The sequence below is a fragment of the Akebia trifoliata genome, chromosome 13 (assembly GCF_017979445.1).
Source record: "Akebia trifoliata isolate Shusen 1 chromosome 13, ASM1797944v1, whole genome shotgun sequence".
In the NCBI taxonomy this organism is placed as follows: Eukaryota; Viridiplantae; Streptophyta; class Magnoliopsida; order Ranunculales; family Lardizabalaceae; genus Akebia; species Akebia trifoliata.
Genome location: NC_141387.1, coordinates 31813757 through 31885845, shown reverse-complemented (window position 1 = coordinate 31885845; position 72089 = coordinate 31813757). Strand labels below are relative to the sequence as shown.

At 32.9% G+C, this 72089-nt stretch overlaps 2 protein-coding genes across 2 annotated transcripts in view; both read right to left on the bottom strand.

Annotated features, from left to right (window-relative positions):
• LOC147388329 (vacuolar-sorting receptor 6-like) overlaps positions 1 to 4112 on the bottom strand; it is an 8850-nt gene extending 4738 nt beyond the window's left edge. The window contains exons 1-7 of the mRNA XM_086420594.1: positions 3604 to 4112; positions 1382 to 2074; positions 1201 to 1289; positions 886 to 955; positions 514 to 597; positions 336 to 412; positions 128 to 209 (exon numbers count right to left, since the gene is read on the bottom strand). Of these exons, the coding sequence (XP_086276720.1) occupies positions 128 to 209; positions 336 to 412; positions 514 to 597; positions 886 to 955; positions 1201 to 1289; positions 1382 to 2074; positions 3604 to 3901 (1393 nt within the window). The 5' untranslated portion in view covers positions 3902 to 4112. The remainder of the gene's footprint in view (positions 1 to 127; positions 210 to 335; positions 413 to 513; positions 598 to 885; positions 956 to 1200; positions 1290 to 1381; positions 2075 to 3603) is intronic.
• Positions 4113 to 25261: 21149 nt separating this feature from the next.
• LOC147388328 (phenylalanine--tRNA ligase beta subunit, cytoplasmic-like) lies at positions 25262 to 55631 on the bottom strand. Its single transcript, XM_086420134.1, has 20 exons — positions 55477 to 55631; positions 50914 to 51036; positions 50728 to 50783; positions 50519 to 50622; positions 50280 to 50409; positions 50090 to 50205; positions 46701 to 46767; positions 45653 to 45694; positions 42112 to 42153; positions 41787 to 41863; positions 41349 to 41475; positions 41091 to 41258; positions 38134 to 38262; positions 37912 to 38022; positions 35287 to 35421; positions 28558 to 28632; positions 28370 to 28477; positions 27728 to 27823; positions 27526 to 27618; positions 25262 to 25594 (listed from the first exon to the last, which is right to left on the bottom strand). The coding sequence occupies exons 2-20, from the start codon at positions 50969 to 50971 to the stop codon at positions 25526 to 25528; spliced, it is 1803 nt and encodes a 600-aa protein (XP_086276260.1). The 5' UTR covers positions 50972 to 51036; positions 55477 to 55631; the 3' UTR covers positions 25262 to 25525.
• Between the last annotated feature and the right edge of the window lie 16458 nt (positions 55632 to 72089).

The window sequence follows — 72089 nt, the reverse complement described above, 5'->3', positions numbered from 1 at the left end:
GAGGGTGTGGGATCAATGGAATTTGAACCTAGGTCGTGAGATTAATGCCTTACCAACTTAGCTAGTTGGCACCTTCAATGCCTCACTTCTCAAAACAAGGACACAAAAACAATGGACAAAGGCGTACCTTCACACAAGGAATAACCATCTCCACGATACTGAACACCATTAACAAGTGGGCACTCACAGACTCTGCCCCTGTACGTGTCCTAAAGAGAAGTGATCCCAAGATCAACATCAAATGATAGCACATGAAAAATGCAATCAAATCCCTTAAAACATAAAGACACATTATCTTAAAGAGAAACAACCACAATTTTATCACTTTAGAATACCTTGCAGGCAGTTACGTTAGATCGTGCATCCATCCAACAGCCACCATTCCTTTCAAGGCACTCGTTAGTCTCTAGATCTGTAGAAATAATAACCGAAAGCCAATAAATATCCATGTGAAAATCATGTACAGAAGTTTAAGTGTCCTGTATTGATTTACAATAGGAAATAGGCCTCAACCTCCACTCAAACAAATCGAAGGATCAGTCGTCTCCTTAAATCCTGCACAAATAGCCTTCAGTATGGCAGTTCTCTCCAATTTCCCTTCATAGCAAGCAAAAAGAAAAAAGAAATAACTTCAATGATCCAATAAAAGAGCCAAAAGAAACCAAACTAATTGGGTTTTTTGTGTTTAGTGTGAATAACTGATTTAATCAAATTTTATATTTATTTTTCTAATAGCCCAACAACTTTGAGACACCATTTTCGATTACTTATAACAAAAAGTTCCATAAAATGAAGAACACTAACAATTAAAAAGGAGGGAACACTATTTTAGTGAAGAACACATAGAGCTCTGTACGACCATGACATGGGCATTGCGTAACAAACCTCGATATTGGACATTATTAATAACCAGAGTTGGCAAGATGGTAACATCACCACGTGATCCTCGTCCAACCTGAAATTCACAAGAACAAATGTGATAAATTCATGTAGCCTTCCAAATACAATTAGAAACATATTAATTGAGGTATGACCTAAGACCTGGAGACCCTTTTATATCCATAAGGATAATGAATTGGGAAAGATATTTTTGTAAAGAAGCAAGCAAGGTTTAAAGCATGGAAGCAAGTTTATATGGACTTTCAAAAGCATAATTTTGTGGAGAGACCAAATGGAAAAGATATAGAAACAAATTAAGACCTGGAGATCTTGCTCGATCTTCAACACCTGGTTCTCCACATCAGCGTCAGGATCGCCCATGCATTTCGTAATCTTGTCAAACGGCAAATCTGATACATCAGGTTAAAAGCATTAGAATGAAAGACATAAACAGATATACATGTCAATTCTATATAGAATAAACCTACACCGTAACACTCACCAAGTGATCTCATGACATCCTCAGCACATTCCTTGCTATATCTCTTCTCCTTCATTGAACACCTTATGTGAAAATCCGTAACAAAATCCCACCAAACCCAAGACCGGTTGCTCTCATTCAAGACTCTATGTACACAAAGCTGCCTCAAATTCTCAACAACCACATCCTTCCCTTCATACCCTTCTCCAAAATCTTGTTCAGGATCGGGTGCACAATACCTCCCATGGTTTATACACTGAGACTTGCATTGCTTGCTAAGGATGAAAGCCTCGGGGCAATACCAAGTTATATAATGTGGTGTGAACTGAGTATAACCAACCTTCTCGAGAATCTGTGCGTGACCCTTGAAATTCTTCACGAAATTCATCTGTTCGTCACAACGGATCCCACATTCGTCGTTGCTGTTAGTCCAGAGCTCATACTCAACCCGGCTGTCTGGGTTGGGCATCGACTCTGTCCAGTCCAATTTTATTGAGACCTCTTCGCCCTTTTTTAACTCTTTCTTCAAGATATCACCGAAGGAACGATCTATCAAAGCTGATGGGATTTTAATCTTCTCTATGTATCCTTCTGAATCAATGTTCTCCTCTGGAGAATCCATTGTTATCAGAGGCTCGTCGATGTTATCAGCGACTAGAACAGCTGCAGCTCCGGCTTGTTGACCGTTCCATACCTTCAAAGCAAAATAGCATTCTAGCAAGAACAAAAAAACAAATCAACAATACCTGTTTAGGAATCTCGTAAGTTTGCAGCCAAAACCCAATGATTAAGAACTACCCATCACATAAGGTTGATTTATCATTGGTATTGTTGTCATATGTGATAGTATATGCTATTTTGTATCGGTAATCACATATGCCATGATGGCATAAGCGATCATGGCATATGTCATTGGATAAATGCAGTCACATATACAATATGCGGTTGCCTATTGCTCCAATGGTGAAAGATTTGAACATTGGAGTATTAAGTTAATTTTTTTAATCTATCTTATATAAATACCATGTTCTCAGGCCACTATTCCTACATCATTCTAAGCTATTTATTTTACTCTTCTACTCACGTATATTCTCCTTAAATCTTATTTGTACTACAATTTTTTCAATAAAAAAAAAACAAGTCGTTTATGCACTAACATACTTGTTAAACATGCAAATATAATAAAATTGGTAATAGAATGTTACAAAAACTATTTTTGTGATATGCGACCACACATGCTATTGTGTGACTGCGTATGGACACAACATATCCTCAAGCTCACACAATAGCACATGCTATTTGACAACAATGAATGTCAGATAAAATTTGAAAATTTTCCCATAAATAGAATGGTGATAGTTCTTATGTTTGTGGGTCCTGATGGTACTAGTCAGAGTACAGATCTAGTTATGTTTCTTTGGGGGTATATATGTCTCTTTATTCGGTGAGAGGGTGTGATCTGTAACAAAGAGTTTTATCTTCATAGTGGAATCAGTATAGATCCGTGGATATAACTTAATCTTGAGGGAACCACATAAATCTCTGTATTTCTTAGTGTGCTTGGATCTTTATTTATTTTTCAATATTGCTCTCGGATCGATTTCCTCACAATAGTACCATATGAGAAATTAAAACAAATATAGATAGTAAATAAACCAAAAAAATAAATAAATAAATAACAAGATCAATACCCAAATAGGCCTCCTTAGATTACTTAGATTAACATTCATTGCAGAAAATGTGGATTCTCAGGAATAAAACGGAAAAATTACATAAACATAAGAACATAAGCCATAACTGGAAAATAGCTTCTTTTTTTTTTAACGAGGTAAGAACCTTAGGAATTCTCAAAGAAGATCGAAAAAGAAAATCCAACAGCTACCCACTACTGAAAACTGCATGATTAACAAATAAAAATCACAAAAAAGGCCTTGTTCTTAGAGGTGCCAATAGAAATTCTCACAAATCACAAAAAAGGCCTTGTTCTTAGTGGTGCTATTAGAACTTCACACAAAATAAGATTTAAAAAAAAAAAGCAAGTAAAATTAGAACTATCCATTACTGAAAAGTTCTAAGATTCATCGTAATCCAAAACAAAAACCCAGAAATTAACAATTACCCACCACTGAAAAAAACTTATTTCTACCAAAACTAATTGAAATTAAAAAAAAAAAAAAAATACAAATATAAGAACAAATAACAAATACCATAACTGAAAGCTGTTGATGTTAAATCATACAAACCTCCACGATCGAGAAGAAGAATGGTGGGTAGAGAAGAGTGGGATTTAAAAGGTTTGTCTCCATCGAAGGACTTACAACCAAAGGAGGAAGCTTTATCCGGATAAACAACCAAACCCATCATTGATCCTCCATAATCAGGAATCCCAAAATTCCCAATAGCACTGTCATGCTTCGAACGAAGACGATCTGGAGATAGAACAGTGATGCTGCTCTTCTCAACTACGAATCGAGCGTAAACAGAGCTAATTAAAATCGTTGAAATGACCATTAAAACCATTAATTTTATGAGAAACTCCATTGAAATCTGCTCTGTTTTTGTCGAATTGGGTATAATTGAGGTGAACGAGAGAAATGGGTGTTGTTCTAGGACAAGAAGAGAGAGAGTGAAATGCGACGAGTGTTTGTAGATTCTTCACAACGGTCTCCAGGTGGAAGAGAGAGGGAGAGTTTTCTTCTCGTCTACCCTTCTCTCTATAACGTAAAGGAAACGACATGGAAGCTTGGACGGAGTCAGCAAAACTACCAGAGAGAGAGAGAGAGAAATTTTTTATTTTTGAACTTAAATGTACTTACTTTAACAAAAATGACTGACAAGTCCCATTTTCTTCTATACTAAGTTTTAAGCGATGTCTATGGTACGTGTGGTTGGAACCCATAACTTAACATTTTTATTTTATTTTCGAATATCTTTATATGGTCAACCAATTTAAAACTATAGATTTTATTTTTTATTGTATGAAAAATCATTAATACTATCTCTAATTACTCTCCAATCCAGGAAATGATCAAATCAGAATTTTGATCTTATAATAAGAAAATTTAGGGTTTTAGATCAAGGATTTGGGTTTTAATAAGGACCCACTCTGAAAATGATGTGATCTGATGTCTTATCGGATCAGGTTTGGATCGATAAGATAGGAATTTAATTCGATAATACATTAATTAGGATAAGGCTAATCATTTTCAGACTTGATTTTTTCACTTGGTCAATACTTGGTTGATGTGGAAAGGGCACAGAGCCATAGATCATTTTCCTTATGTATCCCGAAGAAAATGTTCTATGGTTATGTGCCCTTGCCACATCATCCAAGTATTGATTGAGTGAAAAAAATCGAGTCAGAAAATCATGACTCTTAAGATAGTGATACTCTTGATCCTTACTCCTTGTTTGTACTTCTGATAGGAATCTCATATAGATAATTTTTTAGATAATCCAATTTTACAATGAATTTTTCATGCTTTGAAGACTATCCTTTGCAAATTTCAATTCATCACTGTTAGGTTGGTCTTTAATTTTTAATTGAAGGTAACTTTTTACAATGATGGAAACACCACATAGAGCCTGGACCGAGATTCTCATTTAGACCAAGTTGGTCCAAATGACACTTCAATACTCCACAAGGCATGGTGTAGATTATGTTTATAAATAAAATTTAAGAAAAAAAAATATATTGTTTTTTTTTACAAGGTCTAAAACCTTGAAAATTGATGAAATTGTATGCTCTACGTTCATACGACATTGGATCATGTTTTTGAGTGCCACATGGATGATCGTATGTATGGGGATAGGTTACATGGGACGAAAGATCATGTACAATCTGAATCAAAACCATCATTTAGGTCATGTAGACTACCATATTGGCTTGAATGACATCTCAACTCTCTAAAGTTCAATATCTAGATTAGGTTTAAAAAAAGAGTCGTGATTTTTTTACACCTCCTAACATGGCATGGTCTAGAATCGTAATTTTTTTTCTCGGGATACACAATTGTACATTCCTATAAATATGTGTAGGTGTGCATCCCGAGAAAAAGAAAAATATGATTTTAACACATGTCACATCAAGGAGCACGTATTAGAAGGGGGTGTCAGAAAATCATTATTCTTTAAAAAAAAAAATACTGAATTAAAGTATGTCAGAATGTATTGAAATTTACGGGGTTGGTTTTCATGGCATGGATAATGCCGTCCATGCCATGCTCAATTGGGCGGTCTTAAAAAAAAAAAAAAAGAGAACTTCTACTACCACACAAATACGTGTGTGTAAATCACAATTTGGGGCAGCGTTAGCAAAAGTTGGTGTGACAATAGAAGCTCTCAAAATGAAAATAAAATAAACATACCACACAAAAAGTCAAAAGGAATAACAAATTTAGTTATATCTTATCAAGTTCTTTAGTATAAGTGGTTGATCTTCCTACTAATTGAAGTCACTTTAAAACTCCATTATACAAAGAGTGGTACTGGAGTGACATTGAAAGTAACATCACTTCACACATTGCTGATGTGGAGGTGCGTGCATAATCATCGATGCTCCCACTCATGTCTCCATGAAAAGCATGTATGATTCCATGCACACAGCCAATTCAATTATGTGTAAAATGATGTCAATTACAATGTCACTTCAGCATTTTTTTTTATACATGTATAAACTCAATGAAAAAAATAAAAATAAAAAATGTTGAAGTGACCTCAAGTTGTAATCTCGTATTGTACTTCATGATATGAAAGTAAATAAAAATTATACATGCTTTAGGAAATGTATCTATGATTCTTATCCATTTTCACGTCATGAGGTACGATTTGAGATTACAACTAGAAGTCCCTCTAGCATAATTCAAAAAAAAAAAAAAAACCTCAAGGTTCATCATCGAACTATAAAACTATATTAATAAGGATTAAACCTCAGCAAATAACTACAATTTTAGGCAAGTTGAAGAATTTAATTTGATAATTTCTATTGTAACACTAACTTTTGCCAACACCACACCAATTGTATGCAATTCTCTTTATATAAGAATTGGTGTGGCATTAACAGAAGTTGGTGCGGAAACCGTAACTCTCTTTAATTTAAGATAAAAATTGATGGGAGAGGTTATGGGAAAATTTTTTTTAATGGGTTGGAAAAAAAAATATAAAAAATAATGAGATGGATAAAGGTAGTGAGAAATATTTAAAAGTTAACGTAACAAATAAAATAAAAGAAAATTGTAAGCAAAGTTGAGTTTTATTTATTTTATTTTTTTTAATTAAATAATTGAGATAAGGCGTAGATGTCGATAATGAAATGATGGAAACAAAATTTATTTCATTTTCATCTTTGACATTACCGATCAAACCGCATGAGTTTGTACTTGTTTAAAGGCTTATTAAATGGTAATTTGGACGAAACCCTCCACATTAGGGTTAATATTTGAGATACCCTTTATTCTTTCAAATTCATGAGTTGTCTCCCTTGACCTCGTTCTTCTTTTTGATAGACAAACGAGACAATGACCTAACTGCCCTGATCTTTGACATCTAGCCAAAAACCACCTCAATTTTTCTTCCAAAGAATTTTGTTACACCTCCATACTTTTCAATGGTAAATTCATTTTAACTTATTCCATCTCACCTACAATCTATCATTTTCAAATTCAATTTAGGAAATTTAAGAATTTTTCAAAAAAAGAAATTATCCTTTTAATTTTATTGTTATTGGTAAACCTAATTTTAATGAAATTAGTAAATGAAACCTAGTGGGAATCTTAGACACATTTATAGTACTTGTGAGGCTTGATTATGATCACATAAATTTCGAGGAAATTGGATTAAATTTTCTTTGCTGGATATGCCCAAGGACAATAGATTATAATTTGATAGGCTGTCTAGAACAACGAGTCGACTTGGCTAGACAGATCTTTGTTGGTTTTGTAAAACAAACTCTTTGATGCTTAAGTCAGATGTTGTTTATAATTTGGAGACATTAATTGGGGAAAATTGAACATACCTTGCTATAGAAGTAAAATCTCAGATGCCGTCGATTCCTTGAGATTTACCCCTAATAATCAATCTTGATATATTAAAATGATAAAAAATCACACAGAAAAATAATCAAAGAGAAGAGAAAAAAAGAAAATATAAGAAGCAAGATTTGTTTGTGGGGCTCGTCCTAAAATCGGACTACGTCCTCAGGTTCCGAAAAGTCATTCCACTATTCTTCAAGTTTATACAAGATTTACAAACCCTAACCTCTTCTTTTCTTTCTTTCTCCTCAAAGCCTCCCCTCTTTCTACCTGATCGTTCTCCTTATATCGATAGAAAGACAAACCTTAAAAGAAAAGTCAAAAAAATTAAAATTCTCTATAAAATCTACCTTTATCTAGAAATAGATATTCTCTAATCAATTAAGAGACTATTTATTTCTGGATAAGATTACAATCTTAAAAAAAAGATCTAATCAATGATATATCAATCAATGCCTCAAGATATACATTAATTATCGTGTGATCAATCATCAATATTCGTCTTATTTACACCATGCATCCAATATCGATTTTACCCTTTACACTTGCCATTGTAATGGAGGATTTATATTTTGTTTGGACTGTGATCGTGGGTCATCCTTATGATCATCTCTTGCAATTTGTAACCACTTAATTAACGGTCTACTATATTAATTACAATCCTTGAGATTTGACTTTGGACCACATGGAATGATCTTATGGGCTGCTTTGGTTTTTTTTTTTTTTTAATGTACCCACAATATCATCACTTATAGGCTTTACCAACTAACCAAGATGGCATCTCCATCCAAAAATCCTATTTTGTACTTCAGGATGACTTTGGATTGAAGATAAAGAGCATTTAGGTCATTTTATTGATCTTTTAGGGAAGACCGAGGTCAAAGGGGGGGTGTATAATAGATTTGAAAGTATAAGGGGTGTCTTAAACATTCATGAAAATGTGGAGGGGCATATCTATCCCTTATTTAATTAAAGTACAATCCATAGGGTTAGGTAAGTCCTTGCCACATATTTGGTGAAGGGTTTATTAAATAGACTTTATTTTAAAGCAATAGATTGGGAGTCCTTCTAAGGAAATGACGGACCACCCTATCCTCCTAATAAGCTTTGAAGTTTGATGGCGAAGGTCACTTCAAAAATTGAAACAACTCATTTATCTCTCTATGGACACGTGTCCCTAAAAATCAACATAATCAAAATCAAACCAATCGTATTTAAATTTGTGGAGTCGACTCAAAACACGACGGAGTTGAGAGTGGATGTAGAAGATTTTTGAGACCTAAAAGTAAGACTTTGAACGTAGGGTTGACAATGATCTAAAATATACCCGATGTCCGAACTGATCTGATTTGAAAAAACATGAAAAATTGAATTTTCATATCAGATTCGGATTGAAATCTTAGATTTTATACAATTTCTGATTGGAGAATGTATTTCAATCGGTTTCAAAAAAAATCCGATTCAAACATATTTTAATAATTCTTAATTTCATAAAAATGCATATGGATAAAATATTTTGGTCTTTTTGATTTCCCTTTATATTTATAGTTGAAAAATGGATTTTTAAATTTTTTATAAGATTTTATATTTTTTGAACATTGATAATTTGAAAATAACGAATATGTTTGGATTGGTTTTGAATTAACAATGTAATAAAATGAAACGGATTCGATTCACGTATTCATTAATCTGATCAGATCGGATACATGCTTAAAATTTTTCGAATCAATATTAGAGTGGTATTGATCTGGTACCGAACCAATCAGTTTCCAATCCTATGTGAATGGATTGCATCCAGAACTGATCCAAGCCAATAATTCAATGGAATGGATCCTCATCTGATTGGATATTTAATTAGGCCGAAAACCTGGATGCTATCTCAATCGACAATTTGATCGATTTCGGAGATCCGATCCAATACAATCCGAAAAACAAAATATTATTCAAAATATAGATAAATATTTGCATAGTCTATTTTATAATGTATATCATAGACTATACTATAATATATATTATATATAGGTATTGGATTTGGATCTGTTTGACATGTAAATTATTAATTCAGTTTAGACCTCCATCAATGGGAGTTCACTTTTCATTATTACTATTATTATTTTATTGTTATATTAAAAGTCAATTTGCCAAAGTAGTGGGACCCACCATTCAATCAGGATGAATTTAAACCAGTCGAATGATCATAACCATCCAATCTATTATTAGTTTTATATTCGGTGGGATAATTACTTAGTTGAATTTGGATTCGGTGACCTCATTGAGGTCTAATCATCATTTCTTTTTCACCAATGTCTTTGTCATTTGATGTACTTTTCCCTCACTTTGATTCAAAAATATGTATTAACCTTTAGATTACCTTATAATGTTCATTAACATTTTTTGTTTTTGGTTTTCATGTTTTGATAATCAGATATCCTTGTAGACAATAGATTGGGCTTATATCTTGGCTTTGCCCAATCCATAGACCATGGTCTTGTCTAAATACTAGTCCTGGGACAAATGCGAAGTTCGCACATCACATACACCAGGTAAGTGAGGGTGTGCCAACGTGAGTGACGCCTGAGGAATTAATGCTCGTATTGAGTATTGAACGCATGACTTACAAGCTTTAACCACTTATCGGTCTAAAATTGTCATTGAGTCAAACCCTTAGGGTTTAGATTCATTAACATTAAGTATGGTAGGAAAATTAGAACATTTTTCATGTAAAATATTTTTTTAAATGGAATACCCACTATTTTTTTTTTTTAAAGGACATCTATTTTAAGGGTTGATTTTTTTTTTTTTTTTCTTTTTAAGAAAATACTATTTTTTAACATTGAAAGAAATTTTTCTAGGCATTCATGGAGGACTAGATTGACAATGTTTTCATGGCCATAAGTCTTGTTCATGGTAGACTAATGATTAAAAACGGTGCAGAACAAATAAATATAAACCTTGGCAAGTAAGTGGTCGATCCACAGATACAACGATAGGTCATATTTCTAACTTAAAACAGAAAGGGATAAAGAGTTTTAAAACACTTTCTTCCGATGAAAAATTTAACCAATCTAAAAACAAATGGTGAAGATAGTAATATAAAAGAACTTAGATCAGTTGAATCCACCATAAATAATTAACCTCAATAAAATATCTAATGATCAATTTAATGCTACGGGATTTAAAGATAAATCAATAAAAACACTTTTATAAATCAGAAATATGTGATCTCTTTTTCAGAGGATAAAATTATAAAACCTACGATTAATTATTATCAATAAAGTATGATTTAACTTGATCTAATCTAAGTTTAAATCATCAAAGTTAAAATAATGAAACATAGACCTAACAATGAGCCACTAGAAAAAAAATCATACTAAAATAATAAGTACTAATAAAATATAATCACAGATATTTTAACTTAAATTAACATGGTCTTGACTTCATTGACCTTTCTAATGGAGGGCTTAGCCACAGATCATCGCAAGTTAATAAGAACTTTGAATAAAGTAATATATATAATATATATAACTGAAAGCTTCCTATTAAGCTTGATCTGAGATGTGAACACACAACTTATTTTTTTAAGTACAAAACTAATAAATGAAAAAAGAAAAATACCAAGGAAGTCCAAGACTTTTTCTAATTTGTTTTGGTCCTTTTATAAAGGCTCCTAGGCTTATCTTCAATCTCCAAAGATCTTTTGATATCTTTATCGTTTGAACACGTCGAATCTTAATTTCTTTCGTGAGAATCAAGTCAGCGCCACCTCAATCAAATGACTTTTTTTTTTCCTTCGCACCATTGTGTAGACTCAATGTGACATGATGATTTTGGGCCAAAAAGGTCTGAAGCTTGATCTAGGTTTTGTATTGGATCCAGGGTTGCAAATACATCACAAACTGATTTTTCAATGTATAGTTGACTCATGTGTCTTTGGCCTGTAAAAATAAACAATTAAAATTAGGGTCAAAATATAATTAACATGAAATATTGAGTAAACAAAGACTATGCAATGCATTAGGTTAAAATAGGAGATTTATTCAATGATTCTTATTAAGAGCTCATTAATCGGGACTAAAAGATGAACTTTTAGGCGCTAATCAGATCTACTCTTTTCTTGAGTAAGTAGGGTTGTCTATTGATCATATCAAACCTAAAATCCAATTTGTTCCAATTTGATAACTTTGTATCTGGATCAAGGATTAGGGTTTCGATAATGGGCCAGGAATCAGGATCAGTGACTCCAAAAAAAAAAATAAATAAATAAAAAATTATAAAATTCCAACTGTTAAAATACAAAATCAAACGATTGAAATAAAATATTAATTTCGAGGATACATTCAATATTTGTAGATAAATCTTTACCATTAGATTTGTATTTTAATGGTGTGGAATTCTTATATTTCCATGAATCAATGGGTCCCAATCCTTTAATAATAAGCATGTTCGTGAGAATTTACGAAAAGGACCCTCTATTCTCTATGCTTTTTTTTTTGGTTTTGATAATCAGATATCCCTGTAGACGACGGACTGGGATCGTATCTTGGCTTTGTCCAGTTCATAGACCATAGTCTTGTCTAAGTACTAATCTAGGGGCAAGTGCAACATTCGCACATCACATGCACCAGGTAAGTGAGGGTGCGCCAACGTGAGTGACTCCTGAGGAATTAATGTTCATACTGGATATTGAACGCATGACTTACAAGCTTTAACCACTTATCGGTCTAAATTTGTCATTGAGCCAAACCCTTAGGGTTTAGATTCATTAACATCAGGTATGGTAGGAAAATTAGAATGTTTTTCCTCTAAAATATTTTCTTAAATGGAATACCGACTATTTTTTTTTTAAAGGACGTCTATTTTAAGGATTGATTTTTTTTCTTTTTAAGAAAATACTATTTTTTAACATTGAAAGAATATTTTCTAGGCATTCATGGAGGACTAGATTGACAATGTTTTCATGGGCATAGGTCTTGTTCATTGTAGATTAACGATTAAAAACGATGAAGAACAAATAAATATAAACCTTGGCAAGTAAAAAGTCGATCCACAGATACAACGATAGGCCTATTTCTAACTTAAAACAACATGAAAATTTTAACCAATCTAAAAACAAATAATGAAGATAGTAATGTAAAAGAACTTAAATTAGTTGAATCCACCATAACCAAGTAACCTCATTAAAATATCTAATGCATATTTCTTTTATCTCGATCCAATGAACAATTTAATGCTATTGGATCTGAAGATGAATCAATAAAGACACTTTTATAAATCATAAATTTGTGATCTCTTTTTCAGAGGACAAAATTATAAAACCTACGATTAATCATTATCGATAAAGTATGATTTAACTTGATCTAATTTAAGTTTAAATCATTAGAATTAAAATAATGAAACATAGACCTAACAATGAGTCACTAGAAAAAAAATCATGCTAAAATAATAAGCACTTATAAAACATAATCATAGATATTTTAACTTAGATTAGCTTGGTCTTGACTTCCTCAACCTCTCTAATGGAGGGCTTAGCCACAAATCATCGCAGGTTAATAAGAAGTTTGAATAAAGTAAAAAGGAAGATGAAAGATAGAAGAGAAAATAAATAAAACTGAAAGCTTCTTATTAAACTTGATCTCAGATGTGAACACACAACTCATTCTTCTAAGTACAAAGCAAATAAATGAAAAGAGAAAAATACAGAGGAAATCCAAGACCCTTTCTAATTTGTTCTGGTCCTTTTATAGAGGCTCTTAGGGTTATCCTCAATCATCGAAAATCTTTTGATATCTTTGTCGTTTGAACACGTCGAACCTTAAATTATTTCGTGAGAATCAAGTCAGTGCCACTTGAATCAAATGACTTTTTCTTTTTTTTGCACCACGGTGTAGACTCAATGCGCCATGATGATTCTCAACCAGAAAGGCCTGAAACTTGGTTTAGGTTTTGTATTGGATCCAGGGTTGCAAATACACCACAAACTGATTTTTCATTGTATAGTTGACTCATGTATCTTTGTCCAGTAAAAATAAACAATTAAAATTAGGCTCAAAATAGAATTAACACGAAATATTGAGTAAACAAACACTATGCAATGCATTAGGTTAAAACATGAGATTTATTCAATGATTCTTATTAAGAACTCGTTAATCGAGCCTTAAAGATGGACTTTTAGGCGTTGATCAGATCTACTCTTTTCTTGAGTAAGTAGGGTTGTCTATTGATCATATCAAACCTAAGATCCAATTTATTCCAATTTGATTACTTTGTATTTGGATCAAGAATTAGGGTTTCGACAATTGGCAATGAATCAGGATTTGGTGACTCCAAATCACCCTATGGTTAATAGATTGATTTACCATCTGGTTAAAACTAATTGAATATTAAAGAATTTTTAAATTCAACCCTCTAAATTCCAACATTCATTATGTAAGGTTCATGGTTGATCAACTTCGACTTGTTCTACCTTAACTGAAAATATAATTCATGAATCATGATAGAGTTGAATGCTTACGATCTTTATCAATGACTTGCTAATCAAATCAGGATCGGCCTTCGTAGTAATCACTATGTATGAAAATTTATGTGAAACCCCACACTTTCTTTATTTAATACTTGAACTACCATCAACAAGTCTACATGTGAGATATTCAACGTCAATGTTCGGTTATTAGCCGTTACGTAAGCCCAACAAGACTAGCCCCCCAACCCAATAAATACAACAACCCGTTTGTTTTAGGACCCACATTTGTTGTTAGTGCAGTACGACTTTACTCGATTAGGTCCCAATTCTACAGAGTCCGACTTTGAAGCAACTAGTCCGCTTCAAAATTTTGCATTTATTTTATGCCCTTATATTTTTGTCAATATTTAAAATACCCCCTTAGAAATGCCAAATGTAACCTAAATTAGGAGAGGGTTTTTTTGAAATTTTGAAGCGGGGTGACTGCCTCAAAGTGGGGGTCTAATAAGAATCAACTTATAGCTGTTTCCAAACATCCCAAATGTACCCCCATTTGTAATATTTATGTTATTTATTTGTATTCTCTGTAGGTATAATTCATACAATTAATCTAGGTCCCACCGAAGAAATCTCCTTGGTGAAAACTCAAAATGATCAAATGATCTTGACCCTCGATTGATTTTAGTATGTTATTGATCTCGTAAAATGTAGTCTTAATCTAGGAGATCTTCTATGTGGGACCAATTGAGTTCTGATGTATGCCACATGTCCTAATCTTATTGGTTAGATTGTGCTTATTTTGGGATTTTGTGAATTTAGGATGGAGAAACTAGAGATTAGTAAGAGAAGAAGCCAAGCAACCATTGGGGGAACTCTAGTGGCCTTGGTTGGTGCCACACTCATGTACAAGGGTATTGTAGTAATTTCCCCATTACACTATCCTCATGAATCTACTAATCAAAAAAGGTGATCTTGGATAAGGACTGGATTAAGGGTTCTCTCTTGCTCACTACTTCTTACCTTTCATTAGCAGTTTTTTTACATCTTGCAGGTTAAGTGATGAATTAAGGGTAAAATGGTAATTTGATCCCAATGATACGCCATTTATTTTTTATAATCTTTGTAGTTGATTATACCTAAACTTGACAAAATTTACTGAATTTACCCCTCTATCGAACCAAGAACTAGTATAAATTAAAGCGAACTAATTCAGGGTACGGTTCATCCTCCATTCTTGGAATCCGTTGAATTTTGTTTCGCATTAGAGTTGTGATAATCGGACTCTTTACACGTGGCATACGTAAAATACTCTCCTGACGTGACATGTGCTAGAATCATAGATTTTATGCCTCGGGATACACATATGAATAAAATCTATGAGGATGTAAAGATATGTATCCCGAGACATAAAATCTATATATGGTTCTAGCACATGTCACATCAGGAGAGTGTTTTGATTATGCCACGTGTAAGGATGTACATTCGAGTAAATTCAAACCGGATCAAATTGAATTTTTGGATTCGGTCTGGGTATGAATAAAATCAAGACCAACCCGAAAATCTCGGGTTTAGATTCAGTCCGGGTCGAAGTATTAAAGGTCAAAACCGAACCAAAATTTTTGTGAATTTTTAAGATTTGGGTTTGGGTATAACCGAAATTCAACGGTTTGTATTGAAATATTTTTAAATAAAATGGAATTTAAGGGAGTTGAACATCGGATGTGACCATGCCACATTGTCTCACCTACTCGCCAAGTACTACTTTGTGCTAAAATTAGTAAAAATAAAACATAATATAATAAATCGATTCTTGGTTCAAGTTTCGATCCTTAGAATAGGTTTGGTCCGGTCTTGGAGGAGAAAATCCAGACTTGAATCGATATCTGTCGGTTTTGGTTCGGTCTTAATCTGAATTGGTTCGATCTGATTTTTTTGTCCGAATTTCGGGTTCCGAGTAAAATGTACATCCTTAGCCACGTGTGAGAGTCAGAAAACCATTAGGGTTATCAAACTCATTATAATATGAATAACGATAAATTGACTCCACTCTGCCAAACTCTCCCCACATAACTATGCAGAGAATCATAGTTTTTTCTCAGAATACACAACTACACATATTTACGTGGATGTGCAGTTGTGTATCCCAAGGAAAAAAATCTATGATTCTATGGACAGTCCCATGGGGAGTTAGAAAATCAAAACTCTTATAACATTTGGAAGATACAACATATTTACTTTACTTATCTTACATATAGAGAAACTAGTAAAGATATTTTATATTACGTTTTTGCGTTGCTTTCTTTCCCTTCAAAGACATTTCAATCTTGCCATAAACTTTGGCTTCTCTTCAAAGCAAAAGTCATCAATCAACTTGATATTTTATTTTTATTTTTATTTTTTTTTTGTCATCTTCCACTTGATTTATGATTTAAATAAACGAATTTATAGAATTTTGTTCTATTAAAACTTTAAATGAATTTACAAAAGGGATGCATGATTTGAGGCAATGAACTAAATCTTAAATAATAAATTTAACAAAGAGATGAACTTGTCGTTGAAATTTTTTTTTTTGGGACATGTATTCAATAAGAGTCATGCTAGAGTGACCTCGGGATTGTACCTCATATCACACATCCTGACGTGAAAGTGTAGGAATCATAGAGGCTTTTTGACTTGTATCTCAATGAAAAGCATTTATGCTTCCTACATGCTTTCACGTCAGGATATGCGATATAAGGTACAATCTTGAGGTCATTTTAAGATTATTCATTCAATAAATATATGTACAACGTACCTAATATTGAAGTTAAAAAAAATTATATATATTCATTATCTCAAGTACATCTTTACCACTATATAAATCCCTTAACCCCATTAATTTTGACATCTCACATCTCTCATTTTCTTTCCACATTTTTGTGAGAAATTATTCTTTTCATCTTAATGTTAAGCATCTCAAAAAGGCAAGGTATACAAATTCATGTTAAGTAGTGCAAACTTGTAGAGAAAAATGATCAGGTCCAAGTTAAGTTGAATCCCAGAGATAGGGTTGTCATGTTCCTTTGCACAAATGAGAGACTCTGACCATCATCTTGAAGAAACGTTTTCACACTTCTTAGTCAAGTTGATTGCTTAGGGATCATGAAAAAAAAAATTTCAAATAAAATCAATCTCGAGTGGGATTTTCTAACACTTTTAACATTACTTTGGACAAGTGATTTATTCATTTTTCAAATATATCATTCACTTTGGGGTTGTTTTGGAGTCATTACCATTCATATTTGAAATGGGTGTGAATGGTCACCCAGATTGTATTTTTTCAAAAAATCATATTTTTTTGGGTATTTGATGACTCTCGTACGAATAATGTGCATGGTTCAACCTTTAATTCTAGGTAAAGGGGTCCATTTAATGGAGTAGGAAAGGTGCTAGGCACCCTACTCCATCCACCATTAGTGGTAACCTCGGATTCGATCAACTTTTAAAAATAAAAATAAAATGATAGAAATCGAAAATTCAATATGTACCTTCAACTATGAGGAGCTTTCGGTGCTGGTTCAAACCATTGAGGGTACCCTTATTGAAAAAAGAGCTCTTTTGTGATTCAAACCATTGTGGTGTCTGCAAAAGTGTAAAAAAGGGGATGAGTAGAAAAGGGAAGTTAGAAGGGGTGTTCTTTGTTCAAACCACCTTGATATAATCTTGATCTTCAAAGATGTGCTTCTTTTTCTTTTCTTGATTTACTTGAGAGAAAGTTGAGAGTTGAGAGTTGAAAGTTGAGACTAGTGAGGTGAGTTGAGAGTGGAGAACGTTATATTTTTAGAGGGTATTTTCTTAATTTTTCATTAGGGATTTAGAGTTGAGAATGAGGGGGGTTTTATAGAGTTTGGGAGTTATTTTGAAGGATAGAGTTGGGTGAAATGATGAGAAGAGGTAGAATGGTGTGGGGTTTAAGAGAGATGTGAAGGTAAATTAAAAGGGATTGGAGGGTATTTGTGTAAGAAGGTTAAATGGGTTGATTTACAACCCAAATGGTTTGGATCCTACCCAACTCATTTGAGTGAAGTATTTGGTAAGGTGAGATGATGGGTGTTTAAGAGGGTGGTTGTGATTGAGTGGTGTTTGATTTAAGAGAATGGAGGGTGTAAGAGGGTGGTCGAGAAGGTGAGGGAGATGGTGACATGTGGCAAAATGTGTGGAGATTAAGAGTTTAGATTAATTGATAAGAGAGGATGAGTGTTTGATTTGAGAAGTGGGGTGTAGGTTTAGGTTATAGAGATGGGTTTTGTAGGGAATGATGATGATAGATTAGGGGGATATGTAGGTTGTAAGTGTTTGATTTAAAAGAATGGATAGTGTAGGTTAGGGGGGAGGTGTATATTGGAGGTGTGGATAGATGATATTTAGAGAAAATGTGATGAGATAGGTTGGAGATGAGGGAGGTCAGTTGAGGTGGTGACATGTGTCCCACCTTGATGATTGTGGTGATTGGTTGTGATGTTGAGTTGGGTTTGGGTAATGAGTTAGGCTTTAGGCTTTGGTAATGGATTAGATTAAAGAATGGTTGGGTTTTAAGTTGTAGGTTGGGCTTGGGTGTATTGATGGATATGATTAATTTAAATGGGCTTAGGTGATAGATTTAGGTTTGGTTGGGAAGTGTAGAATAAGGATGGATTTGGACTTGTAATGGGTTGAATTTAAGAATGTAGGAGGGTAGTGAGGTGTTTGGGTCCATGGGCCATGTGAATAGCCTTGGGCCGTTTATTGAAAAAAAAATGATAAAATACATTGGATTTTATAGGTTTGGACTTCGGAACCCATTCCAATTTTTACGATTTTTGGGGTATTTTGCATCGAGGGCCCATTCAAATTTGGGTGTCTACACTCACCAAATAAATATTTAGTTTTATTACATGCCTTTTGAGTTTTGTAGTTTGATTAATATATGATATTTAAACTTGATAAATTAATGATTTTAATATGTTATTTATATTAATTTTTAATGATTATTAATATATTTTAACATTGTGGTTGTACTTTCTAATATGTTTGCATGCTTGAATTATATACATAAGAGAATCAAAGTAAGGAATCTAAACAAATTAAACTAATTGAACCCATAAGCAAATAATATTTTCCTAACCCAACAAACTAGATTCGTTTTAGAGTTAATCACAAACCACGAACCCAAATTCGAGCGAAGCAAGTAGATGAACCAAACAAGGGAAGATTCGAATAGATATCAAGCTAGCCTCACTCTTAGGTTTTCTTTTGATTTTTTATCTTTTCCACCCAAGAAATTAAAATAAAAAGAATCTAGAAGATTAATCGTAAAGATAGTTGATGTTTTGCAAGTAAAAAAATTGGTGTGGCAATAGAATATAAGTTCTCAAAAAATCTTAAATCACAACTCGAGTTGAGACATTGACTCAATGAGTTATTGAGTGTGTAGACACCCCATTTTTGCCTGGATCAAGTCCGAGAACACTAAAAGCTTTTAGAAAAAGAATTTGACTCGAGTCAATTTTCGAATGGTTGCAAGAACCAAATGTAGAGCCAATAGATAGTGGCATTTCTATAATTTCTGGCCTGGTATGGAAATGACCAACTGTCAAAAGATAAATTTATGCAGTATAGAGGTAACCTACGGCCAGGCTTAATTTTTAGCCTGGCCATAGGTTACCAATAGCTAGAAGGAAATTTTCACATGGTATGTAAGTGATCAACAACTATAAGAAAATTTTGCACTAGTCATTGGTCACGTAAGGCCAATTCTGTTAGATAGCTAGGAGGCGCATATGCATTTGAATTTGTTAAGGGTTAATTACCCTTTAAGCTTCATCTTAATTGTTTTTTTCCTGAACAAAACCTTGCCATTATACTTTTTACCCTTGTTTTATTTGCCTAAATAATATTTTTATCCATCTTTTTAGTAATTTAATAAGTTCTCTAACAATGACCTTTGGTCAAGTTGGTTTCACTTAAGGCCAATTACCCCACTAACCTTGGTTTGTTGAGACATATTAAACACAAATCTCCCTTCTACCCTTTCTACACTCTTTACCATTCAAAAAGTTCTCATGGCATTCAATGTAATATAATCAATGTCTATAACTTTTGACTAATTTGTCCACCCAAGAGAATTCTCTAGAATTTGTGTCTAATGACCAATCTATACCTAATTTGTTAAAGATTCTCTTAAGGGAAATGATCAAAAAATCAAAATCCTTCCATCTAATTACATGCCATTTGAGTTGTTTCATTCTCAATTGACTCAAAGTTAAGGTCTTAGGATCCTTTTAACCTTCATTAAGAATTCTCTAGAACTTTTGGGATGTTTACCATCATACCCATTGATGATCAAGATTGGTAAGACTTAACAAGAGAATAACAACCATCAAGACCAATGTTAAAAGTTAAAAATGACATTTTGCATTGAGGTTTTATTGCAAATATTGAGAACTACTTTATTTGGGACAAGTTTATCTCTAAAGATCTCCCAAACTCCTATAAATATGATCCTTATTCAAAGCAAAAGGAAAAAGGAAAAGGAATCTAAATTTCTGTCCAAATTTCTCTTCAAGAAGGAAGAGCTCTAAAAAAGAGAAAATTCTATTCAAATAACCTTCTAGCATACATAAACTCTGTCCAAATTCATTCCCAAACCTATAAGAAGCTCAAACCAATAAGAAGAAGAAGAAAGAAAAAAGAAGAAAAATCAAGGTAGGGTTGAACCCCCATTTCTTCCCTTTTAAATTCCTCATTCTATCTAACGCCTTCTTTGCATTTTAGCAAGTTTATTTCATGTTTGCTTTCCTTACAATGATGTAGATCTTAAAATTGTTTTATGAGGCTTACAAGAAGAGAATAACATCTCCTAAAGGCAATCTCTTCCTATAAATCTTCAATAAACTCCTTAAAAGTACTAAAGTAGGTTTTACTTTCTTTTTTTGTTTATGCAATTTAAATTTATAGTGTAGATGTTCTAATCTCTTTATTTTACTTGCACTTTAAATTTCCTAAAATAATAATTCTTCTTGTTTATCCATTTTGATGGCAATTGAGCTAGAGAGTAAATCTTCCTTGAAAGTAATCTTCTCTTGATAAGTACATTACATGCATACACTTTGCACATATTCACTTATAAAATTGCTACAAGTAAGAGTGTAGGTCCCTATTGATTTATATTTAACCTTTAGAATCAACAAAAACAGTCTAAAATGGACATATGACATGCATAAGGCCTTTAGCATTTCCATGGTGATGTCCAACTCATGGACACCCCCGCAAAGGCTAAACCAAAAATAAAATGCTCCCAAATGAGCACATAAATTCTAAAAGAGCTCTTTGGTTTTAAAAAGGTGAAATCCACATGGATTTTAACCAAAATTCTTGGCTCATAAAAAAATTACAGGAAGTTATATTTTCATTTTTTAGCTTAATCATTGTCTCATTTTGTTCTATTTCTAAAAATTAGACTATAAATCTTTTGAAATAGTCTTTGGATCCAAAAGAGGGGTGAAATCTTCATGGATTCTCATCAAAATCCTAGGCTCACACAAAATTCCAGTAAGCACCTACTTTTAGTAAAGGCTTGTTCATATCGATTTGTCCATTTTTCAAAACAAAACTATAGTTGATTTTCCTTAGTTTTCTTTCTTTTTAAAATCAATCTAATATTTTAAAATCACGTCTATAGTCATATATTGGTAACCATCATAGGATGAGTGGGACAAGGTGTAACCATCATAGGATGAGTGGGACAAGGTGTCTAACACCTTCATTATCCCTCAACCGAACTTCCTTACAATAAATCTGTAAGTAGATCATTTACTTCATCTTTTGAATATATGAGTCACCACAAGCTAAAAACTAGATTTCAAAAATATTTTCTTATAGTGTCCATTCACACTTTAATTGAATGGTGACGACTTCTAAACTTGTGTAAATGAGCTCAAACTTTTTTCAAAGATTTTGAAGCTTGCGTATTTACAAAGTGAACTCGACAAACAAACTGCAAAGCAACCATAATACCAGATTACTTAGAAATTCTAGTCAAGTGGGGTCAAATAGGATTGGTTATGAGTTTTTTTTTCTTTTTTGGGCAGGCCGCACGTACCACTACCTTCTACTGTGCAACATTTAAATATAGCCACATAGTGGAAGGGCGCATAGAGATTCGAAGTCAGAACTTGGGGAGCATACCCAATCCATCCTTACCATCTCAGCTAACCCTCGATGGGTTGATTAGTTATGAGTTGACTTTGAGAATTTCAAAACTATATATATGATTATAATTAAACCACTAATCGAGTTGATCAATGACACAGACAACAACAATCAAGAAATATCCAGCCCCAATTACTTTCATCTCATTAACATGCTTAATGGGGGCATTGCAAGCAATGGTTGTGAGTCGTGACATTGGTCTTGGATCGTAAAGCTTCTTCGTGGAGGTTGAAGACGGACATTAGCCTCCTCGCTCCGTTCTACATTGTAAGATTCTCCATCTAATCTCTTCTTAAGGATGGTGTCACTAAGTAAAAAAGGGGTAAAACTCTCTATGAGAAAAAAGGGTTAAATTTGACGGATCTTGGCATAGAATTTACCCCTTTGCATGTAATAAATTAAAAATGAATTAATACTATAGTCACAAGCACTAGGTGTATCTCAAATATATATGCAGAGAGAGATCAAACTATGTTGTATAAAATATTCAAGTATTTTTACAAATATTATTAAACTTGCCATATTTTTTTTAGTATTTTTAAAAATTATCATATATATGATTTCATAATTATTTACTTTTACCAAAACGATTATATATCATATGATAACATTTTCTATTTACCCTTCATGTGAACCTTCGCTCAATTCAAGGGAATAAAGGTAAATTCATCAAAAATATCTCCTTAATGACCATACATTAAATAACTGTTTTGGTAAAAAGGATAATTGCAAAATCATGTATATGACCATTTTTGTTCAAATTAAAAAAGATGACCAATTTAATAATACATAACTGTTTTAGTAATTTTCCACGACTGAAAATTACATTCATTTTTTCTTAATCATGGGTATGGTAGAAACTACAAAATAAATAAAGCTTAGCAATAATCATAATAATAAAAGACATTCAAATTGCAGGGTATTATGATAATAAAAACTTTTTTTCTTTTTGGACAGGTGACTTGAACCCATGACCTCAACTCAATATAGCAAATTTGATATGTTTTATTTTCTCAAGTTGACACACAAAGTTATCGAGTTGATGTGACTGGAACATACATGTGAGCCGACCTGACATGTGACAGAATCGTAGATTTTCTTTCTAGAGATACACAACTACACATGTTTATGGGTTGTGCAATTGTACATCCCAAGGAAAGAAAATCTATGGTTGTGTCACATTGCCACATCGAGAGAGTGGAGGGGGAGTTAGAAATCACGACTCTTTTGGATTTTCAAAAATGCCCTCAACCTTTTTTGTCTTTTGGTATAAAAAAGAGGGGCATTTTTGTATTTGTAAGAAGGAACTTGGGTAAATATAGAAAAACTCAATGGTGTGGTCATATAATTATTGTGTTAGAAAAAGATGGTACCATGATCTCTTCTAAAATTTAGGTTTCATGAGTGATGAGAAAACTATTTTATCAAAATATTCAATTTATAGAGAAAATGTCTTTTGTTATTTGCACACACCAAAATATTAAAATGGGGTTTGTTCTTAATTTTAAAGGGTTAAGATAATCTTGAATAAAACACATTAGATCTTGGGGTTTCGGATCGAAAAATATCTTTTCTGAGGTACAAAACTTGTGTACTCCATGAAAAATGCATGGTCTACATTATTATTTCTCACTTATAAAATATTTAGTACATTTGTTATTTTATTTTTTTTAAATTTTGACGAAAAAAGAAGAGTGCAACGATGAGAGCATTGAGGTTGAGACACTAACACCATTACCTATTAAAGAGAAAATGGAGAAGTAATGTACATGGAATTCAACTATGTATTGATCCATGCTAGAAATGCAGGAAAACAGAAATGCAATTTTATTTTATTTTTTTCCTGGATTTTCTTTTGTTTCTATTAAAGTAAAATAAAAGGTTCTTTTGTACTCAACTTATGATGAGATGCTTAGTTGTGGACATATTGACAAAAATCTGAGATTTTTCTAAAAAAAAGTCGCAATTAAGTCATGATTTTAGTAGTTGTTGATTAAATCACGATTTATTTAGAAAATTGCAAAGTTTTTGAAAAAAAAATCTTTGATTTGTCAAAGAATCATGATTAGTCATGATTTAATCCCCATGTTTTCAAAGAAGTATTAGTTTTTTCTTTTAATATATAAAATATATTTTTTATACTTAAAAACAATTATTTCTACTTTTTAATTTGTCCGATGTTTTACTGACTTTCTGAAGCTTTCTCTTGCCGAATTATTCCTGAACACAACTTTTTCACTACATTTGTGAAAAAAATAAAAAAAATTGAGGGGAAACCCAATTTTAGATTCCTAATCTTGTACATTCCTTCTAATTTAGGAGTGTCGAATTGAATCTGAATCGGAACCCAAAAATCTTGGTTTGGTATCCCTTATTTCTATACTTGATTACAGACAGATCTAAAAAGCATTAAATTGGCAAGAATCAAACTGATTAGGTAACCAGAACCGCGTGTCAGTGTTAATTAAGAATCGGAACGAAGCTTTAAAGCTTGCTAACCAAGGGATTGATATGTACTCTAGAATGTTGATTGAAGCAAGGAGAATACGAATGAATGCATGGGAATTAATGTAATGCATGGATTGAGACAATTAAATGTTGTATCAAGTATCGTTCATCAGACCCCAATTTTTTTACGATGATAAAGATGACGATGTAATAGCGCTAGAGATCTAAAATGCTATGGTGACTTGTCCCAATGCATTGCAAGCAAAACCACCAGCACCTACGTGCTCATGATCGCCCAACTTTGTGCCATTTACATTAAATTTAATCAAGTCGATGCAGAGGAATGTTTACCATGAAACACAGTACGGAGAATGAATACAGTGAATGGGCATCAACCGTGGTGGATCAGTGTTTACATGCATGGATGATGCTTTCAAGGGGCAGATTGGAAAGGTTCCATGAAGATGAAGGCCCTGCTTTGTATGCTGCAAATGCGTTGTACAAGTATCCCACCAAGTCAAAAGTTCAAATTTATTGACTAGTAGACATGAATTACCTCAAGCCAAACAACTCTACTGCTTCAGTTGTACATTACTATCTCATGCACAAAGATATCATGATGTCCACGAAAAGAAATTTTACTAATTACAAGTTCTTTTATTATTATTTTGGGGTGTAAATAAATACCCCTAAAGTACACATTGTATAGATTGATCAGTTTAAAAGAAATAACACTTGAGATTCAATTATTATGACATTTGAAGGTGGATTTCCAATTGAGCTAACCATGATGAAAACACGAAAATTTCCTCACAAACCCATGATGAAAATGCAAAAATTTCCTCACTTGTACTCCAAATTCAACTGGTTTTACTATTTTGGTTGACTAAAAGCCCAATTCAATAAGCAACTAAAAAATGATACCTTAATTTCTTTGGAAGGAAGTAAAATATAGAGAAGAGAAAAAGGAAAGATACATTTCCCACCACAAATTCAACTCTATAAGAAGCATCCAATGTCAAGTTCCACGTAGGAGCATGGGTGAGAAATCTCAAAGTTCCTCAAGACCTGAAAAAAACCAAGATGGGAAACAATTACCATTTATACAAAACCACCATTAGACACACGAAACGGTTTCAAGAATGGGTATGTGGTAGGACATGAAAAGAAAGTAGAAAATTCAGTCCAATTAAAGAACAATGAAGTATAATTTCAAATATGATGTACAGAGCAAGAAAGCAAGAAGAATTATGACTAGAATGTAAGAGAACAATGAAATTGTAATCGATAACAATAGTATACATGCATATGACATCATATATTGCCTGAGGTTATAACCAGAAAATCTATTGCCTACAAATAATGGAAGTTGTTCCATAAGTAGTGCCGTCGAACAGACCAGAGATTATGAAGTTAGAGAATTCTTATCAAAACTAGATTTCACCGTGGGGCACTGCATGTCATCTTCAATTTTTTATTAATTTATCCCAAATATATATATAACCTTAGTTTGAAAACAGGGTTATGAGTTTTATAATTAGTTTTGCAGGAATTGTCAATGGTGGGTCCATGATAGGGTTTGCAAATCTTCCTAAATCACTAAAATCTATGAAGTATCAACCTTTTCTACATTCATACTCTACAAAGCAACAACGAGGATGCTGATTTGTAGGGAAAAGGTGTATCAAGACAATGGATGCACATCGGAATTTCTTTTTTTTTTTTTTTTTTGTTCCCTGTTCTATTTTCCAAAAAAAAATTCCGCTTGGGCAGGCGTGTGATGGTGGTGGTGGGATAAAAATATTGCATCGATGTAAGAGGACATAAAACATTTAGGGAAAGAAGTATGCTTTGGCATGTGCCCAATCAACCTAAATGAAATCGTTATAAGACACAGTAAGATCAACTATCTATTATTGAGGTAACTGTTGGATAATCAACAAACATGTGCATAGATTGAGCATATGAGAGATCAAGATGCTGAAAAAGATGAATAGAAAAAAAAAAAGAGTGCATAAGTGAAAATGTAATAGTCCCAATAGGTGATGCAATATATGAGAGTCAATAGAAATGATTTGGTCGTGTGCAGAAAAAGGCCAATTAGAGCCCCAATCAGAGGGAATGTGCAAGTTGAAGGTTTTAAAAGAGTGACAAAAAGGAACGTGGATTGAGGTAATGTGGGAGCATATGAACACATTCATTTTAACAGAAGACATGGCTATAGAAAGAATTGAATAGATGAAGACTCGTTCAACAGATTGTAACAAAAAACTCCATTTTTTTAAAATGTCCCGTTTAAAACGCCTTTTTTAATTCTGACAACTAAAACCAAAAAAACAAAAAAAAACATTTATTTTTTTAAGAAAAAAAAGAGTTTTTAACGTTTTAAACACCTTTTTTTTAATAATAGAAATTATAAAACCCCTTTTTTGTAGGCCTATGGTTAATTTTATAGTCTTATGGATGTTTGTGATTTGATTCATAAATATTATTTAATATGAAATTTCATAATAATGTCTCGATGTTATGATTTTTTAATTTTTTTCAATAGTGTCGTATTCTACTCTAAAGATTCATCAATGGTTAAAATTATATTAGCATCATAAAATGTATAATTATGTATGGAAACGTGTTATTATGCATTCAGTATTCAATAGTTTTTTTTTTTTGCTCAAAATACATTGGAAACTTAAGAGTAAATGTCTAATATATTATTTATATCACATTTTTTTCATAATTTTAATATACGTTTTTTATTTTTATATTTATCATTTTTTTTCCGTTTTGTTTTCCCCTTTTTCCAAAGTTTTCCCTTACTGTTTTAAACCTGTATTTCTACTTGTTAAATAGCAAACAAAGGATAGCCCCGGCAATCTTATCCATTAGTAAATTGAGCAGTGAGATCTATGATGCAAGCAGAAAGGAAAAATAAATAGCACTCAATTCTCAAATTATCTCATTCGTCTAATGTGCATTTTACTGATGATAATTGAACAAACCTCTGGATGAACAATGCCAAAGCTGCCAATGTGCTTCCCTTTAACAACAATGTTAGCTTGTCTACCCCGAAGAAACTCGGTCTCCTCAGGCTCCTTCAGTAAATAAACAAAGATAATAAGTATGGGGTCGTAATCAGTAGAAAGAGAAGACTACAAAATGTGAAGCAAACTTAAGTTAGCGAAGTTCCAAAAAAATCCTTACATTTGAAGCTGCTATGTAATAACCTGTATCGTCTCCAGTTGGAACCCAAGGTATGTCAACAATTTCCATAATTCTGAGAACTAAACCATGAATTACCTGGAAATTAAAATTTGAAAGTTAAGAATAACATTGCTTACAAATTTAGAGAGCTGCTATTAGCACCCCAACTTTTACTTATTACACACCAATTTCTTAAATTATTTATCATACCCCAAATAAAGATCAAAACACACCCTTGGCTCAAATTATAATCCCAACATTACAAATCATTATAAGACTGGTTCAAACAATTTCAGTAATTGTTTACAATTATGATTAGGCTCATACAAAATCTTAAACCCAAAAAATTGAAATCTAGCAAGAGAGAGAGAGAGAACTTCTATTTGTGCCCTAACTTTTACTGATTTTCAACTATTCAATGATTTCCTTTATTTTTTATTGGGGTGTAATAAGTAAAAGTTGGGGTGCCAATAGCAGCTCTCTAAATTTATGATAATATCATAGTACTTCAGAATGCAGGCATGCCACCATAATAAAGATTCCAAATTTTAATCAAAGTATGAAGCAGTACGCAAGATAAATCAACAAAATGTTACGGAGGACGAAATTGCACATTAAACTCATCTTTCTAGAAAATTGTACCTCAAACCCTGAATCTTCACCGGAATACAATGCTGCAAGATGCCGCTGATTCTTTGCACCAACATCTTTCATCTCATCCAATAACACTACATCACCCAGTTCAAATATCTACAACAAATAATTCAATGGGAAAGAGTCAGACTTGCACCCTTTCATTTAATAGAAAAATTGTACATAATAAAATATACCTTTATGGGCTTTGGATGGTAATTGTTTTCTCGAACAGTTCTCAATATACCCGGCATGAGAGTTGTTCTAGTAGCCTGTGAAAATCGGGGACTTGGTTACTAAGCTTCAATACTTACAATGACCAGAAAAAACCCAAGAAAAGGAAACATTTACTACTAAGACTTTAATCACATAACCGTTAATCCCAACAAAAAAAAAATCATGGAAAATAACAGGTATGTTGAAGTTCTATGACATGGTTGGCCTTCTTTTACATGTGAACCATCAAGATAATGGTTGTGTCAATGCAAATGGGAATCCAAGAAATAAAATAAAATAAAAACTGACAGTATCAGTGGTGCATGGGTCAAGTGTCACAAAACAAGAACTTTATATGGTTATGTGTCATGCAGATATCCCATACCAATAAACTGCTCAGAAATAGGTTTATTTATCAAGCCACATTTGCCATAATTAAACCCGTTGTGATCAAGTGGAAACCCAAGAGAAGAGAAAAAAGAGTTAATTACTCAATCATCAACGAGTGCTCCATTCAAACTAAAGCAGTACCTAAGTCAAGTAGAAACATTTTCCCGCTAATGTTTCCTTAACCCCAGACAAGATCATAAACAGTGCCCAAGCTTCTTTGATCACTCCCATATCCCACATCAGTATAGAGTTCAACAATATTTTGGTTCCCAGTTCCGCAGGCAGTGCAATGAAGCTCATGGTGATCATAGTTGAAAACTTAGTAATTTCTCAAATTTTGGTTGAAATATTTTTGATTTGGTTGGAACTTGACTTGATTTTTAATGCGGAACGCAAATCAAGGTCAAGGGTTCCAACGAAAAATTTGTATTTATTTAGGTTTTTTACTTAATTGGGTCTAGATTTATCATTTTATCATTCAAGATTATTTTAGATTAGTTATTTTTTTAGTTTTGAGTTGTTTTTTTAACTTTATTTTTATGTTTTTTGGGTTTATTTTCATCTTTTATTGGCCCATGGCCTTAGTATAATATTTAAGGGCAATTTAGTAACTTTAGTTTATCTTTTATTTAAATTTATTAAGGTTGAAAAATTAAGAGAGAGACAGTTACGAAAATTAGATTATTCTATTAAGTATTTTAGTTCTATTAGGACTCTTGGTTGATTTTCTTTATTTATTGATTGTATTTTCTTTTGAATGTTGGTACATTCATCATGATTGATGCCATGAAAATTATTTGGGTGATTCCAAAGTAAATATCATTTTTTTCCTTTAATCTTCTTCTTATCCTCTATCTTCTTTTGTTTATTTGTGAAAGGTCAAGAAACCATCAAAAACCCTCTAATCCTTTCAAGAACCCAACCCATAAACTTTGTTTTCTTGATTTTTCAAGAAATCTTGAATTCTTGATTTCCTAAAATTTTAAATTATTGGATCTTGATTCTTAAAACCCCTTCCTTGATTTTTTATTTTTAAAACCCCTTTTTTGATTCTTGAATCTTGAAACCTACAAATCCCATTTTATTTTAACCTTAATCATTCTCCACTTTCTTTAACCCTTACTTCATTAATCTCTTTTCAAATCTAATCCAAATACCCTAAACTTTCCCCTAGTCGTAATTTCAAAATGTTGTAATTGGAAAACTTTTGTGTTTTACATTTCAACATATAGCCAATTGGTATTTTGGAAACCATTTTCCTATTGTCACCCAAATCGTTAACCCAATCCCCAACCAGATTTCCCTAAACCCCCTATTTTCCCTTTCTTCCCTCACTGTTCTACATCAATTTTACTTGGTGACCATAATTTGCTGATTAATTTCTTTGTTTTGCTGCCAAGTATAAATCACTACTAATTTCAGTTGAAACTTTGATCAGCAATACATCTCGATCAGAATTTTCAAAACAGAAAACTAAAAAGTGTCAAAAATATACCAACGGAATGAAAGATTTCAACCAAAGCTTATAAAGATATACCAAACCCACTTGTATAGGACCAAAATGATTAACTACACCTAAATTAATTATCGTTTTAATTGCTCATTTCCTAATGTTTACCATGAATATATACGAAACGTTTATAATATGTTCATATCAATTAAATTTTTTGTCCACTGATCAAAATATTTCTAACATTGCCAAATTGATTGTGATTTAACTAGAAATCGAAATTATCAGCCTTGACCGTGACATAGTGGAAACCCAATAGAAGTGCCAAATGAGTTACCAATCAACCATCAAGAAGTCCTAAATTTGAACTAAGACCTCCAAGACAAGAAAAAGTTTTCCAAGTTGTAATCATCAAATACGAATTTTATTTGCCTAATAAAAGCCTCATTCAAATCCATTGAAAAACCAAATTTTGACTTCAACTACATTTCAAAAAAGAAAAAAAATTCCCACAAAAAAATGCATTGAGATGAAGAGAAAAGGTTTTGGTAATCTAGCCACAGAATTTTTCTCCCACTTCAAACAATAAAAATTGAAGGTCATGTTCTTTTTTAATAAGTAAAATTCATTAAAAGAAAAGGGCGATCAAAGAAACCAGCCCAACTACAAAGACCAGACAAGAAAACACTACAGCACAGATAAATTACAAACCTTCTCTCATCTAACTAAAAGATCTTCAAAGAACACCCGTCTAAGCACCTTAAACAGCTTACCCCATAAATATAAAAAAGACCAAAGATTGACATAATCATATCTTCCATGGCCTGCTACTTATCTTCAAAAATCCGTTTGTTTCCCTCCTTCCAAATGGCCCAACAAATTGCAAAAGGGGTAAGGTTCCACAGAATCCTCTTTGCCAGCCCAAAAGAAAACCCCCAATTCATCCATGATTGGAACAAAGAGCTGACGGAAGAAGGAAAACACCCGATGACTTGGAATAAAGAGAGGAAGTGCAACTAGATCTTTTGAGATGATGAACAATGAATTAGGATATCGTTGGTCCACAAATTCCTCATTCTTCTTGCACAGATAGCAGAAGTTAGGCAATGTGAAACCACTCCAAATAATCTGGTCAATCATTGACAATTTCCTCAGCACTGCTTCCGAGACGAAGAACGCCACCTTACCCTTCATACCCCAAACACCTTCTGCAACGAAAGAAGTTTGGGGGGATTGGCTCAACAACTGATAGAACGATTTGATAGGAAAAACACCATTCTTTGATCCTTCCAAAATTCTGCAATCATCCAGAACATCCCCAGTTGGAACTGTCTCAACACATATTGTTAAACTTGCCACGCCACACCTCTGAATCATTAAAAAGTCTCCCAAAGCCAAAATCTCAAGCGAATTTTGTCTCATTTCTAACTATAAAAGATGAAATAGGCTGACTTATTTTGCATAATTACTCAAAGAGCTCCAAAAATTGATCCTCTAAGAGTTTATCACTGGAATATTCAAAAAAAAAATTTGACCAAGTCAATTAAGGTTGACTGGGTCAACCATTGTTGACTCAAGTCAAGTCAATTCTAGTCAAACAACTTTGACTAAGTCAAATTGACTAAGGTCTTTTTAGAGAATTCTAAAAAAATTAGAATTTTTTTGTAATATCTAGATATTTTTTTGAAAATATCAAATATGATATTAGCTGATTTTTGTTTGTTGTTTCACTTTTTACATAAAAAAGGATAAGAAAAGTAAGAAGAAAAAAAAAAGATGAGAAAAGAAAGAAGGAAGAGAAAGAAAAGAAGGAAAGGAAAAGAAAAAGAAACAAAAAAAAAGGTTAGGCCCTTGCAACTCTTTATGATAGTTTTAGTAAAATTTAAAAAAAATATATTACTGATTTTATAGTTGTAAAATAGAATTTGTTTTGTTTTTAAAACAATTCTGATTTAGTAATTTTAAAACTAAAGTTGTTTTGTAAATTTTTTTCAACAACATGCACATACTTTATACATATTTATATTATTGTTTTTATGAGTTTAAAGCATGCTAGTAGTTGTTGTTTTGTTTAAAAAGAATTATTACATGCTTGTAGTTGGTTTATACATGTTTTATACGTATTTATATATGCTAAAAACAAAATACAACAACTATGAAAGTTGTTTTTGTAATAAATTGACACAACATGTATGCTAGATAGAAAGATAAAAAAAATTATTGTTTTATACGTACGTTGTACGTATTTTATACGTGATAAATATAAAATACAGCAATTATAAAAGTTGTTTTTATATAATATTTTACTATGTAAACTTAAATTGAATGCTCAAACCATTTGTTGCTTAATACATATTTTATACGTACTTTATACGTATTTTGTACTTATCAAAAAAAGAAAATACAGCAACTATATAAGTTGCTATTTTTATACACAATTCATATATTTTATTCATATTTTATAGACAGGCATGATTTTGAATAAGTTAAACTAGTGGACAATTTATTTTAATCATTTTGGTGATGGATTTCCAAGAAATGCTTCTAAATAAAAAGTTGAGTAAGAAAAGTAATTTATTAAAATAAAATATGAGAACGAGTTCTCAATTAATTGTTGTGTTTTTAAAATACCCAGTTAGTGAGATGCTTCGGCGTATGCCGTATAAGACACGAAAAGGAGAGAAAAGATGAAGTGATGCTTCAATCATAGACTGTGTAAGACACGAATGAGAAAAATACTTCGACTAAGGGTCGTGTAAGACACGAAAGAAAGAAAAAGAAAAGAGAGAGAAGACTATACATTTAAGAGTGGACTGGGTATTTAAAACACGTGTATGTTTTACTTTCAATACGTTTTAAAAAGAAAATAAATACTTATATGTAGTATTTTAGTGATTTATTAAAGAAATTGTGAAAACCTATAAAGAATAATATGTTGTGACATTTCCGGAACGATATGTTATTCTAGGATAACAGTTGCGTTGTTTGAGTTCTTATGTATTATGGGATGCATAAGAACGCAACATCAAAACAGAAATCCGGGAATTTCCTTTCTATCTTTAATAGAGAACAAGATATAGATAGTTGAATGATTGATAGAGATTATCGAGTATCACATACACGCCAGATCGGCATAGATGAAGATGGCTAGTTAATGATCATTAATAGTCTAGAATAGTCAAGAAAGAATAACCTACTTGATTTGGCCCGTTTCTTAAGGCCTTGGTCAACGGCAAACCTGAACCGGAAAACAATTACCCAAATTGTGACAGAGGCTGGCCATAGAATCAAGAACTAACGGTGGGGTTCCACACTGGTGAAGTATTGAAATAATCGTATTTTGACTGAGATGTTCACATCAGTCGTGACCCTCAACTCTCTATTATAGTACTCTACTATTTGATATTATATTATGAACAATTGTTTCTTCAGATTTTTAAGTGTTTCAATTTCCTACTAAGTTTTATGACATCGGTATTCAATTATTTTCAATTGTGTTGAATATCAAATATGCATGATTTATGAATTCGTAGAATGTTTAAACTGCATATAGGATGCTGTTATTTAGAATTGTAAGATTTCCCTACTGGGTAACTCCCATGTTACTCACTCATACGACATCACAAATTTCAGGCGCACCTAGTTTAGGTGATCCTTCCGAAGAGACTCAGTACCGTGACCTTATAAATGATCAGTCCAAGCTTCCAAGAGTGGAGCATGGGTACTACTAGTAATGAGTCTTAAACTAGAGTTAGGTTTAAGTCTTTAGCTGTCGTTTTTGTTATGTAATTATGAACACCGTATTATGTCATTACTGTTTTATGTATATATGTCAAGTGCTCTGATGTTTGACGATACGTATCTGTTCTGTTGAGCAATGATCAGGTATGACATATAGTTATATTATTTGTCATTTACTTTTATGTATTGATTATCATGATATGGGTTTTATATCATCGGGATTCAACTTGGGAATCATGGGGATTCGGGTTGAATTTTTGGGGCGTGACAATCACCACACCAATAGTCCTCCCAAAACTGCACTTTATTCCCACCATCCACTTTGTTCCGCACTTTCTTACTAAACAAGATAAGGATTTTGACCACCCCTTTCGAAATCCCGCACCATAAGAACCACGAGCCTATCCACTTTCCCACCCCTATCTTCTTATCCCAAATGTCTCCGCAATAAACCCCATCCACCCCAAACATTCAAAGCCATTTTCCTAACAATGCCACTTTCCTACTATTCACTATGCTAATCCTCCTAAATCCAAGGTCACTCTGTTTTTTCTAAAATGGTCATTAGATCAAAGGAGTAGCACTGATGAACAAATAGAAGGCTAATAAGAAAATCAGACATTAAGCCCTTTATGGGAGCTTGGAAAAGTTTTGCTTTGAATTTTTCCTAAAAAATAAATTTATGCTATTTTGAAAATTCCAAAAAAGTCCAAATTTCCTTCTAATGAAATAATTTTCAAGGTCCTTTTCTTATTAGTATAGAGGTGAAGGCTGCATTGGTATCCAGGTGGCCAGGTCTGTCATTACCACTCATAAACTTGACTTGCAAAGGTGGCCCCTACCTTAAGGTTTTTCATAGGACCTAGGTTCAATAAATGTTTACTTCTTTCCTTTATCAAAATCATTTGAGAAACGAGGTATACTCCTTAGAAAAAAGTGGAAAAAGAGTATCAACAAGCAGCTAGAGTTCTCCTAACATAACAGGATTAAAAAATAAAAAATAAATAAAAAAAAACTTATAATATGGAATTAATATGAAATTAAAAATATCAAATTTTCATAATGTAATGAAGTTTAATATTAAATTTTGAACACTTAATTCTGTATAATCAGAAAAAAGTAAACAGACCTCAAAATCGGATGAACGAGGATTTGCAATGATTACAGCTGTTGATTTATCATCCTTCCGGTTCAACATGGAGAAATTTTCTTTATATGAGCACAATATCCATGTTAACACTTCAGTGAACCCAGCCATTGCAATCTATAAAAGAATAAAACTATATAAATAAAAATTTCATATAATTCCACAAAAGGGTATTGAATGCATAGACAAAATAGTAACAAGTGCAAACAGAGAAATAAAAAACACCAAATTCGACAAATTTGATTATTCACTAGCAAACATAAAAACAATAACTTGTATATAAAGAACTAAAAGCTCACGCAGCTTCACATCATCAATACAATTAACTTGTATTTAAAGAACTACAAGCTCATCATCAACACAGATAGGGCTTTCTCAAGTGCTAGTTAAATATAACATAAGGAAGAGTGAACAAAGATTTCAGTCCGAACATCCACAGTAACTTGTCCATTAATTGCACATTATTGTTGTGTCAGCCATTTCAGGTGAGCAAACAAAACAATATGTTGTGAAAATAATGAAATGTTTCAAAAGGCAAAGTTACAAAGACATATTACACGTATTTTAATGCAGATATATGCTAAAAACTGTTGTTTTGATGAAATCATATAACTTTCAACCATAAAATAATTCTCACTTCAGTGATTGCGATGTTAGATTAAATATATTAGTATTGGATTAGACTAGAAAAGGAATCAACGCAAAACTAGAACGGCAGAGAGCTGATTTGGAGTCCAAGGGCTCTACATAATTGAATAAGTAGAACCAAAACTGCGTATGTGAAATGCAAATTTAGTAATGACACCCATGAAGAAGGATGTCCAGTAAAAATAGAATACTCAGGATAAACCATGAAGTGACCCATTTAGTTACCTTGGTTTCTATTATACATAAGGATGGAGAGATTGAAAAGAATGTCACCCACAAATTAGAGCTAGATGGTTAAAGTGAATGTATGTTTCTCGAGTGCTACATGACTAATGCATCCCAATTAATATGAACAAATCATTTTGTGGTTTGCTTTAAGCAAGGCAGAAGTACATATAAAACACATAGATGGTTCTCTCTTACTAATGTTTCTTTTCCATTTTTATCCTCCCTCCCTCTTTTTCAATCTTTAGCTATTTCAATGCTTGCCTTGCATTGGCCAAAGAAAAATGAATGCAGTGGGCTTTGTTTACATATACAAAAATGTCACCCGCAAAATGACTAATGCATCCTCTTTTCAATAAAAGTTTATACTTATAAAAATAAAAAAATAAAAAAAGACACATTATTTCCATGGAATGAAATCAATGATTTCATGATTTTCGCATTTATTGGATTATTTATTTACTTTTATTTTTAATTTTAAGTGTTCATTTACAAAAAGGTGCTCTCATGAGACTTAAGCCCCCATGTGTTTAGAAACATTGATCCTACCTATAATGATGTGCTTTTCCTCAACATACAAACTGAAAACCCCCAGGAGGCAGATGGTTAACATAGGGGTAAAACTTAATTCGGTTCAAACCGAGAACCGAACCAAACCGTGGAATTTGGATTGGTCTGGTTCGGTATAGATTTATATCGGTTCGGTTTCGAATTTTAAAAATAAAAAACGGATGAATTCAGTTCGGTTCCCGGTTCAGATAATATAAAAAACCGAACCAAACCGAAAACAGAACCAATATTTATTTAAAATAAAATATTAATTTAATATATTTGATTTTTTTTTATAAATAAAAAACCGAACCCTCATCTCTCTCTGTCGTCTCTGCAACCGGCTGCCAGCGGATGCCACCGGCTAAAAGCCTAAAACCCCTCATCTCTCTGTCGTCTATCTCTCTCTCTCGTCTCTGCGAGCGGCTAACCCTCATCTTTCTATCGTCTCTGCAACCGGCTGCCAGCGGCTGATCCTCTCTCTCTCTCTCTCCGGCTGCGACCTGCAACAGGTTCCCCTCTCTCTCTCTCTCTCTTTGCGGCTGCGGCTGCGATTTACTACCAAACCATGGAACCAAACCAAACCGTAGTAAGGTCGGTTTGGGTTGGTTCGGTTCTAAACAAGTCGGTTTGGTTCTAGTTCTCATATGATGGAACCGATCTTGATTGGTTCGGTTCTGATTTTGCTCTAACCCGAACCAAGTTGCACCCCTAAGTTAACATACAATGTACTACTAGCAATTGGTGAGAACAAAAAACTAAAAATGTGTCTACTAGAACTACTAAGTAACCATCAACACTAGCAGAGTGAAGCAGTGCAAGCAGCTTATAGCCTGAATGGGGTACCAAGGAGGCTAAACATAGGCTCTCTCCACCATGAGCAGTAAGGATTTGGTGGTTGTTACCAATCAAAAATAATAATAATAAATATAATATTCTTCTCATTAACATTATTTCATTGCTAATGATGGTAATGCTAATGAGATTGTGCTCCGGGAAATGAACTAAGCTGGAATTTTCAAAATTGAGTATCATGAAGGAACCACCAGATTTGGGTTAGAATCCTTTGAACCAGACTTGAAAGCAACATCTGCTAAAAACATTGTCTTAAGAAACAAGAAAAATCTTACAAATAATAATAATAATAAAGAACAATATCAATGAAGGGACTTCTTGCTTTTGTACCTCCAATCTGATAAGATCGCTAACTTGGCTCAAGGGTTGTTGCTTTCCTTGCGTCGAAATAACTGGCTTTGTTCTTGGGATATTGTTAAAACCATAAGCAATGGCAAAATCCTTTAAAAGAAACCATATAACTTGTTATTACAAATACATGTGAAGTCAACACAAGCGGTCAACAACACTAGAACAGAATAAAACAATCACTCAATATACTGTAATCAATACCTCAGCCACATCACAAGCTTCAAGAATGTCACTTCTGGTTGGAGGTACAGATACAATGATATTGCATTCCTCTTTTCTTGATACAGATTGATCAGCACGCAATTGCATCTTCGTCAGCAAAGCAGCTACCTAAATTAAACGGAAGATTAATTGTAAATAAATTACAAGAAACTTTAAACTCTTCAACATGTGTCACACTTAATTTCTCCAAAAGATGCATGTATACTCATAAAAATGTTCCAAGTACCACATCGCAGACTATACATTGGTAGTAGAAAACCTGAAACAAATCTCAAGTAATAAATTTACGGGGATGATCATGATGCGCAAACACGCAGATTTAGTTAACAAAACTATCAAGAAACGCCACCACTCATCACTAAACTTTTTAGGGTGGTTGTTTTTTTTTTTTTTTTTTTTTGGGGGGGGGTACTTGAGGAAAAGGAATTTTCCAAGAAAACTATGATTTTTCTGTGCTAGTATAAATATTCTCAAGAAAATCAAATTCCAGCTAATTCCACCTCCTCTGAAAACAAGTGAAAGACAACCGACAAACTCGCGCTCTTCTTCTTCTTCCAGCAACTGACAACAACAGAATTGCCACCCTTCCCCAAAGACCATCGAGTCCCATCTAAAAACATGTTGAAAGAAGATTTTCTTAAACCCTATATGTACTTTTGCCACAAAAAACAAGAAAGGCTTAATGCAAAGAATAATGTCAAGCATCTTTTCCCCTTCCCCTCAAATGATCTCATACTTCTCTCCTTCCAGATCCCTCAATAAACAACAAAGGGCACTATAAAACATCCACAAAGATCATCCAAACTATGATATGTGAACAGATGATCCACAGAACCTCCACTATTTCCAATCAAGAAGCACATATTAGGTACAAATAAAAAATAAAAATAAAAAATTCATAGAAGTAGCATCCATTAATCAGGGGAAAAAACAGATTTACATTATGATATAGATCATCCAAAGTGATTATAAAAGAACAGTTGATCCAGTGATTCTCCACAATTTCTAAACAAGAAGAATCACACTTGTCATAGGAGTAAGCATATGGGGTTGTGCACACATTATATTAATCAGAAAAAAAAATTACGATATGCGATAAAAAATATACACTCTAACTTCTTCCACAATATATACAGTACGCTCAGTAGGATATTCAGTAGGACACAGTAGGACATACAACTATCTCCTTAGGTGATTCAATAATCTTATGAAGAATCTACTCACAGAAGACAAGGGGTGGGGGGCGGAATAGAAGAAAAGAAAAACAAAAAAAAAAAAAAAAAAAAAAAACGGTGAGCTAATATACAGATCTTGGCGAAGAAAGATTTCACTGAAAAAATTCCTTGAGTACCACCACTTCAAAATATTACCATCCTCCTCTCCTACTACCCAAGTCCTCTCAAGATCATTCATTATCCTTACTATATCATCTATCTCTAGACATTGCCCACTGCCTCTATCTCAAATCAAAACCCAGCTTACCAAGCATAAAGTCCACGAAGCTCTAACTAAAAAAATCATAGGCCTTTTTAAAACCAATTAGCAAACGATGTACATTTTCCTCGATTTAACTATTGAATCAACACATTCATCAATGACAAGAACCTCTACATGCATTTTTAATCAAGAAAATAAGCTTTTGAAATGGGGGTTCGAGTGGTAGCGCAGCCATTTTCTTGCTGGGGTCGAGTGCTTTTATGGCGTTTGAGTTGAGTCTCTTCTGTATGTATTAACAACCAGAAGGAGCCTTTCTGGGCAGGGTTTTCGGATAGAGAGCGGACCAGAAGTGGAGGCTGTGTGGGCCTTTGAACTCACGTTTTTGATATCTCAATTATGGGTTTTTACCACCTTTGCAATGCCTTAATCCATATGGAAATTAAGTAAATCCCAAATTTCCTCTTAGTATATTGCAATGTTGCCAGAAGAGCACACATAATCTGCCTACCTTTAACAAATACTCCTTGAAAGGGAAATATGATCATGTTATAAAATGCCAAGACATGAGGTGAAGCGTTTAACTAGCCAAATTATTGGGGTGGCTTAAGCCTCAACAACATGCATTTTTAAAAAGACAAATAAATAAACAGAAGAGATTCAATAAAAGAGAATAATCAAGGGAAAATATATTTAAAAAAACTATGACAATTCATAATTTTATATTCCAAAGTACATTATCCAAATCCAACTTCCAAACTCATCAAAATCAAATTAAAATTTTACCACATACTTTCACTTTCCATTCATCCCTCAAACAAGAAGCGACAGTTAAGTGTAACAGTGGCATTCAATACCCCTAACTTATCTAGAAATCTCAGCAAGTTTTTGCATGAGGTTAATATTTGTTGAATAAGCTGATCATTGTTTCCTTCTACTTAATGGGCTACACCACTTAGATTCTGTCTCGTATCCAACGCTAACTTTGATTATGGACAACATCTCCACAAAGCCAATAGAATCAAGCCTCTACCATTTCTACGGGTATCACCAGTAAACTGCCATTCAAGGGTTTCTACAAGAATGCCATCAAGTTTTAACTTAATCCCATCACATTAGGCTTCTTCGAACCAGTGCATCAAACTTCTTTTCTTTTAGAAGAATCTTTAGAATTTTGATCCACCTGTGCTCAAGTTCTGTATTCCAACTTCATTGAAGTTTGTAAGAACCAACACTAATTTGGAGATCTTAAACTTGACGTGATAATGAGTTAATGACAGACATGAAAGGATCATTTCTAGTGCCAAACATAAAGAATCAAGCAAAAAAATACAAACAAACAAACAATCAGATGAATAAGATATTTTTAAATAGTTTACTTTTGGTAATTCAAATAAACAATGAACAAAGTGCAACAATGAACAGTTATTGGCACACTTGATGACACCTTATATTACCATAAATAACTAACATGTAAAAGAGAGTCACAAAGGTTGCAATACCTGTCTTGCCTCAACAGAGACACCAATTCTTCCAGTGATTTTAGATAAAGGAACCTCAATTTTGCAGTCTGATAGATCAGGATAAACACATGACTTGCCATCGTGGTACACCACTTCAACAGGGTCCACCTCAAATTTTCTTTTACAGTACACCGAAAACATGGTTACCTAAGAGTAGACAGGTGTCACTATTTACTAGGGCAAAATAAAAAAAAGTTGACAAGCAAATAAATGCAACATAAACTTCTTACTGCCCACCATTGTGTTCAAAACAATTTTCGCTTTTGTCAAATCAGTTGCTGTGCATTCAATGAATACATTCTTTGTCTGTAGAGTAATTGCCGAATGTGCTCCATTGATAATTGGAGGCAAAGATAAAACGGTTCTGCAGAAATAATTTTTATTATTTCAAGCAAATAGAAATGTTAAGGTGTTAAAAGAATTTCAATTTGTCAACCAACTTTCAGTTAAAATATATACAATTTGCTAGAATTAAGAGCAAGTAGACTGCAAAATATGAATGGCACTAAACAAGTGCACTCATATAAAAAAGCAGGAAAAAAATGGGTGTGAACTCAGCATCTCAAGTGATGAGAAGTCATCAATAAAAAACAAAAAATCAAAAATCAAAGTAGATTAATGAGCAAGGAAGTTTTAATCATTACGGTTGAATTTCATACCAAAGGGGAAGTGTACCTGTTGCAATCATATATGACCGGGAACACTGGTGAGTTCTCAATTATGTGCAAGAACTTCTTAAGTTTCAAATCCAACTGCAAAAATATTCATAGTAAATGATGCATCAATTACAATGAAGCAAATGATTTCCAAATGCTAAATTACTGAAACAATACAAAATCCCCTTAAACCAAAAAAGGGGTGTTATGCCACCAAATTCAAGAGAGAAAAAAGGAAATAAACTTCTAACAATGCAACTTGTCATCCTTATACATTAGCATGGACTTATATAATAGGCCAAAAACAAGCACCAAAGAAGATGCCCTAGATCACCAGGACTCACTTCGTAAAATTTCATGAGTTCATCAGCTCTGAAACTTTTCACCTGCAAAAAATCAAAGTTAAAATGAGTTGAATTTAGCATTGCTAAAATGCAGAAAGCAATCAAATATTAAATAAAGTAAGGAGTTGAAGAAGACATAACAAAGATCATTACTATAATGGCATCCCAAAATAGTAAGATAAGAGAGGGAAATCCCAAGGGAAAGCATAAGAGTTCTAAAAGCACCACTATATGTCCAAAATGATATCATCAATTTATATAAAACAAATACTTCAAGAGCATCACGGTCTTACAAGAAAGAAATTCCCTATCTCCATTTTGTTATAATAGTGGCAGTGGAAGGTCTAGGGAGGATGATGAATAGAGCTATTGAGAAAGGTGATATGGTAGATCTTGGAGTTGGTAATGAGGACTTTCGTTTTTCCCACATACAACTTGTTGACGATACTCTTTTGGTGGTGTGAGCTGAGTAGTTTTAAGTTGAGATTTTTGAGAAGATTACTTTGCTTTGGAGTCATCTTGGGTTTGAGGATTAACTTCAATAAGATAAAAAATTTTGAGGTATAAGTACATAATATAGAGTTGTTTGTAGGGACTCCGAACTGTGACACAATTTATTTGCCTTCTAATTACCAAGGCCTTCCTTTAGGTAGCCTCAAAAATCTAGTCATCAAAATTTTTCCTCGGAGGTTAGCCACATTCTCTTGGAAGTCTTCAGACACAGGTCGGTTGGATTTGACAAGGAGTGCTCTTACTGGTCTCCAAGTATATTTCATGACCTTATTCATCAAATCAAATTGGTGCAGACATCTATGAAGAGTATTGTCCTGTAAAAATTGATCGTAAATTTTTTACCTCGAGTCTATTATATATAAGGATAGAGAAATTGTGGAAGATGTTGCAGTAAAAACAATTATGCTTTATGGAGTTGAATGTTGGGTAATCAAGACGCATTGTATTAATAGATTGAGCATAGAAAGGTGAAGATGTTGAGATGGATGAGTGGAAAGACTAGGAAAGATAAACTTAGAAATGAACAAAATAAAAAAAAAATGGAGGAACAACTCCAAAAGCCCACAAACTAAGAGAGTCAATTGAGATGGTTTAGGCATGTTGAACAAAGGCCAATTTAGTTAGAAAGTATATACAAGTTGAAGATCCTAAAATAGCAAAAAAAAGGTCCAAAAGAATGTGGACTGGGATAGTGGAAGCAGATATGAACTTCTAAACAGAATTAAATGGAGGAATAGGATTCATTAGCCAACCCCAAACTTTAGGGATAAGGCCTCTATGATGATAATTCATTATTACAATCCGCATAGTTAAAATTTTAATTATAACTTCCAGTAGAATGATTTTGAAGAATATAATGTCATTTGGAAGAACAGGAAGTAGTTAATGCTCCGGAAAAAAAAAATGGTGAGTTGGGAACTAGGAAACTTAAAGAGACCAATTTGGCCCTTTTTACAGGTTGAATTTGGCGTAATTGGGAAGGGTCTTTGGAGGTTTGGGGACACGTCTTCAAGCCTTTGAAGGAGGGAAATTTTTTCTAAGCGTGGGAGTTGAATTTTGGGTTGGGCTGATGAAGAGGTTCACAATTCTTTGTAGTTGTAGCATTTGGAAACTGGAAAGGCATCTAATATGTTTTCTTAGGCTTTAGATTTAAAGTGACCAGATGAGATGGTGTTAGGCTCAGAGGACCTTTGGTGTGGCGACTTTCCCTTTAAAGATCAACTTTCTCAGATCTTCCCTTTACTAGATAAGAGGAACCACTTAAAGCAGGATTTCAGGACTCATAACAGTGAGGATGTCTCATGAAACTTTAGTTTCAGCATGCACATAATTTTCACAAATCAAATACCTATTGGCTAATCAGTTGAACAGTAAAAGCAATTATAATTTCTCTTCCTCGAGCAATGGCAGACATATTCAATCCAGAAGTTGATATGAAACGTTTATGGTCAGTTCATTTTACTCAAGTTTGGACTAATATTTATATATTTATGCTTCACCAACCTTTGCTTGGGTTCCAAAATACCCTCAAAAGTGAGATTTTTCACTTGGAATGCTTCCTAGAAAAAATCCTTTTTGCTAATCAATTGATTCGTAGAAAAAGAATTATTGTAGAGTTTTGTGTTATATAGTACTAATGGGAAATATGTAAATTATCTTCTAATCCATTGTTGTCTAGCTCAAAAGGTTCTTTCTTTAGAAATATCCTCAAAAGTGGGATTTTCACTTCAAATGCTTCCGAGAAAATATCTTTATTGCTAATCAATTGATTCATAGTAATAGAATTATTGTAGATTTTTGTGTCAAGTGGTTCTAATGGAAATATGTCCATCATCTTTTCCTTCATTGTTGTCTTGCTCAAAAGGTTTGGAGACATTTCTATAAACATGATGGAATATGTTGGACTCTATCCAGTTCAATTATTGAGCATTTTTTGGATTTGCCACTACAATCCTTCTCTTCTAGAAAGAGGCTTCTGTCGAAACTTCTCCCTTTCACGATTTAATGGATTGAGAAAAATAGGAGGGTTTACGAAGGCAAAGTTAAGGAGATTCATGACATCATTCTTGACACTAAAACAGTCTTGTTTCTTTGTTCCATATTAGCTTGGGAATGAAGGGGTCATTTTCAAGGATTTTGTTTTAGAAGGGATTTAATTGCAAATGGAGTAGGATGGTGTTCCTTTTTGTCTGTAATCCTCCTTGGTTGGGCTGCTCAATCTCCTTGGCTTCTTTGTATAATCTTTTGTTCTTAATAAATTTTATAATTTTCAGGAAAAAAAAAAGTATTTTTAGTCAATATGCATGTAAAATGACCTGATACCCAAAACCCCCAACATCGCTCAATACGGATAGTTTGCACTAGAAGATGCAAAAGAATTCAACCAAACTAGCCTAAATTGTGAAGAATCCGATGTCAACTCTGACTTTATGTTTGATTTTCTTTCTTGTTTGAAGACGAACCCAACCAAGCATTCTGAATTACCATCCTGTTTGACACTACCTTCGCTCAATGGAATTTTGCTCCCTCCTCTATGAGAATTAGATTATTCAATATCCCCCACCACAGAATAAAAATTTGAATAGTTTTTGCAAAGTTGTTATTAAGACAAAAGTACCCAACACCATTCAAGTGTGACTTATGCCCCTCATTGGCATGTTCTCACTGATTAGCAATCAGTTGTAAGGAAGCCTCCAAATGTTCCCACATCAATTTATATGCTAATTTGACTTAGTCTAACAACACATTGTTGAGTGGTTGTTTCAGTTTGAAGCTTAGTGTTTGATCAAGGCAAGGTTTTACAGTAAAACACTACGGCTTACATAAACAAGGAAAAATGTTGAGGAAGTTAAAATATGGACAACAGGGAACAGAATGCTATAATAGACGACGATCAAGTAGCCGTGAAAATACAAAAAAGTAGAAATCTTGAATAATTTTCAATAGGAAAAGACGAGATCATTGAAATGATTTGGCTTCGGTTCATAGAGATTTATGGTGTACTGGTAACCCAAATCTAAATACTCACCTGTTTCAATGGCACAAAGTTTATCTCCGTAGGTGGCAGAGCCTGAAAATACAAACAAAAACTGTAAATAATAATGCAAAATAGAAAGATTGATTTCAATCATTAAACCAGCCTTTATAATGTTAATAGCAGACGGAACTTCTCCTTCAATCCTTTAATCAATATGGATTGTGCTTTTTGTAAGAATATAGGAAACATTACCCACTTGCCTTGAACACCTAAATAAAAGAGGCAAGCGGGTAAGTCAACCACTAAGAAAAAGAAGTTCCATTTAAGAGCAACTCCAAGGGGAATATCCAAAATGAAGCCATAATGGATAGCCACATGCTTATGGATAGTCATTTTGGATATTCAAGGGGTATGCACTCCAACCATGCTATCCATAAGTATTTCAATATTTTTTTTAATTCAATCCAAAATGGAGATGGAGAATAGTGCATTGGAGACCCACAAAATCCAAAATGACTCCAAAATAGCGGGGGATGGAAAACTTGCTATCCAAAATGGAGAGTGGGATGGATAGTGCGTTGGAGACCCCTATTTTGGATTTAACACTCCAAAATGACAGTTGTATGGAGAGTGGGATAGGGAGTGTGTTGGAATTGCTGTAAGTGGGGGCTATTTGGCCAGCCCTCCCTCCCTCTCTCACATACATAGAGAGACCTCATTTGATCATCAAAGTACACCCCAAAACCATTTGTCGAAGAGTTCATTTTAAAATGACTTCATTAGCTAAATCTCAGTACATCCCAGCAGGCCCTTAGTGAATTGCTTGACTAAAACAAATAAAACCCTGGGGAAGATTCAAATATACACCAAGTAAAGCCATCTGACTCAACTAGTATTGATTTCTTTCCAAGAGGAAAGGTTAATTATTTGGACAAATATGAATATATAATTAGTCCAAGGAACCACTGGAAAATTCCTCTGTATCAAACGAAAATGTTATGAAAATCTTCCTTTCAAAGAGAGAGAGAGAGAGAGTGTGTGTGTGTGTGTGCCATGCTTGAAAAAATGCAAGGCAGTGGGTTATGAAATTATGTGCTACCTCATATGTGAAAGGACCTTGTATTGTATCCAAATCATGTGTCCCAATAGCAACGAGGGTTCTCCGCCTGAATCAAGATTTTGGAAGTAAACATTGTGCAAAACTAAGATAGATAATACCATACATTTTGCAAAACAATTCATGCTGACCAAACAAATGATGAAGATATTCAACTAAAAGACAACAGGCAACATTGTTGACATGCAGTCGTGCACAACCCAAACAAAGCAGCTACAAATTATACAAGAATATGCACTATTTCCATCAAAGCAACATATAAAAGGAAATTTACATGCATGCATGCAAGCAATACAACCACCAAAACTGACAAGTTCATCAGCTTGTTGTACACTCAACTTGAAAATATAAAAGCTCTTGCTTACTTAGGATTTTACGACTGAACAACTATAAGTTGCATTCTAATGAGATATCAATAATTTTTTTTCTCACAAGAAACAACTTCGGCAGCATATCAAAACGAGCCTCAAAAGCACACTTTAGATTTTATAATCTATTGTGCTCTAAGCACAAAGGTTTAAATTTTATAGTCTATTTAAGGGAAAGAGCAGAACGATCACGAAGTCATCATTAGCATTCTTGCGTTCATATCCTTTGGGCGCAACCAATTTGAGGATTTTAGATGGGTCATTTCTGAAAATTTTCATTTTAATAAGGAGTCTGTGATGAGGGAGGGGGCTGTAGTGCCTTCCGGTGTTGTTCAGTGCCTCATAGGTTTTTCTTTCCTTTAGTATGAGGTTAGTCTTCTCGACCTCCTCTTTCTTTTTAAATAGTACATCTTATGCTTATAAAAAAAATTATGGGGATTTTAGTGGTGATCAAATGGATGGGATTAAGTGGCCCATTCCAAAAAATAGAATATCTTTTTAAAATATTTTATTATAGACTCTGTCCCTCTTATTCATACACAGGTAAGATTGCTAATATAGGAGTGTCTAGACAGTACTTAATTGTTTAGGATCATTTCCAAGACGCATAATTTCTTCCTCTTGCTTTTACTTGTTTTTGTGCTTCTAGTGAACATGTAATCATTCTGGAATAGTGGTGTATATTATAGAATACAGATATCTGTATGGTTGGCTCCATCGATCCCAGATTTGAAACAAGGAAATTCCAAATTAAATGAAGGTCAAAAGCACGCCACTAGCAAAGAACTTGGTTTTTTTCAAACTCCCAACTAGTTCTATAGTATGTAATAAAGACATAGACACATGTTGATGTCCACAACTGTATCCAGTGTCAGACACATTGACCTCACTGTTCCAAAACACATACAACTACAAGTATGTCCAGCTGATTCTGTATGTTGAGAAAAATTTATCTTTAAAATACTTGGCTCAAAAAGTATGTGATGTAGAAAGAATATGCTTAAATAAATTTATACACATTCAAAATTCATATATGCAATACATAGATAATAGTTAGAAAGTATGTAACAAGGACACGGATACATGTGTTGAGGTTCCACATGGGCCTTTGATAAGCCCAAAACGTCAATCTCCTTACCCATTATAACATTATATTGTTAGATCTGCTGAATATGGAAGTCAGTATGGCACACGGAGAGGGTTTACAAGGACATTTGGGATATTATGGGACAATAGCATTGACAGAAGACAAATATTATTAGCTAAAAGTGAAACAGGACACAATACAATATGTCAAAAGAAGCTGCATGTAACAAATTTCCAAGGCTCCTATCCAAAATAGATCCATCTGTACACTACTAACAGTTCCAAGAACATATAAGAAAGCCATGGATGATAGATCTTCCATGGACTCATTAAAGTATAAATTACATTCTGATGGTAACAAATAACTAATAAGTTCCCTAAGACCCTAATAAGCTTCTAATCTCTGTGGCTCATTGCTTCTAATTCCAACCGTATATTTTAACGTCAGCTTCAACTTAAAACGCCACTTTTACAGACACAAAATAGCATGCGCATAACAAGCTGAAAAATGTGGGCAGGCCCTAGCCATAACTTCTTGGAGGAGCTCTCAAACAGTCCCTAAGATCTAAACTGTTGGGGCAGTCCTCGCCCTTTTAGGGTTTAGGGTTCCATTTGATTGGGCCTATTGATTGCACTAATATTGAACCAATCATCATGCAATGATGCAACAGGATCAACTATTGGGTTGGTGTGCATCCTTTGTGAAGGGATGATATCCATATATATCAAAGTTCCAGAACTCAATCCTTGTACCTGACCTGGAGGAGAGCCAATACTGATATGAGATGTTTAGGATCTGTTTGTTACGGCTTTTTTCGGTGGTTTTTTGGACCCTGAGCCCAAAAAAAAGCACGTTTGTTGGTAACGGCTTCTACTTCAACAGCTTTTGTGGGAAGCCCAAAACTGCATTTTTGAGAAGCCTTGCTGGGACTGCTTTCGTGTGAGAGCCTCTAATAGAAGCCAACACCGAAAAACATATGGAGGTGAAATGACGACTTCACCTCCCCCCCACAATTCTTCTTAACTCGTCGATTAAACTAAAAAATCAATTCAACCTCTCTCTATTACTTCTTCTACTACTTTTTCGTCAGCTTCTATAACAAACAAGATTCTCTTGGAAGTAGCTTTCCAGACTCTGAGCTTCTGCTTCTCCTAGACACAGAATCCTGAAGCAGAAGCTGAAATCTATAACAAACAGACCCTTAACATGCCTAGGTCCATTTACTTGAATGCTTATGAATATATTGTCCGGACCGAAATGAGATTCAAAATACACTCATCTCAAACAAGAATTAAAACCTTGATAGACATCAAAATATTTAAACTAGAGTCTAAGGCATTTAGTCGTACATTACCTAATTTTGAATCATTTGTGTCTTTCAAGACTCTTAAGAGCTGGAAGAGATCTTTCTAACGCGTGTTTAGACACCTATATAAACATAATTTATCCACGGCCAAGTCCAAGACCAAAATAACATTTATTTTTTTTATAAATAAGACCAAAATAACATTGTGAAGACACTCATCTCATATGGGTGCTAAAACCCTGATGGGCATCTGATTTTTGTCATTTAGATAGATGGGGTTTCATCATCCATGGAAGTCATTAGTATGTTTTAATTTGCTCTCTAATCCTTGGTTGGTAGCTTTGAACACTATGTAGAGGCATCTTTTCAAGATGTTTTCAAAGGACGACTCACACTTAATATGGTTATTGACTGTCATAGACAGTATACCAGTTTGGACGTTAGATAGTGAATAAGCAAACATTTCCTCAAGCTTCGATGTTCCACTCATTGAACATTCAATATTTATAAAGCATGGCAGAAGAACAAAAATAGACGTAAATAAACAAAACCAATGTAAGAAGCTTAACAGGCTACATTGAGACAACAAAACCACCGTAAGAAGCTTTACCGGCATATGTTCTGATGGAGCTTATCTTGAAGGTCAATAAAACTCTTATACTTTTCTTCATCAAAAGTAATTCCTCTCAGAACAGCACAAACTATAAAAGGCCGAATCAAAGAAGTCTGCATAGAAAACCCGTACTTAAATTGCAGGTAAAATGACTCATAATATACTTGATTGATTAGTGAATTAGTACCTCTGGTTTTACATGTACTTTAAGCATGGATTCCCTTGGGATGTTGGCCACTGTATATGTGGGTATCTCATCGAGTCCCATAAAAATGCAAAGAGCTTGCACAAGTCCTTCGAGACAAAGTAGATCATACCTGTTCGCAAATGAGATAAAAGGGATTAATCATCTAAATTATGATACTAAACTGAAAGTTTTAAAAAAATGTCAACTATTAAGCAAGCTCATTTACCACTTAAACATACCTGTTTGCCGGGACCTCAATTTTGTAGATAACTTCTTCGTCTTCTGTTGTATCTTCTTCTTCTTCCAAGTGCTTCTCTTTTCTGATAATTGCCTTTTCAGTTGTCTGAGAAAAATGTGACGATGTGTGTTTAACTTTGTTTGCATAATTGAAAATCTTGAATCATATTCTAAGAAAATGACAAAGCATGTAAGATTTAAGAGTGCTTACAACATCATCAAGCTCGAGTCCAAATTCCAAACATAACTCATCAAACTCGTCTTGTGCTGAGATCAGTGAATATGAGAACAACTCATAAAAACAACCCCCGTGTTTTTTAGCTCAGAGGAGAAAGTCAAATAACCGGAAACAGAAGTTGATAGAAAAAATTAAAAACAAAATTTTTTTTCTACATACTGTAAGTTCTTCCAAGTGCTTGGAATAGAAGATCCCTTCCAACAGAAATTTTAGGCATGATGGTGTGGTCTTTTTATTCCTTTCCTTCACTAAATGATATATGTGGTTTGGATTTCCCAATAGCTGCGATAAGGCTCCATATAGTTACTTACACCTTAAAAAATATATATATTAAAATATAAAAAAAAAAACTATGATCGGAGATGAAGCACGGTTGGGTCAGCTCAAGCTGGATTAAACCAAATACAAGCTTTAGACCGTTCAACCAAAGCCCAACCCAAGATTGACAATGGATTGCCCTAGATTTTCTTTTATTTTTTTATACAAAATTAAAAGCACGATTCCTTTATGATTGAGCATATAATATTCAAAAAATATAAAACATGAAATATAAGAAACTCGCTCACAAATAGTTATTGAACACATCTACTTTTGCTTCTCATTTCAATCGGACCAAAAGAACAAAACTAGGGGTGGCAATCTTAACACGACACGAAATTAATGGGTTCAAGTCGTTAAGCCTAATTGTATCGACACATCTAACCCGTTTATTAAATGGGTCATATCTCGGTTAAGGACGTTAACTCGTTTAACCCATTTTGACCTGTTTATTTCTCCATTTATGTTTTCTCTAATTATTTTTTATTGATTTTTTATATTTTACAAACATGAGTTTGGAGGAGTGATGGTGACAAGGATGGAGATAGATTATAGAAAGATGCTTTTATTATCACTATTTTGTCGTAGGTGTTGATATGTGGATGTGGTTTTTGAATTAGACCATGAGCACATTTTTTCCTGCTTTTCCCATTCCTTTTTTTTTTAATAGGTGGAGATATATAGTTTTTGTACTAGGCTAAGAATACATTTTTTTCCTTCTTTTCCCATCCCTTTAATTGGTTGCGGTATATTTTTTGGTGGTGAAACTTAGTTTATGTTTTGTGATATTTAATTTTTTCTTAATAAGTAAAGAAAAACAAAAAACAAAAATTAAATATCACAAAAAATTAAAATTAATTTATGTTGATAGATATTGGTTTATAGTTGTGTGACTTTATTTTAAGTAATGGTATTTTATTTTTGGTAAGGGAAATGGAACTTATTTTTCCACTTAAGATTAGAACCTTATTGAACAAGTTATATGGGTCAAATCAGGTTACCAATTTAATAAATGTATCGAGTTCAGGTTTAAGTTTTTGACACAATTATTAAATGGATAAGGTTTGGGTTGCACAAATCTTTAGAATACACAACACGAACATGACCCGACCCAACCCATTGCCACCCCTAACAAAAGTCGAGAAAAAAAAAAAAAAGATAAAAATACTAACCTAACCTTATTTCATGGCCACCTTGCAAGTCTAGGGATATTATTATTTGAAATCTCCTTGTAATTAGTCCTTTAGAGAGAGAGAAAAAGAGAAAAGAGTAGAAGAAGACATACTCAAGATTGCAACATGGCAGAAATTTGAGTACCGACTCACAAAAAGGATATAGGATTTTGGTGTGCGTATGTGTGGAAAGAAGAGAGGAGGTTTCAGGACTGCAACGATTCTGATTCGACTTAGTATACACATAGCAGATCAGTTAGGTCCAATTGAATCCCCAACAAAAAGAATAAACAACTGGACTCTATCCATCCCCGATCCAAATCAATAGAGTGGGCTGCTTCCAATCAATTTTTAGGTCCACTTTGAACCCCCCCCCCCCCTGCCATAGAAAAGTTTCCCATGATGACAAAACATTTAATAAAAAAAATTGATTTGAAATTTTTAAAAATTCAAAAGCAAAGTTTTACTATCAAGGAAATTTGTTCATAAAAATGCACTAAAAATGTTTTTAAACCATGAGTTACCAAGATGAATATCTCACTCGAGATATGATACAAGACGGTGAGGGAAGAAGAGGAAAATAGAGGTTAAGGAATTTGGTTTAGAGATTTGGGTAAGGATTTGGGCAACAACAAGAAAAGGGTTGAAAAAATTATGATCTTTTTCCAGAAAAAAAGGGTTTGGTAGAGTATAGGGCAGATTTGGAAAAGAGATTAATGAAATAAGGGTTAAAGGTTAAGATTTATAGGGTAATGATTAAAAGTTAAGAAAATGGAGAAAATATTAAGGGTATAATAAAATGGGTTTCAAGAATCAAGGAAATTCAAAAATCAAGGAAATTCAAGAATCGCGAAACTTAAGAGAAAATAATAAAAATTAGAAGAAAAAAGAGAAGGGATGAAAAGATAGAACCTTGGAATCATGCCCAGGGTTTCTTGGAATCACACCAAGAATGGTGGAGAACCCACTTCACTCCATAAAAGAAACTCATTCTTTATTCATCAAAATGCTTATTTCTTAGTTTTCAAACCCTAATAAACTTAATATAAGACAAACTAAAGTTACTAAACTGCCTCTCAATATTATACTAAGACCATAGGCCAATAAAACATGAAAATAAGTCCAAAAAACATAAAATTAAAATCCTAAAACAGAAAACTAAATAAATAACTAATCTAAAATAATCCCGAACTATAAATCTAGACTCAAATAAGTGAAAACCTAAATAATTACAAATTTTCCATTGGAACTCTTGATCGTTGACTTGATTTGCTCAGATGACTCTGGACAGGTTTTAAAATCGAGAATGTCTCTCATAGGCTGGCTTTGTCTTGTTTATAGCTACAAAAATAAGTAGAGGGAACAAGCTTCATCCCAACACTACAAGAGATTTCAAGACAAACATTGACTAGTATTGAACTATAGTATTAATTATTATTTTATAGGGAAAAGTAGGATAAATCCCACAATTGAAAACCAAAATAAGAGCAAAAACTTTAAACATGAATTGTTGGTCACACCTCTATAGCATAACACTATTATACCAATTGTAACAATAATGGCAGCCCACCATTATGCCATTATGATAGACCCTTCAAAACCTCGGTAGGTATAATCATCAAATAAAAGCAGTAGCTTTAACAATTCTTATGGAGAAAAAAACAAAAAAAAAAGCATCCATGTGGTAGTTCAAGTGGCAAAACTAGAGCACTTGAATAAAAATTGTAAGGATTTACAAACCAATAATATACTAAAACCATTGGTATAAATGAGTGAAAATGGTAATGGACATGACAATGCTACATATAAGGGAGGAAGCAGCAGCACACATTAACTAAACTACAGTGCATTAGTTGCATTGGGCAAGTGTATGGTGACAATAACGTTTAGAACGTAAGGAACTGCAATTATTTTATCAACAAAAAATTAAATTTTGCAAGAAAAAAAAAAAGGTGTAGAATATTAAATAAAGCGAGATATAGGAACATGCAGCATTAATGGAACAATGCTTTCTTGATAACAAATAGAACTCGATCCATGTCAAATCAAAGGGCCCTTTCATATAATATAGCTTGATGAACTCCTAATCAAAAATTGCTTCAACTTCAAAATTTGATGCCTTAATTCCAACAAATGGAACTTCAGCGCTCACTGCCATGCATGGTTTCAAATCTCGTCCAAGACTGAGATGACTCACTCTAAGTCATCTTGGTATCTTTCGAGAACAAGTGGCATATTCAATATGAATCGTCTCACACGTTGTCTCGTTTGACAGCCAAGATGACTTGGGCATTATTATTGAAAATCCCCACTGAGTCAACTGGATTTTTGTATTTTTATTAAAAATTATTTTTTTTATAAAATATTTATTATCTAAATAAAAAATATGATCTCAAGAATAAACATCTTCTAATCTACCTTATTTCATAAAAGAATTCTTGTAAAAATATATCTTAATAAGTAATTGAAAATCAAATTAAATGGTTTATCTCATCCAAGACGAAATGACAATATATACATATATAGAAGGAAAAAAAACTACTAATTGCTTTGTACAAAGTACCGAGTTTTAAAACCATGGTGCCAAGTAAATACTTAGCTGAGCAGAAACCAAAGATTTCCACTTACAAAGAACTACACACAATTTGATCATGGTATCGGTTGATACGTATCGGTATCGACCAAGATCAATATGAAACATTGACTCCTAAACTTCAAATGTTTGGGGAATGTATCGGATATGTACTGGAATGCATCAGCCGATACCAAATCAGTTTTGTCAGAAGCCGAAACATTCAATCGATATGATGTTTTAAACCATAAATTTGATAACATATTAACTGCTAATTAGCTGTAGTATGCCTTTTATTTGGTCTCTAATTATTGAAGAAACATAATATTACAGATTAAAGAAAAGTTCTTTAATTGCTTTATCATCCAATTAAGTTCCATTTGAACATTTTCAAACCCAATAAAAAAAATGGAAATTTTAACAGAAATTACAATAGAGAGAAGAGTAACTAAATTCTTAGTGCAAATTTTCATAAACCCTTTTTCCTATTTTGTAACATTTACAGAGAAATCCTACAACCAAGTGAAAATAGATCAAAAAATATGAACTTTACTTACATTCCGCCATTATTGGTGGTTTTTGAGAGAGGTGATCAGCATATTTTAGAAAATAAATAAATAAATATAAAATTAAATTAAATTAAAAAAAAAAAAAACTAACCTGGAGAAGGCAACGTTGGCTAACGGCAGAGTCCACTTCAACGGTGAGGTAACGGTGACGGGAGCTGGTTGCTGAAAGGTCGTGGGGTTTTCGACCGTTTTAGGGTTCTGAAGGAAGGTGAAAGATAGAAGACGTCTTTAATTTAGAGAGCTACTATTGGCACTCCAATTTTTAGTTATTGCACTCCAATACTTGAAATATTTATCACAACCCAATTAAAGATACGGATATTTCCAAAACGTGTTCATTTTATTAATGTCCAAAACATGCTGTTGGGATCAAAATTTTATAAATGTCCTTACAAATTTCATAAATCACAAGAAAGTCCTACAAAATTATAAATGGGCCCACCATACATGCAAATAGAGCCTATTGATTAGGCCTGTCAATGGATAGTCGAAAATTCGAATTCGTATCCGAAATTTCAGATATCAAATTCGAATTCGGATATATTCTAAGTATTCGAACAGATTTCGGATACGAATTCGGATGTTGATACATTCGAATCGTTAATATCCAATCCGATAACCATCCATATTTTACTTTAAATTTATATTATATATAAATAAAAGTAAAAGACAGCTTTTTTTTTATATTATATATTATACATAAATAAAAATCATCATTATGAAAAGATTTTTTATAATATATAAATAAAAGGTGTTAGGCAATTTTTCTATTATATATTATATATTAGTAAAAACATCATTAGACTAGACTTTTTATATTATATAAATAAAAACTGTCGGCCAACTTTTTTTATTACATATTATTTATAAGCAAAAGTCATCGTTTTGAGTAGGTCCCTCTCTCTCTCTCTCTCTGTATCCAGTAAAGAGAAATCTTTGAGGACATGGCAGCCTCGATGTTTATAGTCGAACAAGAGCTTCGATCAAATTGATGATCGATGATCGCGGAACATGTAGAGATAAGATATTTGAGTTGGGCATCCAAATCAAAGGTAAGATGTCACCATAGCTCTATCACCATGGTAGACTTCGAAAACTGATCATCGCTTGTCTTCTCCGTGTGTTGAGATCTTGGGTTTCAACTTTCAAATGATTCCTCTCTCTCTCTCTTCCTTCAAATTACAATAAAAAAAACCCTTAATATTTTGGGTTGAAGATGACTGGATTGGAGAGGAGAAATTTTAGGGCTTTTGGTTATGGGTTGAAGATGACTGGATTAGAGAGGAGAAATTTTAAGGCTTTTGGTTATGGGTTGAAGATGAGGTCATCTCGATCAATCATAGATTAACTTCGAATCGGATAATATCGGATATCCGACAAATTAGTCGAATTCGGATTCGAATGTCAATGTATTACATCCGATTGGATTCGGATTCGAATTCGAATATCGGTATTTTTTTCGGATTCGAATTCGGATATAGACATATCCGATCGGATATCTATCCGTTGACAGCCCTACTATTGATTGAATACAAGCCTTATATAAATTGGGTTTAGGTTTTCGTATATAAAGCCCATGGTCCAATAATCCAGATTATCCATATTAAAAATTGGGCCCATACACCCAACAAATGGGTTAGCCCATGGTTAAGCCCAAAACCTATTAAAATGTGTTAAATCAAAAATCAAATACCATTTAAACTGATTATGTAAAATCTGATTAAATTGGGAGCATATTTGAAAATATCATCTTACTCTAAGTCAATATATACCAAAACTTCCCTCATTTGGAAAAAATCGGGATCACTCTCTCAAAAAAGACAAAAGTTCTCTTTTTAGAGAAGAAGAAGTTCTGAAACCCTCCTCTAAAGATGAAGCAAAATTCTTTAAGAGTTTTGGACTCCAAATAAAGAGAAGATCAAGCCTAATTTCTTTTCTCAGAAGTCAAGAAATCATTCTCAATTGATAAAGTGCAAAGTCCAAAGAAAAGAAAATCTATACAAACCCCTATAGAATATCAAGCTGAAAAGCCCTTCTTCAGAAACTAATAAATCATTCTAAACTAGTAAAGCGACAAGTTCAAAGAGAAGAAAATCTATAAAAGATCAAACTCAAAAGGCTCTCTTCAGAAACTAAAAAATCATTCTCAACCGATAAAGCACAAAGTCTAAAGAAAAGACAAATCTACAAAAGTCTATATATAAAAGATAAAGTACAAGCAAAGTTACCATCAAAGCAACCTTCTCAACCGATCACGCGCAAAGTCCAGAGAGAAAAAACCTACACATGTGTCATCATTATTTTTGTACTTAACTGTTAATCAGAAAAAAAAATGCTGAGATTTGTATCTCCATTTTTATCAAAATCAATAAAATCATTTGCGATCTTATTTCACTTATCTTTAGGTAGATTTTTCTTTTTTTAATTTATTGTCGACACATGCATTTTGAGTAAATTTGTCACTTTTATAATCAATGAATTCGCTAGTATATCTACAAATTCGTAAATATTAAAAGTGAGGAACTCACGAGTTTGTAGGTTATAAAATTGATGAACGCATGTTTTAGGAATTAAAATGAACTCAGTATTTCATCATATTCAGCACCTAAATGGAGACTCACCTTAAAAAAGAGGGATTTTCCCAAAATGTGCACAACTTATATCCAAATTTTGATTTCAGTTCGTTATTCATTTTAATTCCTAAGACATGCATTTTAAGTGAATTTGTCGCTTTTGAAATCAATGAATTCGTAGATATTAAAAGTGACAAAATCACAAGTTCGTAGGTTTTAAAAATGATGAACGCATGTGTTTCAAAATTAAAATGAACAATGTATCGAATTTAGAATTTTGTCATATTCAATTCAAGAAACGGAGATTCTATCACACCCAGAATTCTAGGGCCCATGATCCGACCCACAACTACAACCTGGAGTGTGAGATGATTAATGTAGACAAATTAAAAATGTTACTTATATTCATTTATGTCTATAAATTAATGAAAATAAATTTTCAATTGATTTCTAAGAATTTATTAATAATTAAAAAATTAAATATGACTCACAAAAATAAAAAATATGACAGTGATAAACTAAGAATAATTTAAAATGTTTATTTATAAGTTGAAAACTTTAATAAAAGAAATTAGTATTCCGTACATTATTACAAGTCTTATTAGAATGAAATATAAAAGTTAAACTAAGAATATCGCTTATTCAAATCTTCCTCCACTCTTACTCACCATGGTTATCTAAATCTGAAATAAATGACACAAGAAATCAATTAGGTCATGAGACCTAGTAAACTTCACATACTCCCATCAATTAAGGGTGGTGCAAGTATATATAAATAAATACATTAATAAAGAGCATCATGTAATTACAATTTTCACATATTTATCATAACATGCAATATTAAGAAAACATATCATTTGCACCCATGGAATTTCAACGTCGTTATATCTCATTCCGGGATCTTCCTCGAAGGTTCTAAGGGTTCCTCATATAAGTTGTCCTCATTTTAGGGGCTATCTACTCACATAATAATGTGACCGAATTTAATTGTCTTTTTTCAAGCATAAAAAATATTACTTAGCAACACAAGAAAACATGTAGAAAATATGATCATAATATTTTAACACGACTACAATTTTTTAAAGAAAAATTCATTCCTTAAGCATTAGCAAAATTGGGTGATGATCTCAAGAATGTATATATAATAACTAAATTATATCATTTAATTTTTGAAAAATCTAATATGATTTTTTGTTGAAAATAACATTAATCAAAGAAGGAATGAAACTTATCCCTTGCTATTGAGTTTTTTTTTCTTTTTTAAATTTGATATCCTTTCTTCTCCATTTTCAAATATATATTGGGAAAGAACCTAAATTTAGTAGTATCTATTGTTTTTTCTTTTCATTTTTAGGAAAACTCATATTTTTTTCATAAAGATAGAAGCGTAACCCTGTATTTTATAGTAGAGATAAATTAAAACGAGTATTTAATAGCATCAAGAGACCTGTTTTTCCCATGTGTTTGTGGTGTTAAATAAATACATCTTTTATTTTTTTTTCTTTTAAAATTAGTCAAGTTTTTAAATTGGTTAGTCTACAAACTTTTTTCATGATATGTCGCATGGCAAAATCTTATTATTACATGTAAACTCTTACCCTTGTATTTTAGTAAGTCTTAAAGAAAATAGAAAACTTTATTTCTTTTATTAATTCTCTTTTAGATAACTCTTAACTATATAAAAGAAAGAGTTTCAAACTTTAATTTTATTTTTATAACACTTATTTATTAGTCATGTTAACCTAATAATTTAATCTGCTATCTTTTTTGAATAATCGGGTTGACATTACATAAGCTTAAATTATAATTAAATGTGATATTTATTATAAAATAAATTTTGATTTATATCTCACCTTGCTTTGAAGATTACGATTTCCCTATGTTGCATTATCATCATCAAAAGAATTATAAAAATTTTAATTGAAACCAAATTACCTTCACAATAACATCTACGATTTTGTTGAGTAAGATCTACCGAACCTACTATTATTCATCATTTTTTTTTACGTCGCTGTTATGTTTCTTTTCTTCTTTTAACTTCCAATGTCAATCACAAGCCTCCCAGTGATTCATATGCGGCGAGCCACACAAAGTCTTCAAATGCTTTCATTGAACTACATTGAATGCAATGTTAGCATTGGATGTTTAAGAAAAAAGAAAAACAATGAGACGACCCTTAAGATTTAAGTTATAATTATTATTTTTAAAGCAACAAAGGACCCAACACAAGAAATAAAGAGAGCAACATAAAAGACAACACATAATAATTTTAGAACCCAAGATTTTGTTTTTAATTGATAGAGAACCTAAACCAGAGAATTTTTAAATTGCTTACTATTTCTTTGCAGAATAATAGACATAAATGAATAAATTAGAGTGTTTCCTAAAGCCTTTCTCTTAAAAAATACCATGATTTTTTAAAAATAAACTTTAGAATCATTACCTCAATGAAAGGAAGAACAAGGTGCATTTAACAAACCTCCCTATTGGATAATGGCATATCAGTTCTCCACAGTTTCCTCGTACCTCACATGCTCCACCACTCATCTTGTGTTTTTCATTTATCTATCAAAAGAAAATCCTCCCAATAAATAAAGGAACCAATATGGGTAACTTAATTGATATTTTTTTTAATGAAAGAATATACACCTTTGAGGTATTCATTTGATAACCTAGGTTTCAATATCCACTCCTTACTTGGAATAGTCGACGTCGAAGGCATCTACAAGTTGAATGAGTAAGGACGATGTAGTTTTATTGAACCTTCAACAAATCGGGAAAAAAAATTGTATCTTGACATAATCTTTTAGAGTGACAAACTATATAAATTTGTAATAGGATGGGATTTGAATAATAATAAGTGCCAAATAGACCTAATCCAATCTAGACATGTGTAAGCAAAGCAATTTCCCTATGCATGTATCAACATGTTTGCCTTAACTCCGTCAAATGTCCACCCAAGCACAAATTCTACTTAAATCTGACTTCAGTCATTACTGAATCCAATATTTAAGTTTTCTAAATCTTACTTGTGCAAGTTTATTTCCAAGGATTATGCATGGTGGAAAAAAGAAAATAATTTGAATCCAAAGATTAGTTTTCATGACAATTGTGAAGTTTTCAGAATTAGCTAACCTATAAAGTATAAAACATATTAAGAAAGTTAAAACAAAAATAAAATCTAGATATGAAGGCCATTCCCCTTCCAAGTCAAAATGGGTCCATTGTACATGAGTAGATGTCAAATAAATTACTGATATATCAAAATGGATCAAGAAAGACATAATGGGAAAATGTTCAAACTGAGAATTGATTGGTCATCATGACTGACTCATTTTCGAAGCATGATCTATATACTAGTAGTCAATTTACCAAATCATTACTAAAAATGTAGAATGCTACCCATCTCGCCTCACCAATGAATCAGATATGTTATTGATACTCCAAAGGACGTAGTTGACTTAAGTTCAAACCACCACAAAAAGTCATTTCCTTTGGAAGCCAATAACATTGCTCAAGCTTCCCCAAAAGAAGTAATCTTGAAGCAAAAATAGTAGTATTTAAAGCTCAGTTAAGGCAACTTCTTGACTATGTTTTTCCAAATGCATGAAAGAAACAAAGAGCAAAGAGAACAAAAAATGCACACAAGAACACAAAGGGATTTATGTGGTTTGGCAGTGTGCCTACATCTACGGATCAGATCAAGAATAATTACTATGGTTTTACAGTCCTAGAGATCTCTATTTATAAAATCGGGAGTTCTTATACACATCTATCTCCCCCAAAATTAGCACCCTCAAAAATAGAAAAAGAAGATAGAATAAAAGAGTCCAAATACAACAACCCTTCCCATGTTTTTAACTAAATTGCCTACCCGTCTCCTTTTGTTTAATGGTTATTGCACCTATCAAAGTTGAGCTAAAAAGCTTGCCTTATGAAAAGGATGATGAGTCACAATACACCATATGCAAATTATTTCCACGTTACAACGATGAAGATGCAGATGTCAAGAGCTTGACACATATAGAAAGTGTCAGAATTGATTAACCCTAAAAAAAAAAGGATTTATAGGCTCAAAGTCTGAAACAATACCAAATAATGTGAAAAATAAGAAATGTTAATGCAATAATAAAGATAAATGAAATACGTAATGGCATATCTTACAATTTGTATCATATACCCATAAAAAAAATACATATACGCATAATATATATCTGCTTAAAGAAAAACAATCAATTGGAATAGGCAGAATAGAACTCATACTCTATGATAAATGTTAGTTACTATCTTGCAAGGAAAGAAAAACAGAAATTCGAAAATGGTGCACAAAAGTTAGTCTAAGTGTCAAAATTTGACATAAATGCTTCACCCATTTAAAAGATCTTCTAAAAGAACTCACAGTATCAACTGAACATTAATATCTAACCCTCTCCTGCTACTCCTTTTAATTTTTAGCATTGAGATCTCTAACTAGAAGCTACACATTTAAAATAGAAACCCAAAACACAGCTTTAATTTGTGTTTGGTTTCACATAAATTAAGTATTGCCTCTACTCTGATAATAGTTGGCTACACCTCTCATGACGTAATACTTACTAAAGATACCCATGGGTACCGCACGAGTGGTAGTGCTTGAAACGTAAACTTCATCGAGTGAAGGTCATTGAAAGTGGGGAATCTTATTGGATTGAGGTTGAATGGAGAAGCTCAATGCTTATATTTCTCTAAATTTAACTAAGTATATCTAGGAGTCAATATTGAAAAAAAGCTATCATATATAGTTTCTCCAATTATTAGTTTGGTCTTTCAATAAGATATAATTAATGTTGCTTTAGTTCTATCAGCACTAAACTAATGACCATCCTACATATAGCAATCTCATCTAATCAGATTTTTTTAAAACATATTATAAAAATTTTTGGAAAAAAATTGATTCATATAAGTAAAATCATGGAAACAATATTATATCATCAATTATGAAAGTAGAAATTTAATCTAATCTTAAGAATTGAGGAAAGAACCTTTGCTTGATTTTGGAATTAAACCCAGAGGAGATAAACTGCAGCAAAAAAGTAGAAAATTAATCTTTTAGTTGGGAAATGGAGTGTGAGATTCGCGTGTGCGCATGTGAGAAAGATACTTATAGGTCTAAGATCGAGAGAAGAAGGTTAGAGAAATAGCTTGTTGGGGGCTCCACCAATGACCTTAGAGACATGGAGCAGAGCGAGTTCTGTGTTCAAATTCTTCAACTGGCTTAACAAATGTGACTTTGCTTTAGCTCTCAGATGATCCTCACTGTTTAGATTCATATAAAAAATCAAAATTGTATCCATGTAAATAAGGGTTAAAACCAATTTAAAGATCGAAAAGCTCGTGGAATCATAAACCCTAGATCTCATCTTCAATAACCTCAACGGCGTTATGAATCCACCAACCTGAGAAATCAAGAGATCACTTTAAGGCTCCAATTAACCCTAGATTTCATCTCCATAATGACTTTTTCTTCACTCCATCATTTTCAGTGTTGAGAGATCAAGAGATTAGAGACAGAGAGAGAGAGAGAAAAAGAGAGCAATCGGATAGAGAGGGAGAGAGATATGTGATCGAGGGAAACAGGGAGATCTTATAGTTTCTCACAATCGAGAGAGAGAGGGGGAGTTTATCACAATCGGGAGAGTTTCTCACAATCGAGAGACAGACAGACAGAGAAAAAGAGAGAGTGAGAGAAAAAGTTTCTTGCAATCGATGGAGAGAGTGAGAGAGGGGAACAAATCGCATAGAGACTGAGAGAATGAGGTTGAGAACTCAAAATTCTTGGCCCCATTCCCGTCAAATTTGGGTTTCTAAAATTCGTCGGTCGAAGCCTAACAAATTTTTTTTTCAATTTTTGCGGTTTTCACGTAGTGTGCTAACTGGATATTAGACTCAGAAGAGTCTAAATCCACCAGTGGGTATGTATTTACTCTTGGAGGTGCAGCTATCTCTTGAAAATCTTCCAAACAGACTTGTATTGCTCGATCCACTATGAAATCGGAATTTATTGCACTAGATAAGATTGGTGAAGAAGCTGAATGGCTGAGGCCTTTTTTGGAGAATATTCCTCTTTGGCCAAGTATAATGCCTGTAATTTGTATACATTACGATTGTCAAGCAGCAATTGCTAGAGCACAGAATAATATATATAATGAAAAGTCACGACATATACGTTGAAGGCATAATACTGTGAAGCAACTGCTCTCTAATGAAATTATTTCTATTGATTTTGTGAGATTTCAAGATAACTTAGCAGATCATTTTACTAAAGGATTATCTAGAGATCAAATTTATAATACATCGAGGGGAATATGTTAAAGCCTATAAATAAATTATCTTAATAGAAACCTAACCTAGTTGACTGGAGATCCCAAGATATAAATTCAATAGGACAACTAAGTTATGAGTAATTCCATGATAGCACTAAATAGAGAAAAAATCTCTATACCCAAATTCTATGATGTAAAAATTTGATTTGCAATTATGTAAGGTTAATACTGATTATTTTAATGATACCTATATCTTATTAATTTAAGTGAAGTATAGCAGGATACTCTTAATAGGTGTCACCTATATAAGTGAAGAAGTGCAGTCGTTTCTATGAGAATTATTTCTTAAAGGTTAAAATTCTCTAAAGCAAGTACTTATGAATCCAAGAGTTGTTCAGGACCGTAATGAACACAACCGTAAGAACCTGTTGTATTGGAAAAGACTTGGTGTGAAACCTATTATCTTGATTTACAAGAATGGTTAGTCAGTTCAAAACATCATGTTCATTGAATAACCAAGTAAATCTGATTGGTCTTCACTAGGAAATGTTTAAGTTCAAAAGACACCTATTCCGATGCAAATTATTTTCGTCGTGTACTCTCTATATAAATATATATTATTTTATTTTATTGATATTTTATTTTCTGCATTCATGTGGGGGATTGTTGAATTTTTGAATTAGAAAATCTATTTTTATTTTATTGGATGAAAGTAACTTAATAAGTTACATTTTACCATGGGATCACCCCCTAAGAAGTTATAACTTCTTATAACTCTTCCAACGTCTTCTTGTTTGGGACGTCATTTTCTAACCAATGTGTTGGTTCTTATTTTGCCTATTGGCACACCAATTTTTAATACATCTTCTTTACACCTCTTTGAACTAATGGGAACTCCTCATTGTTTATTTATTTGAGTTAATCCAAGGAGATCAATTAATTTTTTTTTTCTGATTTATTTTGAAAAGAACATTGTGAGATTCTTGAGTTAAAAATCATTTATTCGATTATGCTTAAATTGTTCTCATTATTTATTATTTGTGAGATATATTAAAAAGAGAGTATTGAATATTTTCGGGTTCACCATAACAGCTATTAGAGTGCTACCCTCTTTATCATAGATCATTGTATCCTGGGAGACAGACGTCTACGAACTGTTGGCACTGGAACAGGGGCGAAATCTGTCTTAAGGACATCGCGTTTAACGTAAAACCTTAATCTTAATTTGCTTTTACAAACTGATAAGTTCTTTTAATTTTATATATATATTTTTAATTTTCTCTAATAATATTTATTTTAGATTCAACTTAACTTCTCATTTAATTATGTACTTGATTTATTTTCTTAATAAAATTGATTTGCACTCAACAATGATATCTATTTTGTTTTGTTCCTATCAAAAAGCATAAATGACCATTTTGATATGGGTTGGGTTCTGTTCACTCATGAGAAAACATAGGATCCCAACTGTTTGATACAAAATCCAACAACTGAGATTTATGCATATCTTGATAATAGATATCTCAGAGATACTTATACCGAGGATAACTCTTAACTATTTGGATTCTGTGTTTAATTGGTTGGGATAACCCTGTAGATAGTGGATCGGGCCCATATTTGGGTTATGTGCAGTCCATAGACCATGGTCTTGTCTAAGGACTAGTCCTGAGGCAAGTACAATGCCCGTACATCACATGCACCAAGTAAGTGAGGGTGCGCTCTCGCGAGTGGCCTCTAAGTAATTAATGCTCATACTGGGTATCGAACTCACAACCTATGGGCATTAACTACTTGTTGGTCCAAAATTGCCATTGAGCCAACCCCTCGGGGTTAAGATAATATGTTTTTTTCATGAGTCATTCTTCACGAGTCAAGGGAGCTTGACTCTTTTGATATTGATTGGTACTTGTTGTATTGTCATTTTACTAAATTTACATTTATACCTTATAAATGAAGTCTGAAATTAATGGCATGAAGTCTTTGTTAAGCAAGTTGAAGGTTTGACACGAAAGCTCTAACTAGGTTTTGCAAAATGGATCTTTGGTATGAAATTTAACATATATTAGTCCAATTGTGGCATATTTAAGTTATCTATACAATAGAACTCTACCACAGAAGAAGTCGAGCCAGGCCAAATCCATTTTAAATTCTTTTTTATTCTATCAAAAGCCTATCATATAACAATAAAATAATTAAAATAATATTTTATTAGCATTATTTGACCAAATTAATTGCATTCTATTCAATAAAATTTTATGGGCACCATTATCAATTCATAAAAAAAATAAAATAAATAAAATTAGTATATAATATATTTTGATATAGTATAGCAGGCTGGGTCACCCAACGGGTCTACATTCAATACCTAAAACAGGCCCTATAATGAAGTGGGCTTAGCCCGGCCCAACAACTAAATGGACTAAATTGCTTCACCCAAGCCTGGTCTACAACGGGCCATGTTGGGCAAGATCGGGCCAATTCCCTGTCAATTGACAACCCTACCTATCATGCAAGAATTTTCCCCTTTTCAAGCATAAGATTTGAAAATCTCCAAGAAAAAACATATCAAGCACACATCTTAACCCACAAAAAAAAGAAAATATTTTCATCTAAGCATTCCTATCACTATTAAAGACATATTAAAATGAAGAAGTTATAATAAATTCTATTATGAAAACATAGTGTTTATTGTTATACATACCAATCATGTATTCCTAACATTTTTCGAATGACTTTTGTATAAGTAAAAGAATCCACATATACAAAGCTTTGCTATATAAAAAGGAATAAAATGGTTAGGATAGTTCCACATACCTTAAGAATTTGCTCCACAAAGATATATGCCTCAAGACTCCAAACAATGTACATGTTGATCTCTTCTTATAGTTTCAACCTAATGGAGAGAGTCAAGCAAGTTTTTTATTAGAAAGAAATGTAATTGTTGATTTAAATAATGGTTAACAATACATAAACTAGAGATGGACCATTTTATTTGTATATGTGATGTGAACTTGTATCATGAGTAACTCTTAGTGAAGGAAATAGTGGTAATAACTCTCTCATTAATTAATTTGAAAGCAAAATGGCAATAGTCGAGTATAAGGCTCATTAGATCAACCAAGGTTGGGTTGGGTGCAATGGTCGCAATAAGCTAAAATAACAAATGAGATCAAACCAATAATGCACCATACAGTTGAAGTTGCTTATTTAGTCAATTTATATAGATGAAGATCTAACAAATTCCATACCTCAAAAGCGATGATTGACCAAACAATAATTACATCTTGGATATGCACCATTACATTCAATTGGATATGTACTGTTACATTCATCTATATGTGTTACTCTTTTCATTTGGACAGATCTTTTTTGGTGGTAAATTACATTAATGAGGTCAAAGGAGATGTTATCATTTGAAAATTTTAAATAGACATCTCAAATATTCACATAAGCGTTGGGTAAAATAAGTCTAAGTTAATTGAATTGAACAACCAATTCAATCTATCACACCTTGAAATATCCAAAATTATAAACATGACAATCAGAATACAAAAAATCTAGCATGGAGGGTGATTTGGTTCAAGTTCATAAATATAACAATGCTTTTGTAGACCCAAGTTCTCTTCACACATTGAAATATGAATCCATGAAAGATTGTTTGTAGGAAAATCTACTTGAGAAACTTCACAAAAAATTTACAAAACAAATGTTTGTAAGAATGAAAAATAGACTCATTTATAGACAATATGTGCGTCTGTTAAACATTTTATGAATTTTTCTGAAATTCACAACTTCTAATAATGTAAAAATAAATGGATGGAAGCAAATAATCCATATATTTGTGAAAGAAAATACTTTAAAAAAAAAAAAAACACATACCTGTCACGTAAAAAAATCCACAAAAAAAGTTATTGTCTTCACACTACAAAAACGACATTTTTTGCGGCGGAATGTTAACGGTGTTTTCTAAATATCGCCTCTAATTGTTGACCAACAACGGCGTTTTTGATTAAGGCGCTGGGAATACTATACAAATAACGGTGTTTCTATGAAAATGCCGTTAATTAATTCGATGAATTTTTAAATACATCACAAATGATTTAACGGGTGCCGTTAATATATAGGAAACAACGCCAGTTTTTATATAACTGCTGGGAATACAATAGAAATAACGACGTTTCTATAGAAATGCCGTTAATTAATTCGATGAATTTTTAAATGTATAACAAATGATTTAACGGCGGTTATTATGTGTCGTTAATACATAGGAAACAACGGCAGTTTTTATATAAAAGGTAGGAATACAATAGAAATAACGGCGTTTCTATAGAAATACCGTCAATTAATTCGATGAATTTATAAATGAATAACAAATGATTTAACGGCGCTTATTATGTGCCGTTAATACATAGGAAACAACGACAGTTTTTATATAAAAGCCGGGAATACAATAGAAATAACGACGGTTATTATGTGCCGTTAATACATAGGAAACAACGACGGTTTTTATATAACCGCCGGGAATACAAAAGAAATAACGGCGTTTCTATAGAAACGCCGTTAATTAATTCGATGAATTTTTAAATGTATAACAAATGATTTAACGGCGGTTATTATGTGCCATGAATACATAGGAAACAATGGCAGTTTCTATATAACCGCTGGGGATACCATACAAATAATGGCATTTCTATAAAAATGCCGTTAATTAATTCGATGAATTTTTAAATGTATACAACAGATTTAATGGCGATTATTATGTGCCACTAATACACATGAAACAACAGCATTGTTTATTAAACCGCTGGTAATACCATACGAATAACAGTGTATTTATAAAAACGCCGTTAATTAATTTGATTAATTTTTAATGCATGAAAATGATATAACGTCGATTATTATGTGCCGCCAATACACATGAAACAACGTCATTGTTTTATTAAACCGCTAGTAATACCATACGAATATTAATTCGATTAATTTTTTATGCATAAAAACGATATAACATCGGTTAACTCGGCAGATCAACTGACTCAACTCCTCATCTCGACCGAATCATCCCAAAAAATGGACCACATTGGGTCAAAAACTCAACCAATTTAATCGACTATATATGATATATTTTAGGAGATGTATCTTAAAAATACTTATATGTTAAATATATTTATTTATTTCATCTGAGTAGACTTGCAAGTTTTTTATCCTTTTGAATTAGTTGGACATTTGATTCGATTCAAGCTCTCGAGTTTTAAAACTGTGTAAAATTTCATGTTGATTAAATACACTTGAAAACCTGACTCGGTTTAGATGTTCATAGAGTTAGGGGTGTCAATGGATAGTTGAAAATTCGAATTCAAATTCTAAAATTCGAATATTATCCGAAATTTTTTGATATCGAATTCAAATTCGGATATTAACATTTTGAATCTGATAATATCTGATTCGAAGTAATATATAATATATATTATTTTATTTTATTTATTTATTATATATATATATATAAATTATTTTTAATAATGAAAAATTAAAGGCAGATTTAACTAAACCCATGTGCATGTAAATTAGTGTAGGCATGCTTGCTGAATTGCCAGCATTAATGTTCTCAAAGATAACATTGAGAAATTAGAGTGTAGGTGAGGACAACTCTTGGTAGTCTTGCTTACCACTTATCATTTGTTGACTTGTTTTTAGGTTCATATTTTTCATTACATTGCTGTATTCATGCATAAATACATACATTCATACATATGCATTAAAGGAGAAAATGCTAGACTTAGTTTTAAATTCATTTTGTTATTGTAGCTGTGTTGCCAACCTTGTGTTGGTCATTATCGATGTCCAACCGAAAGAGCTGGGAATACCAACAAAAGCTTCATATGCTATTGAGGAGGTTAAAGAGGTGACAATCAAATATTAAATATTTTGGATTTGTCTCGGAATGTTTCAATTAGCATGTCTGACTCTATTTTTTTTTAGTTAGATAGAGATTACCCTCCATAACTGGAATACAAGAATATGGGACACATGCAGGTAAATCACATCAATGGGTTCTTAGAGAGATCTAGGTAGAGGGCTTAGGCCCATAGCTCCGTTGGTTGGACATATTGCAAAGAACTTTGAGGTCTTGGGTTCAAGTCCAGCTTACCCATAAAAAATAAAAATAAAAAGATCTTGGTAGAAACTCAACCATAGCTAATGATTACAAACCATCAATCTATTGGCTAATGCACCCTTTGTTGTGATATATCATATAGTGGCCATAACTTTGTTGCCTACTTTTACTTGGCTAACGTACTTTATGTCGAAAATGTGCTCAATGAAAATCAACAAGCAATTGATAACTAATTTCAGACTTCTTATTAGTATTTCTGTTTGTGAATTATAATTGTTTAATAACTTATCAGTTTCTTTCTATGTTCTTTCAGATGGTTTAAGCAGCAATCATATTCGAAGACATGATCAAGACAGAATACTTGAGGAATGGATGGTGGTACTGGTCATCATTATCAGCTGGAGTCAGGGCCTCCACCATCTCCTCCTTAGCCCTTCGCATATACACATTGGATGCCTCCATAATTTACGAAAAGACTCCACCAGGTTTGGATGCAAGTCATCCTACAGACAACAATCCAAAATCAGGCAAGAAAATGAAGAAAACTAAGAGTTGATCTGTGAATGAATGCATCTCCCATTTTGTGAGGAATCTAATCAATTATCAGTTCCAATCTTGGTGGCAATGCCAGGAAGAAACAACTCGACTTATCCTGTAAAATACTAAAGTGACCCTCTGTAGTCTGACCCTGTTGTGGTGTTGCATTCATCCATCTGGTGTAGAGGATGATGTATGATGGATGGAAGGAGAAATTGATGGAAAGTTGTTGCCTCCACATGTGTATATATAAAGCAAGGTGACATGCTGACACAGATGTTGGATTGAGAAGCAATGTTCATTTTGGAGGTTTTCATGGAGAGTTGAAGAAGAAGAAGAAGAAGAAGTGCAGTGAGGGAAGAAGAGGAGAAAAGGGTGTGAGAATGTTTCCCATTTTGAACATTTACTTCCCATTGGATTGAGAAGCATTGTTCATTTTTTTAATTTTGCTCTATGGACAAATACATTACAAAATGGAATCCAGTACTTTTGTGATACTTAACTTAAGCTTTTGCAGAATGACATTAGCCTAAAATGCAACTGGAAAACATCTATAAGCACCTGTGATTTTCATGTTTTTTTTTTCTTGTCAGAAACTCGGCAGCTTCATGGAGCTAGCATTGGTGGGCGCTTGTAATCCTGTTAATGGCAGTGTTTTCTATCTATTGTAGTTTGATTTACATTGGAGTTAAGGAAGAATGGAGAATATTTCAGGGATTATTAAGGGAGAAGATCAAAGTCAGATGGATTTACCACCTGGTTTTAGGTTCCATCCAACAGATGAACAACTTATAACTCACTCTCTCTCAAAGAAGGTGTTTGATAGCGACTTCAATGCTAAAGCAATTGGTGAAGCGGATTTGAATAAGTGTGAACCTTGGGATTTGCCATGTAAGTCTCCTAAACAAAACTATATTTCTTCTTCTTTGATGCTTCTTTTCTTGAGTAAGGAATTTCACCAATTAGACCATAAAAATGAAATTCTTGAACAGGAAGTGAACTATTTTCTTAGAAAACAGTTATAGCTTATTAATTTTGTGAAATGTATGTGCATTTCTGGAGTTAAGGTAGACCCCAACCAGATACAAAATTTAACTACATTCTAATGTATGCATGGCCCAGGGCATCCTCCCTGACAACCAATCTCTTGGCCTTCCAAGGCTGGAGTAGCTCTGGTTAT

Coding starts and splice junctions, on each gene's coding strand:
- LOC147388328 (XM_086420134.1), bottom strand. CDS start 50,971: ATGCCTAAAATTTCTGTTGGAAGGGATCTTCTATTCCAAGCACTTGGA. Junction 50,623..50,727: donor GACTCGAGCTTGATGATGTT/GTAAGCACTCTT, acceptor CATTTTTCTCAG/ACAACTGAAAAGGCAATTAT. Junction 38,023..38,133: donor AAGCTTGTGATGTGGCTGAG/GTATTGATTACA, acceptor TTTCTTTTAAAG/GATTTTGCCATTGCTTATGG.